Raw genomic sequence first — 72,089 nt, 5'->3', positions numbered from 1 at the left:
TTTCATGTATGATACGTAGATTTTATATACCTCTGCAGAGAATATATATATATGATATGTTAATATATATCTTTTTATTTTTTCTCATGAGATAAATACTATTGTTACTATATGTTTTATTTGTTGATGTGTGCTGTTTGTAGGACGGGCTTGTTTGTATTGATTGATGCTGTACATATTAGAATCCTATTCCACTCTTACATAGCAATGCATTCTGTGTAAGTATAACATTGTGTGTACAACTGGTATTATTGTTGTACAAAAGAACAATGCCATACATTTTATAACATTGTTGTGTGTATAACAAAGCTTTTAGATCATCCTTGTACATGTGTGTGTGTGTATTGACAACTTTGTAAATGTGTATAATATTGTTTATATTTGTAAATCAATGCTGTGTAAACTCTTAGGTATGTGTATAACTTTGTGTTATATATATATATATATATATATATGTTCATATGTAACAATTTCTATAACATTTTGTTATATAGCATACATATGACATTGTTATATATAACAGTGTTTCTTTTGTCTATAACTTGTCGTCATGTGTTTTATTATCAATGACATCACCATTTGATGAAGCACATCATTAAAGTGTATACAGCATTGTTTTACATATCAACATACTTGTTTAACTACAATACCACTTTGTTTTGTAATATTGACAAAGCATTCAAAAGTTGAACATCTGTTATATAATTGATATCATACTCATCTCTGATAATTGTCCTAATTTACTCTGAATATCATGAGAAAACAATTTTAGTCTGAACTCAATTTATTTTTCATTACTTTATACATGATACATTTATCGTAATATCTTTGAGCTGCTTGTATAAGAATAACCTGCATTATTTTCAAGTTTACCAAATTCTGCGACTTATATGTTTAACACAGGGTTTTTGAATTTTTTATTTGTGTTTTTTCTTCTCTGCTGGACCGATGAAGCTTTTTCTGTCATATATTTTTTAATTAGAAAGAGGCTCATGTGTAGGGAGTTTGTTACTAATGTTGTGTAATTCTTGTTTCAAAATTCAATACATAAAATTTTCATATTCAAAGTAAAATGCAAACATTACACACTTTATCATCATTTTCTGTTGAATAATATTTAAAAACATTTTGATTTTTGAAATAATATTACAAACACCAGTAGATTTAGTCACATTCTTTTTGTCGCAGAAAAAATGACAAAATCCTCCAGATTTAGTCACATTCTATGACAAAATCCTCCAGATTTAGTCACATTCTATGACAAAATCCTCCAGATTTAGTCACATTCTGACTACACATGCTTTTAAGTTGGTCATTGAAAACAATTTTAAAAGTGTAACTTGTTTTTACATGTTTTATTACACAGCATGTGTTTAAATATTTAAACAATCTTTGACCAATAGTAATGTGGCTTTCTTATTAAAAACACATACACTGATTCAGTACCAAAAATTAGATTGTTACATCCGGAAGTAAAATCATCTTACTGCTATTCAAAGACAATTACTGATATTGCAGCAGGTTTTGTGTTATAAATGGTTGATGACCAACAGTTTCCTGTGTATGTTCCAATAGAGGATAACTCACTGCCATGTACGGCTAGAGAATTCCTTCTTCAACATTTTTTTATGTAGTGTATGGGTAGTTTGAATATGTTTTGTTTTTAAAAGCTATTAATAATATAATCCAATACCAAATGTAACATTGATGAACGCAACTGTAGATGAAACCTAATTAAAAATATCCATCTTTCATGTTTCCTTTTGTTGTGTTTTTTGCCAAAGTGGTATTTTCCTTTTTTCTTTCTAAGTATTTCTAAGGGGTTGTCTTCGGCCCCTCTCTACCTCATTTCTGTATGCTACTCTCTCCAATCTTTTCATATCATTTCCTCTCGACTCGTCTTCTTCCAATCTTTTCCTCCATCGAAAGGTCATAATAGTGAACGTAAAACCCATTAGATAGAGTAATAAGTAAAATGTAGAGTTGGTTTTAGTTCCGTACAATCACAAGAAGAAAGCAGTCTCCCACAAACATGCACTCCTCGCCTTGCACACACCAAGATACTTTCCTCAAACGACAATTGATATTTTTATCTGGTGGAAAATGAAGGGGATATTGGAGATAAAAAAATGACATTTTTTCAGAAATGTGTTTATTGATCCTTCTAAATGTTACATATATAATTTTTGCATTTCCTTTCGTCAACATTGTTCTTGGAAAATGGCGTTCCAAGATAACGTTGATTCCTGTATTGTTATTATTATCACTTGCAAAACGGGGGATATTAATTTGGGCTCAGTGTTTAACTGTCCGAAAACCATTCCACTCAACTTGCTGTAATATATTTAGTATGTGCACTAGTTATGAATTTTGATATTGATGACATTTCATTTTTTAAATATTTTTTGTGTTACCATGGAAACATAGCCAAAAAACACAAAATTAGTGTTTACTTTCCTTTCTATGCCACAAATTTGAAATCGTTTCACTCAACTCAATGAAGTTTTCTGTATATATTAAGTTAGTGCCCTAGTTGTGCCATTTGCTATTGACAACATTTAATTTCTATATTTTTCAGTTACTATGGAAACATAGTAGAAAAAACACAAAATTAGTGTTAACTTTCCTTTCTGGGTTGCAACTACGAAACCATGCCACCCAACTCCACAAAACTTTCTGTATATATTAGGTTGATGCCCTAGTTGTGACTTTTTTGATTGAGGACATTTTATTATTTTATATCTTTTTTTTTTCAGTAAACATCATTTTTTTTTTATTTCTTGTAACTTCTTGTATTACTCCAGAGTTTATAGGAGGTTGCATAAATTTGTTCATGGAAATACCAAGCTTTATTCAAATATCAACAGTCAAACACACAGGATCTACATATAAATTCATACTATAAGGTTGATGTATAAAATGTTGAAGATGAGGAGATGCAAGGAAATTTAATTGATAATTGACAAAAGAAGACGTTACACTTTGCACTAGCGCTTTCACTTATTAGATCTTCAGTTGATGGTAGCGATACATAATTGAGTGGCGTCACAAGTTGTTATAGCGATATATATATATCATATTTGGGTTTTACACCAACAGCTGGATGAGGGGGATACTGCCATGCTTGGCGGCTCCTTGTTTCTGCTCAACCTGGAGCCAAATTAGACGCGGGGAAAAAAGTCTATTTGTAATATAAATGCTGATTCGATATTTTAAGACATGTTCCATTATCACGATTTACGTGCAAGAAGTCGTGAAGTGACGGACAAACTCGTAACACAGGGTTTCAAAAGATGCAGGTTGATGAAAATTATGGGGAATTTTTACGGTCGTCATGGTAATTTCATTGAGAAATACTCTATTTCTTTGTGCGATATGAAACTGGGCGTGTTTGATGCTCGGTAGTTTGCCTATTGTTTCCGTTGTCTTATCCCTTGTTCTCATTTAAGAACGTGACATTACATACTTCGAGTGACCAAAGTTTACATGGCGGGTGTCGTCGACGAAGCAGAAGTCACAGGCTTACCCTTCCAGATCCTCTCATACTCTTTGTACTTTTTCAGGAGTCTTTAGGAGGATAAGTCTTGCTTTTGTTCATATTTAGCCGTAGTTTTATTGTATCTGAGATTATGATTATGTCGACAAGTTGGTATTTTCATCTTCTTCTTTTTTATTTATTATTATCATTATTAACGTCGATTCATCAACTCATGCAGAAAATATGCTGATGTTTTTTTTCACCGTGATAAAATACTCATTAACAGACGTAGACTATTCGTATACGAGAGTTTTATAAGGATAGGGAAAACGTGTTACCGAATATTCAGGAATATGTTAATGACGTGTTGAAGTTCTGGCTACACATGTTTATGAGATTTCTACACAGTTTAGCATTTACATAATAGTTAGTAAGGATTAGAGCTATGAATAAGGTATCTAGAATGTGAAGAGTGTTGTAATCGTAGGAAAACCCGAGGATAAACATAATTTACCACATTAAAGAAACACCATGATAATGAAGGCATTGCTTTATAATATACCATCATTAATACGTACTAAACAACAATCAGATGGGCACATCTAATCCGCGGTCACGCGCTCGTTTCCTCTTCAAGATATTTGAAATATTTTTATTGATAAAACTGGTCAGACAACGCCTCGTGCCGACAGCCATCGGATCAGGTGATTTCGTCATCACTTCCCGCGGGTCGAATACCGTATTAGATAAATTCCCCTTAGTAAGGTGTTTGTAAGATATTACAGTGAATGGCGTGCGTCGAACTGGAGACACTCGTATGTGTAAAGTAAATAAATATGCTTACTACCGATCCAATTAACTTTCTCTCTTAAATATCAGATTTATAACATGGCCGAAGATTAGGGAATGCCTAGGTTGTCGTGTCTGTGTAGGAACGCTGACCGGCGCAGGGCCAGCACAGCTATGTTAAATATCTCATAAATAGCTACTATAACACTTGATACATGGACGATTTATCAAACTGCTAGTACGTGGAGGAACAACTCTGCCGACAGGCAGGTGAAATAGACATCTGTTAGTAATGTTGGCTTAATTTCGAATCCTTTTCCTCTTAACACTTTCAATATTTCAGGTAATTAGTAAACAAAGCCCGGGAAGGGCCGACACCGTTGTCGCTGTGTCCAATACGTATGTTTGACCAACCCGATAAGACTGAAGCAGGCTTTTTCTAACCTGTGAAATGAACATTCTTTGGGCTGGTATCAGGTTTAGTTTAATGTCGTTAATCTCTTTCACTCGAGGCAATTATTTTTAGCCCCTTCCATTTACCCAGGGTAACTCCGCAACAAGCCCATGGTCTAGTCAAGATAGCATTTTGATTGAATGAATCAGTAAGCAAGTAAATGTCCTATATCTGTTGTACAGCTTGGTCGGGGGCTGGTAATGGACGAGCATTTGATAAACCCTGCATGTTCATCGTCCGTGATGTAATGGGCATAGCTTACAGGGGATTATTAACAAAATGGGTTGGAAATCCTGAAAATCTATCTTCTACTCTTTTCAGCAGATCGCAGTAATCTGATAGGTCTTGTAAAGCAATGACAAGAATAACAGTTAGTTACTCAGATGATAGAGAACAAAAGTAAACGCTGCTTTTTACGCGCGCTTCTGAAAAATATGATCACTCACCGGGTAACATAATGTTCATAATAAACATTGAATACATTTTAAATCATAGTAACCAATATCCTAATTGGGCACCAAGTCACGAAGACAGCAGCAACGCATTTCTTCATCGTCAGATAGAAGTGATTTGGTAGGAAACGTTGCATTATATATTTCATTAGTTAACGAATTCTGAAAGATACCGACACCTGATTTTTGGATATAGAGATCAGTCAAAGGTAGCGAATCAGGTTATATTAAACTTTTCCGGCTAAGGGTGTGTTACAACTACAGCACCAAACATGTGTTAGGTGACGTGTTTTAAACTATAAAGTATATACATATCGTAAGGTAGGTACATTTTGTGTAGAGGAACCTGATAAAAATGATTGTTAAACGAAGGTAATTTTGTGTAGAGGAACCTGATATAAATGATTGTTAAACGAAGGTGAAATGAAATAAATGAAAGTCAAATGTAAGAAATATGATATTTTTATCTTGAAGTTTGTGAAATATGTATAAAAAAATGCTGTCAACCTATTTTTTCTGAATGGTATCACCTCTGTTTCGTTTTCTTACGGTAACGCCATCAATTTGATGATTACATTTCATGCTAGTAGTGTAAATAACGTGAGTTTCATGACATTTGTTCAACTACACTGTATCTCCAATCGTTTTATCATTGGTGTGATGTAATAAAAATCAATAAGCCCTTTCCAATGCCACTTTTAAAAAACTAAATCAGATTCACAAAACAAATTTGATGACCTTTCAAAATGTACCATATTTTGGTCACTGTTTGTATAGATCATGTCCATACACATTTACTGACGGAAAGTGCTGTACACCTCAGGCTACTGTGTCGCTCAAAGATCGGTATTATGGTAGGTTTTGTGGATAGTAGTTTGTGCGGAATACACTCGCTTGGGTTTATATTCTACATATTTTTTAGCTCACACTTAGTTTGCAACTGGCTGCATTTTGACCAGATATTTTGATAGAATCCGATGCCACGTGTAGTTGTAAGCCGTGTATAGCTGGGGCTCTTCATTAAAATATCAACAAAACAATCGATCGATTAATGATTAAGTATTTAGAATTTGCGTCAATATTTCTCTTAAACACATTCCCCAATTGGTATGTAAATATTTCTCAAACTTAGCAAGCACTGTGCAAATTTTTGTGATAGAACGTGGATTTAATTTTATAGCGCTGTTCGTATGGAATGTCGTGCCCCAGACAATGAAAGTGACGAATGTTTCATAGATATATACGTACATAACTAAGTTACTGATGAATTATGTTGACAAGATCCATGGGACGTCTACATCAGATATCCGTGTTGCAGTAAACGCATAATATCACTCGAGGATGAGTGAAATTATTTATTTTGCTATATATCATACTAATGTGTCGTTTAGGATATCATTGTGTGGAAAAGAAAGACTAAAACGATAATGATATGTTAGCTGTCTTTTTATGTTGGTGCAGCGGGACGTGTTGCCATGGCACACTAATGATCTGGCGTTTCGTATTTTGTTCATAAATCTTGAAGTTGTTGATAAAGTGTCATTGCTGAAGTTTTGTCACCTTTTGTCTTTGTGAGTTGAAGGTTTGACTCTATGTTTTCAGTATTTTTATTGGAGCTATGGAATATGACGGCATTTGTATTTTAGAATTCTACAGAAGATAAACATTACTGAAAAAGTAATTTATAATATTTTGAAGTTATATACAAAAATGTATATGTTGTCATTGTACGTTGGCTTTGTGTTTTATTGCTGTCAGCATTTGTTCAAATTATTGCTGGTGTAACCTTGTTTGTCCTTTTCTTTATTGCTAATACAGCAAGTATTGTAAGTAGTGATATAGAATTATTTACTGATTACTCAACCTTAAACGAAATTATTTTACATCCGACTCATAAACATTTAGGTGTTATACATAATGAAAATAATAAATAAATTCATCAGGTATAGTATTTATTAGGCATATGAAAGGGTAAATATATCTATTAAAATCACTACAAGTTTCAAGGAAAAAAAACCTTTAAGATATAAATCTATATCATGCCTATATTGGAATATACAGACTTATTGTTGGATAGTTACACGGAAAATCTAAATAGCTGTTAGAATCTGTTCACTAAGAGGCTGCTAAAGTCATAACAGGATTACACCTTATCATATATAACATAAAGAACCTTTTTGTGAACCTCTGTGAAAGACATCAAAACATAATTTAGTACTAATGTTTAAGATATATTTTATGTCATGAATACACAGTGTATGAAAGATACAGTGCAATCTATTGTATTTCACAAGTAAAATTAAAAGTGGTCATGAAGAACGATTTCAATATGTAGAACAGAAAGCTGATATAGTAGTACATTAATAGAAAATTTAACTCTTTCTCTCGCAATTTTGATCTACTCAAATCTCAATTGTAGTTTAAAGCTCTGTTCTTAAAAAATAGTGACACTTTCTGTTACAACAAAAACTTTTGTAGATTATGGCAGTCGACAAAGAAATGAAGCCAGCTATTTGAACTCCGACCATTTTCTTCACTATTTACTTTGCTACCTCCGCTAGGATCTGTTTATTTGATTTGTCCGCTATTCAGCCATTCACCATTCATACTTAAACGTTAGTTTATCTACCAAAATATTATCTATGACCACTGTAATATACTTCATAGTGTCACCAATTTTATTAATCAAAAAATCCATTTTATTGCATTGTATATCAGAGCACTTCGTTGCAATTGTCTGAAGCCACATCATTTGGATTTGTTCTCTTTAAAATAAAAATGTAATGAAATATGAACTCTGTGGTATGCTGGATTTTGTTCTTAAGTCTTGATATTGTTGAAACTTCATCATTGTTTTGTTGAAGTTTTGTCACCTGTATATATTGGTGTTAATGTTGTCACTGCATGTTGGAATTGGTGTTAATGTGTCACTGCTGGTCTGAGTTGGTGTTAATGTTGTCACTGCTGGTCTGAGTTGTTGTTAATGTTGTCACTGCTGGTTGGAGTTTTTAGTAATGTTGTCACTGCTGGTTGGAGTTGTTGTTAATGTTGTCACTGCTGGTTGGAGTTGTTGTTAATGTTGTCACTGCTGGTTGGAGTTGTTGTTAATAATGTCACTGCTGTTCGGAGTTGTTGTTAATGTTGTCACTGTTGTTCAGAGTTAGTGTTAATGTTGTCACTGTTGTTCAGAGTTGTCGCAAGTGTTCTGATTGTTGGTTGCGGTTTATGTTAATGTTGTCACTGCTGGTTGGAGTTGGTGTTAATGTTGTCACTGCTGGTCTGAGTTGTTGTTAATGTTGTCACTGCTGGTTGGAGTTGTTAGTGATGTTGTCACTGCTGGTTGGAGTTGTTAATGTTGTCACTGCTGGTTGGAGTTATTGTTAATAATGTCACTGTTGTTCAGAGTTGGTGTTAATGCTGTCACTGTTGTTCAGAGTTGGTTGTTGGTTGCTGTTTATGTTAATGTTGTCACTGCTGGTTGGAGTTGTTGTTAATGTTGTCACTGCTGGTTGGAGTTGTTAGTGATGTTGTCACTGCTGGTTGGAGTTGTTAATGTTGTCACTGCTGGTTGGAGTTATTGTTAATAATGTCACTGTTGTTCAGAGTTGGTGTTAATGCTGTCACTGTTGTTCAGAGTTGGTTGTTGGTTGCGGTTTATGTTAACGCTGTCACTGTTGTTCAGAGTTGGTTGTTGGTTGCGGTTTATGTTAATGTTGTCACTGCTGGTTGGAGTTGGTGTTAATGTGTCACTGCTGGTCTGAGTTGATGTTAATGTTGCCACTGCTGTTTAGAGTTGGTGTTAATGTTGTCACTGCTGGTCTGAGTTGTTGTTAATGTTGTCACTGCTGGTTGGAGTTGTTAGTGATGTTGTCACTGCTGGTTGGAGTTGTTAATGTTGTCACTGCTGGTTGGAGTTATTGTTAATAATGTCACTGTTGTTCAGAGTTGGTGTTAATGCTGTCACTGTTGTTCAGAGTTGGTTGTTGGTTGCGGTTTATGTTAACGCTGTCACTGTTGTTCAGAGTTGGTTGTTGGTTGCGGTTTATATTAATGTTGTCACTGTTGTTCAGAGTTGGTGTTAATGCTGTCACTGTTGTTCAGAGTTGGTTGTTGGTTGCGGTTTATGTTAATGCTGTCACTGTTGTTCAGAGTTGGTTGTTGGTTGCGGTTTATATTAATGTTGTCACTGTTGTTCAGAGTTGGTGTTAATGCTGTCACTGTTGTTCAGAGTTGGTTGTTGGTTGCGGTTTATGTTAACGCTGTCACTGTTGTTCAGAGTTGGTTGTTGGTTGCGGTTTATATTAATGTTGTCACTGTTGTTCAGAGTTGGTTGTTGGTTGCGGTTTATATTAATGTTGTCACTGTTGTTCAGAGTTGGTTGTTGGTTGCGGTTTATATTAATGTTGTCACTGTTGTTCAGAGTTGGTGTTAATGCTGTCACTGTTGTTCAGAGTTGGTTGTTGGTTGCGGTTTATGTTAACGCTGTCACTGTTGTTCAGAGTTGGTTGTTGGTTGCGGTTTATATTAATGTTGTCACTGTTGTTCAGAGTTGGTTGTTGGTTGCGGTTTATATTAATGTTGTCACTGTTGTTCAGAGTTGGTTGTTGGTTGCGGTTTATATTAATGTTGTCACTGTTGTTCAGAGTTGGTGTTAATGCTGTCACTGTTGTTCAGAGTTGGTTGTTGGTTGCGGTTTATGTTAATGCTGTCACTGTTGTTCAGAGTTGGTTGTTGGTTGCGGTTTATATTAATGTTGTCACTGTTGTTCAGAGTTGGTGTTAATGCTGTCACTGTTGTTCAGAGTTGGTTGTTGGTTGCGGTTTATGTTAACGCTGTCACTGTTGTTCAGAGTTGGTTGTTGGTTGCGGTTTATGTTAACGCTGTCACTGTTGTTCAGAGTTGGTTGTTGGTTGCGGTTTATATTAATGTTGTCACTGTTGTTCAGAGTTGGTGTTAATGCTGTCACTGTTGTTCAGAGTTGGTTGTTGGTTGCGGTTTATGTTAATGCTGTCACTGTTGTTCAGAGTTGGTTGTTGGTTGCGGTTTATGTTAATGCTGTCACTGTTGTTCAGAGTTGGTTGTTGGTTGCGGTTTATGTTAACGCTGTCACTGTTGTTCAGAGTTGGTTGTTGGTTGCGGTTTATGTTAATGCTGTCACTGTTGTTCAGAGTTGGTTGTTGGTTGCGGTTTATATTAATGTTGTCACTGTTGTTCAGAGTTGGTGTTAATGCTGTCACTGTTGTTCAGAGTTGGTTGTTGGTTGCGGTTTATGTTAACGCTGTCACTGTTGTTCAGAGTTGGTTGTTGGTTGCGGTTTATATTAATGTTGTCACTGTTGTTCAGAGTTGGTTGTTGGTTGCGGTTTATATTAATGTTGTCACTGTTGTTCAGAGTTGGTGTTAATGCTGTCACTGTTGTTCAGAGTTGGTTGTTGGTTGCGGTTTATGTTAACGCTGTCACTGTTGTTCAGAGTTGGTTGTTGGTTGCGGTTTATGTTAATGCTGTCACTTAAGGCCGGAGTTGTTGTAATTGTTGTATTTTCATTCAATGGATTATGACTGCACTATTATATAAGATCATGAGACCATATCATGAGGAAATATTACAAAGAAATTATGCATTGTAATTGCTATCTCATTTTAAAAAAACTACATTAACAATAATAACAGCAAAGACGTAAAGATATTGTGATAAAGGAACAAAAAATGCTAAAAATTGGGAAACGGAATTAACATTAGTTTTGCCTTGAATGTAATTATGAAAGCATATTACATATGACTATAAAACGCTAAAATTTAAATGTTATATATTGCTTTATGTGACATGTACCATTTATCATGTACAGTTGTAAGTGTTGCCAAATGTTTCTTAATCTTTAAATATTACAACATGAAGAATACAGATACACCTACGTGTAAGTTTCTACGGTAGTTCTCTACAGTGATATATCCTGCTACAAAGAGGATAATATGATTTTGTTAGAATTAAGAAGCTGCATATATAATATGTAAAACGTTAAAAGTAACTGGAGAATTAAATGAAATAATAAAACACCATAACATTCGCTTGAGGAAAATCATTTTGGACTTCCAAACATCTGTAAATTACCAAATGTTATTCATATCATAAAAATCTACAAAATAGATTACCATTTTAAGTACGACAATTACGTGTTAGTTAGATGAAAAAGATGGCCAACAAATGCTACAAAAATGGTTGAAGTCAATTCAAAGCTGTGTACGCAAGGTCTATTTGTTTATGTAAGCCTGTTAAAACAATCGTTCGCACGTCTTTCCCGACATGCAGAAAGACTTAAGCTGGTAGGGAAAACAAACTCTTTCTTCTGAATGCTCAGCCTCCTCCTAGATGATGGTAGCATATCGCCCTCTGATCCCTCCAGTGTTTTAACAAGGATCAGATGATGGGTTAATCATATTAAGTCCGCGTGTGCCTCATGTGTGGAAATGATTTTATACATTCAAGATGAATTATTATGTCAAACTGTTATGTTTTCATAGCAGAAAATGACTGAAAAGCGTGCAGTTTACCGCCTCGTTGAGTTTGGACTATGTCGGTGTGGGTCTTGTTTGTGATGCTGTGTTTATATAGGGTTTTACAGACTGCACTGTTTGTTTATCCCCTACAAACAACGTATCTTAATTTGCAGTTGAATTGGTACTTCTAGTATGTTTTATAGACGAACTTGTAATGGATACCCATGGCTTGTTTTATATATTATCTGTTGTCGCAATCATAGAGTGCAAATCATCTTCATTTTCGTTCGTATTTACGAATATCAAGGTTGACTGTTTGCAGTGTACTGGTTTAGGAACTCAATAAATATACACTATATATAAAAAGGTATATGTTGTTACACGCCGTTAATGGTTTGTAATATCTTAACCATTTCCCGTCCCATACACAAACCCAAACTACAAGTGTAATTGTCAAAATTTTCGTTGTTTCATCAAACGTTTTTGTGTTCACCGATTTCGAATCTAGGTTGTTGGGAACATGTAATGTAAAATAGAAATTGATTAAATTAAAGAGAAACGCATTTATCATGTCATCCCTTGATACAAATACACTCCGTTTCACTAGTGATATACATACACTGATTTAAGTACTAGGTTTCTATTCACTAGTTCCTAAATACACACAATCAACTAGTAAACAAAGAATCATACCGTTAAAATTGAATTAGGACTCCAACTGTGTAATGGTGTATACTCAAAATAATCTTATAATCGTGAATATATTCAGTTACAGATTTAACTAACTTTGCCACTTCCTTACTCAATTTACTTCCGATAGAGGGCGGTTTAAGAAACCAATAATCCGTAAAATGGAATAGAAGACTGACCACACATCAGTCTTTTTGGTCACGTGGGACCATGCTGCGTTTAACATACTGTCATTGTGGCTTCCGCTCGTTACCTCATCAGCTTACCTAATGTCGATAAAATATTATGAACTTCGGAGTTGATTTTCTTCCAGTATCATGAAAGTAATTTTGAATATAAATTGAATCTAGGGGTAACTATTTATTTGTGTACTTTATCCGGATAATGACATCCGCCATCGGACCGTGTTTAGACTATTGTGCGCTCGCTACCTTAATGATCCTTGATGTGAAGGAAAGTTTAAAGAATTAAATAATAGCCTTTGATCTATCCAGAATTTCTTTACAAAGGACATGAGCCAATAAATAGCAATGAATACATTCGCTTTACACACTACAATATCCTACCATCAAGTCCAATACAGAGGATTTAGTCATTGTCCAAGTTATTAGATCGTGAACACCAAAACTGACAGAAAGTATTATCGGATTTTAATGAGAAACAGGTGCTACCGTGAGGTAATTTGTCAAAGAGTTATAAATTGGCGAATTAAGTTGGGTATTACCATAAAGTGGACAAATATTAGATATATTAAAATCACCAGACAAAACCGTTTCCTATCTTAATACATGGCAGAATGTTCAAGCAATGAACTGCAAATGTCAAAATGTTTTGCATAATATGTACATGCTAGTTATTGTAAAAAATATCTTTTTAAAGATGAAAACACATTACTCTAGAATACCCCATGAAAAGACATGTCTTGGCCTTATAGTCCATTCCTTTCTCCATCACTCACCATGGTATGATATTTAAATGATAAAACGATTACTTTCGCCTGCCTTCATTCTACATGCTAGAGTGCTATCGGCAACATTTAACAATCAGGAGACCAGTGCAAATGTTGCATTTTATTTTTCATCTCTAGCTCTTAGTAAAGTTGATTGATTCTTCCTGATACGTCAATGATATGATCTCAAGTGAGTGGTCTTCGGCGATAACTACTCAAGGTTACCCACGAGGTCAAAACCAATCGACAGTAAATCGAATATTGATTTTTCATGTTTTATTCTATTTTACAAAATTACCACTTATGTAGTCACAATAGACACAAAACAATTAATATTGCAATTAAGAATTGCTGAAATCAATAAATCATTAATTCAAATATCAATATTGTTTGTATGAGCGCACCAAAGATACATACACATGTGTAAATAACAGATTACATGATGATTGCTTGCCGGTTGGTGTTGGATTATCTATCTTTTTTCTTTGGCCTATTTAATTGGTTGGGTCAAGTAACCTTACTGAGACCGGTAAAAGTCTAAGACGAAAAAAGAGAAATTCGGAATAATATGATTATATCTGATAATAACAGTGGACCATAAAGTGCTGAATAGTTTTGGCTTTATTCAAATACCATTACTGCTTTTAACAATCTGAGCAGATCCACGGGGAAAAATGGTAGAATAAATTTAAGATAAATCTTGATACTACCGTACAGCCAAACAATACATTTGATTGCAACATTCAGCTATTTCGTCCTTCTAGGATTCGTCAGTGATGTTAAGGGCATAAGCCTAGGAGGTGACTGAAGAAAACATAAAGTAGCCCAGTGAAAGAAAGTCATAATCTAGATACACTGGCTCCAGAAATTTCCTAATTTTCATTTATCTGATAAATTTAGAACCGTGTAAAGTACGTGTGTATATTTTGAATCATCCCACTATTCGAATGAATTAAAAGGTAATTCAATATTGCTGTTTTGAAAAGTATATGTATACAGATATAGGAATAATTATCTCGTACGTAATAAGATCATAACGAATGTTGACTAAAATGTACCTTGTAGGTATTTCGTTCGTGGATGATTTTACTGTGATTGTCCACAAGGGAAATCAGAAGAGTTTAAATCTACCCCGAAAAATGAAGAATTATGTATGGAGAGGAGTCGTGAATGCATTGAGTTACTTGCAGTAATACATTTTGTACTTTATGAATCAAACACGAGTCTATCGAGATACCAACAAAATCACAACCTCGTTAAACTCCGCATGGAAGCATCGAAATCGAAGCACAAAAATAGGATAAAGTTTCATCAACATTCAATGAATATACCGAAATTTAATGTCCTGTGAAGGAAATAAAGAACAACAACAACCAAACAGTAGCGGAAACAACAGGGACACAAAAAGAACCAAAAACAACCAAAAAGATACTATCACAAACCAAAGCGACAACAAAACAACATAAAGACACTAGCAGGAACCAAAGCGACAAAAAAGTCATTAGCAAGAAATGACGACAGTAACACAGCAGAAAGGACGAACGTAAGGAAATGAATAGCTGGGAACACAAAATAACAAAACGACACTAGCTGGGAACACAGGGAGGCCAAAATGAAATGACGACAGTAGCAGGAACGTAAGGGAATCCAAAACAACAAAACGACACTAGCTGGGAACACAGGGACGCCAAAATGAAATGACGACAGTAGCAGGAACGTAAGGGAATCCAAAACAACAAAACGACACTAGCTGGGAACACAGGGACGCCAAAATGAAAGTACGACAGTAGCACAATAGCAGGAACCAAAGGGACACAAAAACAACGAAATGACACTAGCTGGGAACACAGGGAGGCCAAAATGAAAGGACGACAGTAGCAGGAACCTAAGGGAATCCAAAACAACAACACGACACTAGCTGGGAACCTAAGGGAATCCAAAACAACAGAAATACAGTAGTAGGGAACAAAGGATCATTAAAACAACAAAAAGTAGCAGGTATTAAATTGTCACAAAAGCCAAAGAAAGTATCCGAAACCAACACCTAGAAGACACTAAAAACCTGACAAGAGATCGAAATTAAAGCAAACTTTATGGTACACAAAACACAAAAGGAAAAACGACCGAAAGTGAAAAGACATCTAAAGCAAAATAAATAAATTAACAAATGAAATAAAGAATTGAGGGGACTAACAGATGTTGGAGGAAATATCGAATTCTTCAGAGGCGGAGGAGTCACCAGGACCAACGGAACGACAAAAGTAAGAGGCATAACACCATGCTTTCACACAAATAGCAAATCATATTTTCTTGAAACATATTTACTATACCCAAGTTCGGCATCTTTCATTATTTCTCTCTGCAATAATATGGTTTTACAATAGCATTTCGTGCAATACAACTCAGTAGAAAAGTGACAAGCTGATAAGGGTACATATACAGATATCCTCGAACTAAGGTCAATAATAAAATGAACCAATCTTTTGAGGAAATAAAATCGTGGTTGCCATTTAAATGGAGACATTATGTCGTATCATTTGTAGTCAAGGGAATTACGATAACCATGTCACTGGAGTGTTTTATTAAAATCAAAACTAACATATTAACAGATATTTAGATTAATTGTTGTATGTTGACCACATTCTTAATCAAATGTAGTGAGTGATATTCATTCATTTATACTTGAGAATGTCTAATATTGACATTCCAATGCATGAACGCAATGCGTCGCCTTGAGGCGGGGTCAGCCTTGGTTTCCGCACGATAAATGCACAATGAATATTGTATCAATCACATATGGGCCGAAATTAAACCATGCCTGCTTCTGACAAAACATCGACTGTTTTGCACACAAGATGTCCGTATAAACTGACATATACTGTTATGGAATGTATGCTATCCAATTCTGAGGGATGTTAAAATCATTATTCAATGTCTTATATCTATAGCATTTTTTCTTCCTAGTCAAAACTATTTGACACGAAGCGTTTGATTTGCCGCTAATGCTGATACTGCAGCGAAATCGTTATGACAAAGATTAAGTACTATGTTATAAAAAGACGAATTACGTGTGTAGTTTAGCAGAAACACAGTGCATAGCCTGTCTTTTATTCAAATTTATCCGTTATCAATGCCTAAATCCTATCAGGCGTTAGTCTTGTTGGAGGCTATCTTTGAGAATACATTAAACCGTGTTTACAAATGTTTCCAAAAGTCATTTTGTAAAAATCCTTTGTTAAGAATAATTCATCGATATGATGTAATCTATGTGCTGTTCATGGCTCACTTGTATACAATACATAACCCTTTCCATTTTCATATGAAAAATCCGTAAAAGTAAATGCACAGCACACAGTAGCCTTTGATTTATCCTCTAACCCGACACACGTGTGTGGAGGGCTTTGTGTCCCAAATCGTTTGAATGTCCCTTCCACGTAATGGATTAGTGTTGCTCCATCCCTGAATATTAAGTAAGGATTTGTATTGGCAGAAGACGCCATTACCACACTGGGAAAATACAACTTGATGTTTTTATGAGAACGTCGAATTTACTGTGAGAAATCTACCGGAGTTAATTTTAACGTTATTCTGTACGTGATATATATTATTGAGTAAATGAAAAGAATAGTGAACACTTATCGGTGAGTTGGCTTTACCAGGAAACCGATGGGAGCCCACCAGGTATGTGGCCCATCAATCATGGCTGTCCTAGGGTAATCAGTTTACCGTTTATCTGTGAAGTCCGGACCTTACGATGTAATGGCTCGTAAACATCTGGTCAGTGGCGTAAATACACTAGGCTATGGGCATTTTTATTGGTAATTTGATACACCTGGTGGTGGGATTTCTGCGCACAGTATTGTCTCCCCTGAACTGGGAAAAAGGGAATAGAAATGTTACATAGCGGAAGTTTTCAATATCATATTTTTGTTCATAAACGAGTATGATTTACAAAATTAAAACCTAAGATAAAAAGAACATGAGTGAATTTATGTTGGTGGTATGATATTCTGAAAGTCTATTGGCATACTTTATGGGGACGAGTTTTTTTTCCTGACAGCATTGGACATCATTTCTTCATCAGCCTCCAATCTTAAGCTTTACATTCAACGCAACAGGGGCAGTTTTTAGCTTAAACATCCAATGCTGTTTACAAATCGTGGTTCACTTGACATTCTAGGGCTTATTTCAAATTCACAATGATAGTGATAAATATTGAAAACTGCCGGATAAAGTTACAACACGGGATGTTAAAATGTTTCACAATAACTATCTCTTCCTTCAGCAACAAGGAGTTAAGTGTGTTCGATGCTCGTTAATTTCATTATTTCATGGTTTCCGTTACAGTACATGACCTTTTTTGTATTGACCTTACTTTATATTGCGGTTGTCGTCAAGGAAGAAGACAATGCTTACCCCTATTGAACACCTGGTATTGTTTTTGCCTCTGTGTTACTCTTTCCGTTTCTTATATTGCATCTTTTGCAAGTGTGAATCTTAAATTTGTTCAGATGCCGGTATTCTATTGATTTTTTTTCTCGCCTCTAAAGCTTCAATTTGAACTTGTGACTTTATAACATATTCTTTACACCTGAGATGAAATAAAGGTAATCACGATAAACAGATTTACATTTTTACTTCATGTATAATCTCACCCAAGTGCTAAAATTGTAAGCTTCGAATGTCCATTTCGGAGAAATTATCATGGCAACCTAATATAAATAAATAATAGCAGCATTAACACTGACTTCTGGTCCTACATCACATTGTAAAAACCTCCACAAATTCGCAATCTCTTCATTCTTCCTTAGGAAACTCATGAAACGCCTACTTTGGGATACACATTAGAGAGTTAATAATTATTGGTTTTGGCATTTCTGGCTTGTAGTTTATCTTCTGTGTTGATATGGTTGTTTTATATTTCATAACTAACGAATACTAAGCAGATGTTGTGTGATGAAATCGACTGCGAAATATTGCACATTTAAAGACTTATTCTCAGAAACACGAAGGAAACCAAAAGCAGTATGGACATAATTTCCATTGGAAATCACATAAATTTCTGACTATAAAAACATTCTTATAATGATATTCAGAACAGACCTGCACTCTCCTCATTTTATTTCCTTGTGTACAAGATAAACACCTTCTTACCAATGTTTTGGTAAGTAAACAAAGGTTCGCCATGGATTATTGATCTGCAAAGTAACAATATCTAAATGACCTATCAAACAACATAAAAATGTGTTCCTTAGTTTTTCCCTATTACAGCGTGCGTATGCTGGATTATAAATCATACACGAGGCTTATACCCGCTGATCTTCATTGATTTCACGGAAATCGCTGTATTAATTAAAAAAAAACACATGTATATGAAATTTGAAGTGATATGTAATTGTAACGTTACTGGTGTATGTTTAAAAATATTATAAAGTCAACCTGTCAAAACGTTCTACCTTGGCCCTATAATCAGCAACGTCAGTGAAATGGTTAGCCGTTTAATGGGATAAATATAGGACCTAGAGAGGAGTAGGGGTGATAATAAACCTTGGTCCCAATACCCAGTATCTCAATGGAAAAGATTACGGTATCACTCCGCAAAGCCTGTATACCAGGCCATTGTCAACCAGGTGACGTTCAGATTAATGCTAGAACCGATTCCGGTGTACCGGATGTTTTATTTCAGCGTTGTTTAATTTATTGATATTTGGTCAATATCATGACACTTCATTTCATTTATACCGATATTAATCAACATATCAACATGTTTAGATAGATAATGTTAATGATATCAAATGCATTATTTTTGTGTAAACATTTTGTTTAAGAATATCATATCTAATATATGTATTTATAGATATTCCTTGCATGCATGAATTATTTCTTTTATCACTGTTCCTACATGATCACAGGCAGTTTTGGTTTTCTGTGAAGCACTAGCTGTCATATTATCAAATACATTGCAACAATTATGAATCAGTAAGTCCGTAGTTTGGAGAGAGAATGTTGTTATCGTCCTTTGTTGTTTTATATATTTTGAATGACTTCTGAGAGAACGTTGGTTTGTTTAGGAAGTTTGGGCTTTATTGTTTTCGTAGTTCCTATGATCATATAAAGATGGTGTTCATGGATGAAAGGCTACTGGCGTATGCTGTTATAATGCCATCACACCAGCTTGCCATAACCTTGACATGGTAGCACAGCAACAAATTCTGTCACATCATCTCGTATTTAACAATGATAATTTTAAAGCAACAAAACATTTGTTTTTACTTTAATGTGTAAATTATGAATAATAATGAAGGATTGTTTTATTTTCATACGTATCAGTTGAAACACGCTAGCGCACTACGTAGTTACCCTACTGTAATTGCATGCACAGAAGATAAAAATCAATCCTTAGATTTGCATTTGATATCCATAGATTTCCATAAAGCATTTAATAAATAACTACTTTATGCACATCGTTAAAGTAGCAGTGAAATTGAGATGCCATATTATACCGCCAAAGTATTGGACACAACCTGTGCGTCATTAATAACACCATGACAACAAAATGATTCCAACACCAACTGATCAAATTAATATTGTTTTTTATTAGTCGCGAATTGATAAATAATATAGCATTACATCTGGATGTTTTACATGTCTCTTAATATTGAAATAACGTCGATATAAGATTTAGAAATGTAAGCAAGCATTGAACATTTAAAACAAGACTGTGTACTCTAGCGCAAGTCTAAGCACTATGTTTCAAGATTGATAAATTCACACATTGTTGTAGGCAAGCTGCATCTAGAGACTACAAGTTCACACAAGTTTAAATATTATAAGGTGGTTGTGATGTTTTCAACATGTTTCAACTTACAATACAGGGAAAAATTTTCATTCTGAGAAGGTTAGTACTGTCGGTGTATTGTGATACCACAGTACGTCTTGCTTATGTGATAATTTCAACTAATTAAAACGCATTTAGGATAACATATTGAACTTAATTATATTCTCGTGTAAAACTGTCGATCCCAACACTATTGATAGACAGGCTTATAAGCTGGGTGTGTGGTCAATATGAATATTACGCACCAGATGGCGGTGGTGACATGATGGATAAATGGTCATGTCTGTTGTGCTTTATCAGACATGTCAATTGACCGGCACCAGCGTTAAATAAACTCCATTTTGACCAGCAAAATACTCATTCTTCAAACGACCAAGATATCCTCTACATTGTACTGTGAAGTCGAGAGAAGCTAATTTAAAAAAATTAGTTATACACTTGTTAACAACCATATTAGTTATGTAATATATTGTGTGAATGAGGTCGGGATGGTTCAGCAATCCGATAATTGATCAATATTTTAATGTTTTCGCTAAGATATTACATTCTATATCTTAACACATGCAACATTTGTAAGTCTACGTACTAGTCTAAAAACAAAACATTTATTTTTAAAAATAATATCAAATCATAAACAGAGTATGTTTCCTTTTTAGTAAATACCCAGGAAACTTTGTGTTGTAGCGCGGATTGATAATGATAATTGTGTATCAACTTACACTGTATTGTAAGTTGATACACAATATGTTTAGCTTAATTGAAATATCAAAAACAGCTGAATACACTGATGATGAATATAGAGCGCTTCATATCTTTACGAAATGTTTGTTGAAACATATGCCTATGTATTGTTTATTTTCTTTCAGAAATATGCTACACCCAAATAACAATTTAATATCAGTTAATAAAATGATAGGAAATATCTAACCTATCTTTAATAGGTAATTTCATTCAATTCAAAATAGCATCATCGCCACAGGAGAGTTCGTTTTACAATTCTACAAAATAGCAATTATGCCATAGAAAACACAGGAAAAGAACGTACCGACATGTCATAAGAATGTCAATTCAAAAGCCAACTAAAGGAAAATATGTTGCGGAAGAGGTACTATCTTCATCAACTATGCCCGTCTTATAAATTTTGGTCAATCCGTGTAATGTCACGTTCCTTAATGAGAACAAAGTAAATTATAAATGTACCACAAGGCAAACTAAGGAGCACCAAAAACATCCGAATTCATATCGTAAAAGGAAAAATAATATTTCCCACGACAATGATTTTATACAAAAATTTTATGAAATAATTATCTCACACTACTTTTTGTTAACTAGTTGTCTATTATTCTTCAAAATAGCATCAGCAACTTTCTTTCAAGGAATTTTATACCATTGATTCTAATAAATATCATTTCTACTATGATTTTATACTAAAACTCCTGCAAATAGCTATACTGACATTGGAATGCAATTTGACTTTAAGTTTTCTGGAGAAGATCCTACATGAGAATGCCTATGTTATACTGACTTTTTATCCTAGTATGTTGATGAACTTATGCTAGAATTGCAATGTTGTCACGTAATGTCTGTTATTGTGTAGGTATGGTAGTGAAGAATATATTCTATTTTAAGTTTGATGTATTGATAACCGACAAGAACTCTTGGTCATCCGAAAAATCAAGCTCTAGCTGTGAAGTCAGGTCATCTGGAGAAGAAAACACAAAACAAACAAAAAACGACGTAGTACTTTTGTCGTCAACAGGTTTTGAAACCTGCCCTTCAATAAACCAATTTGACATGTACGTCTATCGTCTTCGTGGATTGTATTTATCTTCATGTTTAAAAAGTCCGAAGCTCTCCTGAATGAATGAACGTACCGAAACTTTGGTTTTCAGACACAGTATACTAATATTAGAGGTCGGTAATGTAATGTAATCGTTTGTAGGCATTTCCGAGAAGGCGCCCATATTTTAAATGAAATTATCAGCATATATATTCTAAGAATTGACTAAATAAACCCGGAGAAAAAAATCAATTGGTTAAAGAGGTATTAAGTCAAAGTTGTTCGTGAGTTGAATTTCTACTTTTGATATTAGGTTTGATCAAAATAGTAGAATATCTAGAGTACCTAATTTAGGAAGCATCGCATTATTATGAAAGATCAAAGGAACATGTATAAAGTTCATCATTGACTGTGTAACACATGTCCCTTTAAGACAACTGTAGTATTTGGTGGCATCTTGTCATATAATGAAACCTCGGTCGAAATCCCTTTCTATATCATATAAAGTATTATTAAAATACACCCACTCTTACAATCAAGATGAATTCTGCCTCTATTCTTATTCCAACTGAAAGATAATAATGTATTTGTTATCCTCTTTGATGATTTTATGTCACTTGATTTTGAACCTCTGTTTCACATGTGTTCTGTTTGACAGTATTGAACTTATATGGTATTGATTCAATTAAATTCTTAACCATTTTCCCTAGTATTACGTGGCAGTCTATGTATCATTGTTGAGCTTTTGACACTTGTTATTAATTGCGTTTTCTAGTTTATTCTTTCTAGCTTTCTCTATTAAAGACATTACACAGAAATGGTATGTCTAGTAGATATATCATTGACATTTGAAGCTCTCCATAAGTAAGATAAATGTTCAATATCTTGTGTAATTTATTGACTAGATTCCGAATCCTTTATCTATAAACCAGACTGAATTCAAAAAATATAACTTATTGTATTTCTTACGATAATTTACCTTTTTTCCTATGGCAGTGCTATTAAATATATCCACTTGTAATGATGTTTATCATTTATCAATTATACACAAGCCTTTATTTGCTTTAAAAGACATGATAAAACATTGATATAGATATTTATCATAGTTTTGTTTCTCAAGTGAGTAAATATATATGTAAATATATGAAAATTTTGTTCTTTTCCTTTTTGATAAACATGTACTAATTTTCAGAGAAATGATAATGTGAATCTTACATAAAAGCATCACCAAATTTGACAGTCTTCATGTTATACAAATTTATCTTCAATTAAAGTTTTAACCAAAACGTATTACGAACATAACTTTTATGTATATATTAAAACGGGTTGATACAAAGCAATAACATAATCATGATACCACTGCTCTCTAAAAATAGACATCAGGGATTCAAGACTTATACATACATTTAATGGATAAAAGTAGAAATATATTAATTAATTATTAGGGGTCGATTAAAACTTTTATGACGAATACTAGTCATTATATGTCATTTGTAACCGACTTGTATTCCTGTAATTTCACAGGATATATCTTAGAAGATGCCTTACATGGTAGCAGAAAGCGTGAGTGTTTGCTTGATAAACATTAGTTAATATTATATTTGGATACAATTGCCGTGTTTTGATCCAGACCGTGTAAGCTTTCACTGTTACGATTTACTACATATTTTATAGCTATTTTTTTCTCATCGTCAAATACAAGAACTGAATCGAAACTTTGAAGCCATAAGTTTTACTTACTAGTAAGTTGTACTTCTTACTGACCAACACATTAACATTGTTTACTAATTGATAAGTAAACTTATGATACAATATATATAATTACAAATAACAATTAAAAAGTACATATCTAATACTTTAGTTAACTGTCTATCACAACGTATACATATCACTATTGTATAGTAAACATAGAACTGGTTATTTGTTATCTAATTTACACAAGATTTAAATTTTCTTCTGAATAGAAATAAATAAATAAATATCTATTGCTGAGAAAGGTACCGGAGGAAAACATACTACTTCAGTTCAAATAAACCTAAATGAATTGTTGGTTCCCCACATAAAGGGATTTCTATCATAATGTAAGCCTACATAAATGTTCGTCTCTGTATATATCGGTTTTATATGTCGTGTATAAACACAGTATTATCTTTTTATTTCCTCTGAATCAACCCTTTCCGTTTGATTATATGTATGATATTTAAATTCAGATCAATAAAATGCAACGGTATAAGATTTCAAAACACTGTTTTATAATTGTTGAATATCTTGACCTTTCAAAATTGTATTCCACGCCAGACACTTCATACATAGTGTTGTCTTGGAGACTCTCATGATCCTGTAAAGAGAGGGGAAATGTTTTGTCTGTATGATGTTTAACGTATATAGATTTACATCTTATTGTTTTGTATCAGGTGTTTTATTTCTGAATGTTATTGTAAACAAGGCTAAAGTATTTGATAAAATCCTGATAATGGTAATACTGCCTACAGTTGTGCATATCCAAATCCACAGCGAGGGCTATATGTTTTATTGCTGAGTATAACTGAGTATTTACGTGTGTGGATGGATTGTCAAATTTATTGCTGATATATATAATGCTAGAACGTATCACAATGGAGGTAGTAAATGAAAATCAATAACTCTTAACATTATATTTCTAAATCCTTATTTCATATCTGTAATATATGCCAATGAATTCCATGTAACCGAGCCCAATACCACAATACTATATATATAGATATTGTAAGTCCAGGTGGCTATATTCTATTTCATCAATGAAGCAAATATTTCACATTCGAAAGAAGTGGGTTTTTTTTTTAAAAATTCTGATACATATTTCACGATTGTTATGCTTGACGTTATCCAGTGTTATAGTTCAGTTAAGATACAGTGTAGATACAGGACAATAAAAGACTTAGACAATTTCCTCGAGCATAGAGGTATGGTTATGAAAATGTTTTACTTTCAAAAGAGGCGTGATTGTGAAAATGATTTACTTTTTATAGAGGAATAATCATAAAAATATTTTACGTTTCACAGAGGTATGGTAATGAAACTGTTTTTGGTGTGGTTGTAAAAATATTATTTTCTTTGCATAGATATATGGTAGAAAGTTGATGACTTGTCATTATATGTTTAAATGATATTAAAAACCTTGATGACAATTTCTAACGCGGTTAACATTTCGTTCTTTGAAAACTGTAATGAGATTGAAGTGAAAAAACATAAGGGATATAAATGTGACGTCATGAAGGTTCAAGAAACTTAATAATATTTTGTAAATGATATATATCATATATCAAACATCATATTTCACTGATGGGCTGAATATATCTCATTTAATTTGAAAGCAATCCATCCATAGATAAGAGTTGTCATAAGAAAATAGTAATATCTACCATGTATCCTACTATAAATTAGAGGTATACGTGTCAATATTTTTTCATTTCCCCTATAAGAAGTCGTCGCCTTGTTGATAAGGTCTATGTTTATAATAAGCACAAATTTGACCTAAACGGACAACAAATTTTCTTTCCCTCGACGAAATAATTCCAAACTCGTATTATCGAGAGTTTGGCTGTCGTTACAGAATCCATTTATATCACCAATGGAAGGTTCCTCACAGAATCTTCATTGGCATCTATTGCCTGCAATAGGGAATGGATTTCCCACAGGAACGCTGAAGAAATTAAAAGACATATTAAGAGCCATCAATTCAATGATTGATTTGCAGCACTGGTAAACAGCAATTAATTGAGCCTCCATGTGACCTTATTAGGGAGGATATGTTCCGCCTAATGATCCCTCCCAACAGACTTCGTATTGATGATCTATCATCTCGCACGTGCACGTCACAGACAACCAATCAGCAATGTCCGTTCATTTCAATACGACAAACAGTAAAATAGAATATAGAAACGGTTAATTTGTTTATATTAAAGAATTAAACGCGGCTGTATTCATCCATTGAAAACTGTTTGTTAAATCATGTGAAAATACTTTTCTTATACAATTTCCTTCTTTCAATTGAAAATTTGAGTTTTTATTTCCATAATTAAACCGTATTTATCGTTTTCGATTTTTAAGGCAATGCGACCTCAATTTCTGCACATTACTTCCAAGATTACTACGCCATCGTAGCAGTTCCGGAGCGGGTAATATACGATTGACTTCAGAAAAAATTTACATTAGAAATGCCAAACATATATCATTATTTCAAAATAGTAAATAATTAAGAAAAAAAAGTAAAAAAAAAAAATAATAATAATAATAAAAAATAAAGAAAAATTCTAAATACTGATTCCTTACATTTCATAGCTATGATTGTAATTGGAGAAAGCAATTGCGAGCAAACCATTTCAGTTAATGAATATTGATACCATTGTGTAATAATTCATTTTAACTTTTAAGTTATTGATGTAAAGCCCTTTCATGAATAGACGGGATCGGATAAATGCACAAATAGAGATATACGACCACACTCGTCGTTGTAGCATTGAATCGGAGCACGCTAGTTACTGAGGATTTAGCGGTATCGGAAGATAAGCCATTCTCATTAGACAGTCGGTTGGCATCGCTCGCCACTACACAGAGACATCACGTAAATTATCCCATCAGATGGAACAGGGCGATTCACATCGCTTTCTTCTCTACCAAAAGGCTGCATTGTGCCCTTCACTGTTTGTATCAATAGACACATCAATTAATAATATCCAATTGGGGCAATAAATCATCTATTTTCCATTGATCGATAGTGTCAACAACACGTGTTATGGGTCCAATGGTCCGCGTTTAGCGTGTTTTTCACAGGATCCAAGACGGCTTCGTCCAGGCACAGCCTCACCAATAAGCGACAGAGTATCTCAACGATAAATGACAGGCGCTGACGGTAAATGACATGCAGGGGACGAATGGGCTCGCCCCCTGTCCTCTGATGACAATAGCGAATAGTCTTTGTTCTCCTGTGGTCCTCAATTGAAAAAGGCTTGCACTTTGATCAAATAGGGTTATTGTATGCGGACTTCTGTTGCAGGAAGTACAGATGTATTTCATTGGAAGTTTTAATACCATATAATTCCTTTGAGTAGGAGCGACACTCTATTTTTGTGCCAGCTTACCTTCATTGATAGCTAGAGCTCTTTAAACACGAAATCTTTAGCGGCCCTGAATGAAATATCCAAGCTTTCATCGGAATTCCGATTTCTTTTATTGTGGAACGTACTCAAGTAAAATGTGGATTTGTATCTGTCCGAGGTTAAATGGCCAGCACAATACTAGCCCATCGACGGTATTGGCAAGTCTGACAATGACTAAATACCTGTCCACCGCAGTCTTTACCTAGCATTGTAAAGTCATTTGTTACCGCCGAACCACGATATAACATCATTACAATATTGATACTGGGACTCCACTAAAAGTTATATGTTCTGCTCTCGTACCAGCGACAGCACTCGTCGCGATATCTACATATATATGTAACACGATCGTCTGTTATTTAATAGATATCCTACACTATCGTATCATTTCAAGTTTCGGATGTGTTTACTCCGTTATATAGTGAATAGAAATGCTAACATACATTGATTATCTATGCAAAATTTGTTTCATTTGTAAATTTCACTGATTTTCATCAGTTGGTTGTATAAAAGACACACAAGTGAATAGCACCTTTAAATACAAATTTAGAGTTAGATACAGTAGAGTCAAACAATGAATTAAACTGCATCATACAGCTGTTTCGTCCAACTAGAACTCGTCAGTGATGATAAGGGCTTAAACTTTAAAGCCTTGGAGGCGACTGAGGAAATTTCAAAGTGATCGAAAGAAATTTGGAAATCTATTGAGAAAGTACATCATCAGTCATAAATATGTTTTAATGTTACACATTTTTTTATTATGTGCAAACATACTGAAAAAAATGTTTTACAGATATCACAGTGCTGTGAAATGCCATTAATAAATAAATCTACATTGACTATAATGATCTATGTATAACTAAAGGTGACCTGTTTCTGGTCAATGTAATAGTCATTTTCTGTCTCAGAGAGTGAAATTTTAATACCTATGTGTTTTATTAACTCTGTTTTGACATTGATATTTTCATATTGGACCAAAACTCAATAATCATAGTGTTTTTATAGTTTATTTTATATCACAACAGATAAACCTTCTTTATCAATGGATTCGTTGTGTATCGTAAACAATACAGGCTTGGTATGTACTATATAACAATAACCTATTGTATTTCGATGTTCGTTTAATTTTCTTAGTTGTCTGTTTTCTCAATGTGAAGGGAACTATATTATAAATAGTAATACCAAATGACCCAATGTTAGCACTAAACTGGAACATTTTGTCTAGTAATAAAAATACCCCACAAAAATACCACAAATTAATTTAACCAGAAGCAGTGATATTTTTGATGCGTGAAAGAGACATGGCAGTCGTCATAACTATTATTAATCTTATGTATGTATATCAGAGAAATCACTGCATAAATACTTATACTACTGGACCTGTGGTCGATGCTTGTCGCTGTGTCTGATTGTAGAAGTAAATGAACACTGCTGTTTAAAATTGACGCCGCGAGATAAAAGTTGTCTTATCTACGTATGCACTACTCTGTGGATATTTTTCAATACTGACACTCCACGTTACCGTAATATCTATATTTTGTTTTATCGCGAGTGTGGTTTGGTTAATACTTTAACAAGAAATAAATAATTACAGTGCAATTTAAGCACTGTAAGCAATGCTCGTCTATTATAGACGTTTTGTTTACTTTGTTTAAACAGAAAGTATTCCTAAATAATGTATTATATCCGCTCGGGTTGTTTTCGAAATAAGATCACATGTTATGTTAAGAACATATGAGAAGAGAAAAAAATAACAAAAATAAAAGATTACAGCCTGTGTCAGTTATCCCAAAAATAACAAGCAGAGATGTATTAAGTGTTAGAGGAAATAAAAATAAATCTGGCTGAAATTCCCTATCAGCACAGAATATTAATGAAATGTATTCATCATCATTTGGTTAATATTTACAGAACTGATTAACATACTGATTGCCGATACTTTTTTTATCTGTTAAACAATGTAATATGTATATATATATATATATCAGATGAGCTGTATTATTGTCCTATTTGTACCTAATGCTACAAACTAGATACCATGGGAAGTTTGAATACATAGACCAGTCACTCCGAAAAATCAGAAGATTATTTATATATTGTATACAATTATAAAGTTATAAGTCTCGACATATGTACAAATATTGATTTTACCAATTAAAATTAAGATCACATACTCGAACATTCTTACATTTGTTGTTATTGACCGGAACTAAATATATCAAGGAAATCGTCCTTATCAAAATATTTTCATGTAAAACTATTGAAATCTATTGATAAAAATAATGCATTTTGACACATGATAAATTGTATATTTTCAAAATTACTTGCTATTACTTTTATACATCAATTGAAAGTTAAGACTACAAGTAATAAGTTGTTCATAGTTTATGATATATAGACACTGTTTTAGAGCGTCATATATATAAAACATAAAATAATTCATACCAATCACACTTATTTCAATATTTAGAAATTTATCGCAAAGACAACATTCTCCATAGAGCTGTATGTTTGGTTATTTAACTGTACTGTATCTTACTCTCTAAACTTGTATCAAATGGTGATATTCACTTGTGTGTCTTTTGTACCATCTTTGATCAGTAGCGTCACCAGCATATCATCTTTATTAAATCTTAACCAATTATAGAAATTATCATAATGCTCTTTCCTCTTACAATATCTTTTAGAAAAAGAGAGAATCTAATTTTCTTTAAGTTGAATATCTTTTATGAAAGTTGATGATTTTTTTCTAATCCTGGGGTGCTCCGTTTTCATGGTTTAAAGTGTGATTACTATATTGATCGTAGAGTTGTAGAAAACAATACCAAATGTCATGAAAGAAGTTATATAATGATAACATATTTGTTTACGCTAGTCTCGTCTTTCATGTCGGCGCATTTGAGAATCTAATTATTTTCTTTACTTGAAGCGTCGCTAAGGTAACTAAACACCACGTATAGAAACCAAATCAATTCAGTGGACTTCTACAACTACGATAACGGAGGTTTTAATTCTGTGAATACCAGATGGGTGTCTGAGCTTAGCAACTCTATCTCTGACCATTTGGACTATCTAACTGACATTGTGAATAAGAAACATAAACACATAAATTACTGACAAGTCTTTATTAAATCTTTGTGAATAAAAGTTAGCACATTCATCATTGTTAGTATGTGTTTTGTATCACAAATCTAGGTCCTTCGCGTTACACACATGTATAAAATCCTGTTAATTACAGGTCATAACACGTTCTAATTATCATGGTAATTACAATAGGTCGATGTAAAGTTCCCTCAAGCTACAAGTTTTCTAAGAAATTATATGATCGTGTTCCACCGGATACCTCAAAATCATAATTTTTCAAGCTCATAAAACAACTGAACTAGACACTTCAAATTGAACTATCAAGTTATTAAGGATATTTAGAACATAAAGAATCGGACTTAAAATAATTGTAACAACAAAACCATGATCTAGAAGAAGATCAGTCTGGATGCATATTGCATGAATGAAATTGTGTACTCCCCGATAAATCACTGATTATGAACAACATATGAAAGATATTTTTCAATATCATACCGCGATAAGTCGCACAGAGAAGCAAGCTTTCTCAGAGTCAAAAAACAAATAAAAATAAAACAAAAATTGGCATGAGATTGCTATCCTAGAATTAACGTTATCAATCGCCTCTCATCCTTTCTGTTTCCATGTCCACGTATCAGTCTATATATAGGACTCGGGTAACCGAATATCATTGTGTTGTATAATTAACATATGGCAGTGATCATTTTTTTACAAACTCTTCCCTAAAGTTATTAACACTATTTACACGGTGCTTCTGTATAGAATCTTTTTTGTATTTCTGTCATTACAGTGTTTATTTGTCGCTTCAGAACAAAAATATCTAAACAAAAGTATCACATGACTATCGTTTAACTGATAATTCAAAAGTAATGTCAAACATCTATTATTTAGTAACGAAAACAGACCTAAAGTCAGCAGTTGATCTGTTACATCATTATCTGTCTGCAAATATTTTTAAAAACAATTCTTTATTATATAGAATAATATTACAAATTGTACAGTTATTTATACCTAATGATTTTCAAGCATAAACTGGTGTTTGATTCTTTTAAAAAAATATTCTAGCGTTTTTTTCTTGGTTAAGACAGGTGCATGCTGTTTTCGATAGGAAGTCCAAAATCTCTAAATAAATAAAACTTCATCGATTTTACATTATATCACTAACATATCGGATTTTATAGAAACAATATCCTATCAATGAATGACTGCTTATCACAAGCCGATTAGTGGGTTATTGAATCAGGGCAGGCGTTAACCCAACAACAAGCACCTGTGTCCTGAGCTAACACAACAACAAGCACATGTGTTCTGAGCTTACACAACAACAAGCACATGTGTTCTGAATTAGCCTGACAACAGGCAACCTATGTTTTTTTCAACTGATCCGACAACAAGCACCTGGGTTGTGAACTAACCCAACAACAAGCATCTGCTCTTAACTAGCCCAACAAAAAGCGCCTGTGTTCTGAAATAACCCAACAACAAGCGCCTGTGTTCTGAAATAACCCAACAACAAGCGCCTATGTTCTGAAATAACCCAACAACAAGCGCCCGTGTTCTGAAATAACCCAACAACAAGCGCCTATGTTCTGAAATAACCCAACAACAAGCGCCTATGTTCTGAAATAACCCAACAACAAGCGCCTGCTCTTAACTAGCCCAACAACAAGCGCCTATGTTCTGAAATAACCCAACAACAAGCACCCGTGTTCTGAATTAACCCAACAACAAGCGCCTGTGTTCTGAAATAACCCAACAACAAGCGCCTGTGTTCTGAAATAACCCAACAACAAGCGCCTGTGTTCTGAAATAACCCAACAACAAGCGCCTATGTTCTGAACTAATTGGAATATGTAGTATTGCATTTGGTAAATTGCTCATAGTTAATAGATATTAATTACAGAATGTGAAAGAATTATGTTATTGAGACAGAAAGTCAACATCATTTGACGATTTTATCAGAATTAATTGAAGGATATAAAAATTCTTATTTATATTCCTAAATTGTATGAAAGTGTCATTTTATATACAATAATTAAAATTCAAATAGTTCTGATCCTCAAAAATGCATAAATTCGTTTTAATTAGTATTTGATTTATACAAACTTCGAGGAAATCTGTGACCGAAATATATTGTAGAAGGTTAAAACAATTCTTCGTTGTTGTTATTTTAAAGATTATTTTTCATGATTATGAGATGATCAAATATTGCACAGCTATAGTATAACACATTGCTTTTCCAACATCTAACATCTACTTCAATAACATGCTTTCAGATCTATTATTCGGTCGTAGAAAGAGATATATTGGTATTCAATAAATGTTAAATTCAAATTGTATTATGTTCAAAAGTTCAACGATCCTAAGTCTTAAACTAACAATGTTTCTGTTCTGTGTTAACGACAGTATAACTCACGGGATTGGTTATACAGTGTGATATGCAATACAGATGTCATATGTTTCTTGTACACCATCAATCATAGGATTTATTCTGACATCGAAATTGTATGTAAAACCCAATTTCACTTTTACTGGTTATATTGTATGATTTAGGGATTGTTGCTTGGCGAATTATCTTCCACGTCTCTGGTCAACTTGTAGTAAAAACAGGTGTCCCTACTACGTAATAAATGCAGTGTGACATGCCCCCCGTCAGTAGCCTTATCGTCTCTGTATATACATCTGTACATACAGGTACAAATGTTAATTCTTACTTAAGATCGGATAACAGAGACTTATATCCCTATACCACACACGCCCGTACAATTGGCATTTAACTGCAGCAAATCTCGACCTAAAACAAACCTTGGAGAAAGTCATCGTTCTCTTGGATGATTTTTATGATAAAATACACCCCCTACCAAGGAGTGCAGACATTCGTCAGGTCGAAAGGGTGTGTTAAAACTATAAATTTTAAATTTCGAAGGTGGAGAGCGTTGTTCGAGTCTAGCACTAGGACGTGGTATTGCACATTCCGAAGCAACTGTCACATACGGTAAACGAAGAATAAGCTTGCGATAGCTGAATCTTGATAAATGGTTTCCTAATGAATATAGGCTTTCCTTTGTCAATATTTGGTGAGTTACGACCGAAAGCCCTGGTCGGGTTTACTATGGATGGCGGACAAGTCATTTTTCCTGGCTAAAAGTAAAAATTATTACCAGGTATCTTGCTTTACATTTCAAACCTGAAGTTGGCTTTTACAACTATGTATCAACATGACAATGATAATAATAATAATACAGAACCATTAGTTTTGGCGTTTGGTGACCTGATACATGAATTTTGTTTGGAATACACCGGTGTTGTTCATTGTGTTCATCATGTGAAGCAGCCGACATGCAGCCCTTTTAAGTGACGTCACGTGACAGCACAGAAATCCTCTTATGTCATCTTCAACACCATATGAACTAAGATCGGTTTAGCTCTCAAGGTCTTCAGAGTGCAATATATTGTCAGTTCACACTAAGCTGGGCTTCATTGTTTCACACGACACAAACTGTAGTGATAGGTGAAATGCACTCCACGACCTCTGAGATTCAAATGATATCGTTTTGGGTTTTGTTCATCATAGCACATCGAAGATGTGTACAGTTCGTGACTATCCTTGCTCTGTATTCCTGTATTCATTCCTTTCATCCTAAGAGATGAGTAAGGAAGCCTCACCGCTTCATCAGTACCTAGTGACGTATGTATCTACGTCACTTCACTAAGCACACTTACATTACGTCATCAAAGGAAGTGTACTATGTCGTGAACGGAACCATTCCTAATTGTTATTATGGCTATTTATTACCTATAAACCTTGATGATCAAGGAAATCGTCCAGCCTATCTTGCATTTTTCCATCATCGGACCCATCATCCTCCATGTCTTCAGAATTTTCATCCATTTCCTCTGCTTGTTCTTGCTTTTTCTTTGCAGTTGCCATTTCAGCAGCATGCTTTTTGCGCCATTTTGTGCGTCTGTTTTGAAACCACACCTGCAAAAATACATTATAGAAGATACATTTTTTGCTTTGGAAAATAGCATTTGCTAACGAAGATTTTAGTTTTTTCGTAAAAAATCGTCATCGGTTTCCAAGCATTGCGTAAATTATTAAATATACATAATGTTTCATCTACCGAATACAAAGAGGAAACATCGACAGGGTATCATATACGGTAATAATGTAATAAAAACATGGTTTTATTCGGACAATTCGATGGGGTACATCAAAGCCCTTGAGGGTTACTTGGTACACTCGTACACCACTTGGCGAGAATGGCTTTACTGAGATTTCTATGGGTCGTTCTCCATTGACAGAAATGATCCATTAAATCCAAAAGATGCTTCTATTAGCGATGAAATATACTGAAGAGGTCGGAAAACGACCTTTGGAAAAATAGACATCCAAATTTTACGAGGTATAGAATTTGAATTTTAAGTTAGGACCCAGGTGCTAGCACATAAATCCTTTTGTCTGTTTGTCTATATGGGAGTTAGCAAACGGATCTATTGACAATAATCGTATAAAAGAGTCACTGAAATATTTAAAGAAAGATTAAATGTGTTTTATTCGAAATCGAAGAAAAATAGGATATTTTAAGATACTGTTAAATTGGACTTTTAGAATGTAACAAAGCTATGAAGGTAAAGTAGGAAACGTTGTGTTAATACCGGGTGTTAAGTCAGTCCGTGTCACGAACGAACACAGCGATTAAATCTCCATTTTATGTCCACACAGGATGTTGACATTCTCCCATTATATCACACACTAAATAATTCGTCCTGATAATTGTGTTATCTCCCCTGAATTGCCTCCCTTGATTGTTTCTTTATTTGTCTTTTTTCTTTATTTCATAAAAAACCTGACTTTCATTATCATCTTTATGTAAAATAATGAAACACATATTTATATATGCTATAAATCTAAAGCATAATTAATATTTAGATCCACAAATAACTCCAACAAATTTATATGGGTTTCTGTTTTTTTTTTTAATCGGATTATCCTAACTGTAGTAATCTAAGGTATACTTTTGTTAAATTCACATACATAAACAAGTTATTCTTTACTTCTGTTTTGGAAATAAAAAAAAAACTATAAGTAATGAGACATTGCTGTAATTGTCAGGAAGTAGAAGAGAATTCGTTCATAGGAAAATGTGTACAAAAACTGCCATGTAATAAGATAGGCAGCAACTTAAGTGTATATAGATCTGACAAAACCGTCATATGACGCCTTGAGGTTTGTCAAACATCCTCTTTAAACCTTCATTTACGACTGTGTAAAACCCTCATTATTACATAAGATATGTTGCTACGTGGTTGGTACATACATGTAGATTTAACAAAATCAAGGTTCTAAATAATTTTAGGAATGCGATATGGTTTTCTGTATCCAAGACATGTTGGAATCAGCCACTGAACGTGGAAGTCGGAGTTAATTGTAAAGTAAAAACACTCACAAAACGATTCGGTGGGACAATTTGTAGGGGGAAAGATTGGCATTGTTTGTCTGTTCTCGGAGGGGATATAATGAGTATGTGTATATTGTTTAGAGAGCCAGTTGTCCCAAACACCAGTATGAGAAGCATTTTCTCCACCCAGACTCCGGCGGCAGTTACAGACGACGGGCCGAGCTAACTGACTAATGTTTTTACGATATGTTGTAACGGAGTTAAGGGGATTTTGTAAATCTGTGAGAAAACTCTATTCACGGACAAGTAATTTTACGATCCCAACGAATGGAGAGTTTATATATGTTTTGCTACAACACGATTCGCTATGTCTAGATGTTGGCGGCTTTTATCAGTTCTGCGACAAGATGGAAGCCCTATCATCTGTCATGAGTGTTTGGTAGTTTATATATATATACATATCGGTTACTAAGACCATTGAGTATACAAACATCACGAAACAACGTATTTTGATAATACTTACTTATGTATGTGTGGGCAACGAGAGCGAAAAATAGTTAACGGCCCAAAACAATATATCAGTGTCACGCATCATTGGAAGTCTATGTGATTGGCGATGCGCGCCGTACAAACATTTGTAAAACCCTGACACCGAAAAAGCGTCTAGCCGACAGTGTCGTCAAACTCCATGTCGGGGAAGGGTGATGAAGACAAACAAATCATTAAAAGCAAGCTTTTCGCCGGTAATAAGTTCGAAAGGTTAAAACAAAAACTACTTAAAACATAAATAAACACTTTCTGCTGACGAACTGCACGAGGAAAGGATACCTGATATATGTCTTTAACTTTCGGGGAATTCCAAACTTGGGTAATAAGTTAAACATTTGCATTACAGCTGACATTTTTCCAGATAAGCAGAAAAAAATACCAGAACAAAATCTTATATCAAACTCAAAAATCGATGAAAGAGCGATTGAAACAACCCAGCTAGGAGCTATGGTAAGATGAAAAACAATACTATTTTTACCTTTGATGATGTGCATGGAGAGTAAGACCAGGTATTCAGGAAAATCTATCTGCTTCATTGATAAATCTAGACTTTTTGTTGGACAACGAAATAATGAGAAGATATCGACTATTTTTACATAATAAAATAACAAGCTACTAAAATTGTCACGACGAGAAATTTACTTTTTTCTTCTTCTAAATACAACATATATAATTAAAATATTAACGATCACAAGTAGATATATTGACGGATATCTTGACTTTATTGAAGTAAAAAAAAACCTAAATGAACGCAAAAAATATTAAAGCGTTCTCTCATTTGAAAAATCTGATTTTAGATCAAAGGCAACATCTTTTGTCGCCACTGTTTTTTGTGAGACTAAACTCGATTTTCTTTGGCAGCTTTTAGTGATGGTTGATGAGAGAATAGAGAGTTATTCGATAGAGATAATAATGAACACATTAAACGGTTCCTCGTTTTGCCATTAGTTTCCAGTTGAATAAAACCCAACTATTATATGTACTTGTGTTAAGGGGTGCCTATATGATGTACATTACTTGAACAGAAAGTAGACGCCATGATCGTGCAGACCAATAGAAAATTGACCATTTTACCATCAGCTACTGGATGTGCTGTACTGTTTACCTAATTAAGCGTGCATTGATTAAGGCATATAGGAAATAAACCCAATTGAATGAACACGATCAGGAAAAGAGAAATTAATTCAAAAATCGCATCAAATTTCATTAACGCTCATAGAAACACATAGTTGATACGAAAGGACGTTTGGGTCGCGTTGCTAGTGACGTTAGGAAGCCCCAGTAGTAGACCGCCTGTCCAGATCGTGGTGCCAATCAATGGCGACAAACGAGCCATCAGGAACACTAAACCATCGCTCAAACTCGGAACTGAATATCGCCTATACAATGCTATAAATCAAGCCCTGGAAGCTATTGTTGCGTCTTGAGGAGCTTGTATTTCCTTTACATCATAACATTGAAATGGCTGTGATTCACTGCTCATTTATTAAGTGGTAAATGTATCAGAGAAGTATATCAAAGCAGCAGATTTCTGGGAAACCATGAGTGCATTGGTGCATGTCGGCCATCAATAACGCTTGAGTACACAGAATTGTCTCAGACAGACAAATATCTGTGGGTATATATACACACACATTATGACACTGAGCTAATGATTTGAAATAAATCTACTCAATCAGCTTATAACCAAGACATTTATCATCCTTGTCGGAGGGAGTAGGATAGAGTGTTGTGACAGCCAAGACAAGCCAAGTGGAGCATACTTATAACCACTTACATAGATTTACATTGCCCACAATTCCTTCGTAATGAAATAGCTTGGTGTTCATTGTACAAGCGATTGGATATTTCTGTTCAAACTCCTACTTCCGGTTCAAAAGTGAGATTACCGCATCAAGTGCTATAAGTGTTCATAGTATTTCATTTATAAAAAAGCTATTGGAAATGTGACTTTTTACCTGCCTAGCAAACTCTAAATGTGACAAAAATTGTGTTTATTTACTTATGAATTCAGTATAATTTTACGTTTTAGATCACACTAATTAACACAAAAGGAGAAGTAACTTCAAATAAATTAAATCTGCGAACTTTTACATCTCATACACAGTCATCTGAGATCTTGTTGGATGTCAAAATACGGCCATTCCAATAGCGGACAGGGGCACTATTCATACTCATCCACTTTCACGTGAAAATACAGAGAGACTGGGAACATCTATTTTAGTATACCCACATTGTTTGGATATAGATATAGATATACTCGGATGGTAACACTTACCGCACATTCGTTTATACCACACAGCGTAATATATATTAAATATTGGTGATAAGTCAATGATGTGATCCACATATTAGCTGTGATGTAATAATAAATTAATGATATGTACCACCAATTAATATGTAATATAATCATAGATTGATGATGTGATCAATGTATTCAATTCTGATGTAATAACAAATTAATCATGTGATCCACACAATTAGCTGTGATGCAATATATATATATACATGTATCAATCACATTTACGGCTCACTAAGATGTAAATGGATATAAGTTAATAAAAATCACGTGTTTATATATTAATTAACACGATTATATTTTTAATACTAGCTGTTGAAGTAATTCTTATATTTTAGTTACTTATCATTGAATTTTTCCAGTATTTTATAAATCTGTGATAAATACACGCCATCATTTATACTAAATCACGTAACCCATTTCTATAACTCTATCCTCGTCATCACTAACGCTCGAGTAGAGAGCCAGACACAACCCATAAGAGATTAAAAATACCAATTATATTAAATGTTACGATTTTCCAATATATGCCTAATCTAACACACCGAATAAACGAATCCGCCCAATTTCAAAATGGCACCCAGCAGCCAGAACAAATTACGAATTAAAATCTCAGTATTCTGGGTCGTTTAATGTCGCTGATTCTGGAACTGTTCGGCGGTGAAGGTGATTACAAGTCCTATTTCCCAGAATGCAACAAAAAGTTGTGGACTAGATGCTGGTTTATTACAAAGCGACAATGTGTTTCGTGAATGGCGGAAGGTGTGACCGAATCACACCATCTGTGGGTAGCTCCTACAAATGGTCTTTGATGAGCGAATAAAATCTAATCGCCTGAACTTGATGTGGGAATGAAGTCAAATCCGCGGAAACCGATATCACATAAAATTTGTACCTGAGGGACAGAAATGCGTAAATGTTTGTCAGAAGCAGCTATGAAAGATACAGATGTTACAAGGAGTATATAAATGTTTTGTAATGCACAGGATCTCTGCTATGTTGAGTATTAAAACTGTATTGTCAAAGACCCTTTGAGGGATCATTATAAAAAGCTGGCTGTTTTCTTTAAGTGTGAAAACATTAATTCTGTATAGATTTTATAAACAGTTTGATTTGAATAAACATGTCTTAATTAAGTTAGAAACCGGTTTAAATATCAATGTTGGAGTCTAAAGTTGCATTTCGGCTATAGAGAAAAAGGTCGCAAAAGCACACAGCTTTGTCTTGGCAGGGACACAAGCGACCTCGTGAAGAAGCAGGCCCATTGTCTGGGAGGGTACTCTGGGGACCCTGCTAACACCCTTCGACGCCGTAACGTCTTAACTATGATGTTTACTGGCGATGAATAAACAATCACACAGGATAATGCTACATAAAAGGGATTTTCATCGAAAATTGGTAGCATTTTATTCATTTGATTAAAAGTCAAAGAGGTTCGACAAGCAAAAGTGTACTTTAATGATTTCCTAACACAGTGGGGCGTCCAGTATTCTTAGTCTGGTCGACGGTAGCTACTGGCCAGTGCGTTGGGCGTCCTGTCTGGCGGACGGTAACTACTGGCCAGTACGTGGGGCGTCCCGTCTGGTGGACGGTAACTACTGACCAGTACGTGGGGCGTCCCGTCTGATGGACGGTAACTACTGGCCAGTACGTGGGGCGTCCTGTCTGGTGGACGGTAACTACTGGCCAGTACGTGAGGCGTCCTGTCTGTCAGACGTTAACTACTGGCCAGTACGTGAGGCGTCCCGTCTGGTGGACGGTAACTACTGACCAGTACGTGGGGCGTCCCGTCTGGTGGACGGTAACTACTGGCCAGTACGTGGGGCGTCCTGTCTGGTGGACGGTAACTACTGGCCAGTACGTGAGGCGTCCTGTCTGTCAGACGTTAACTACTGGCCAGTACGTGAGGCGTCCCGTCTGGTGGACGGTAACTGCTGGCCAGTACGTGGGGCGTCCTGTCTGGTGGACGGTAACTACTGGCCAGTACGTGGGGCGTCCCGTCTGGTGGACGGTAACTACTGGCCTGTACGTGGGGCGTCCTGTCTGTCAGACGTTAACTACTGGCCAGTACGTGGGGCGTCCCGTCTGGTGGACGTTAACTACTGGCCAGTACGTGGGGCGTCCTGTTTGGAGGACGGTAACTACTGGCCAAGCATGGTCAGGATATTCAATTTCCCATTTCTTCGAGTCAACGAAGTTGTTCACGTAGGTGGTTAGGGGGTTGTAAAAGTCTTGAGACATGTTTTGTCTTGGGAATCACTGTGTTTCTATATCACATATTTGTTTTTCCTTGGTTTACGACATCTTAATACGTATATTTTAAAATCGTTTTTGTGCCAAACAAAATGGGAAAGTACGTATAGTTTTTAATGGCACTCCAGCACAGTCAACAAATGGATGTCGTGGTTATTATACACTATATCGCCGTGGTTTTATAACGTATCCCCAATGTCTGCTGGCTCTAACATTTCGTTGCTGAAATGTCTACTAATACAGATTCTTGCTTATCGAGAACTCAGACAATATTTAGAATTACTACACATTTCCATTGTTGTGTTCCAAGAATTCAGACAATATTCAGAATTACCTGAAGTTTCTGTTTTTGTATTTTTCAAGAATTCAGACAATATTCAGAATTACCTTAAGTTTCTGTTTTTGTATTTTTCAAGAATACAGACGATATTTAGAATTACTTCACATTCTATTCTTGCATTTCAAGAAATACTTTTATTATGTTTATAGAGGTATCCGTTCATATAACCATGCACGTGAGGCAGTTTTACACAAATATGTATCAAGTTCAAGTTTTATTATATCTAAATGCAATTCAGCAAATAGGCACAAGTACATTATATACGTAATTATCAATATATATATATATGTAATGTACAAGATGGCGGAGGACAATTCTATTCAAATAGACACACATATATATTAGATATAGCTAATACATGTAGTACGGGCCCCACTTATATAAAACATCTCAACTTGAGAGTTCCTCAAGTCGAGATTTTCCTCAGCTAATATATCCTCAAAAAAGGCTTGTATAAAATTTTCTCAAGGAACAGGAGGAAGGCATCGGCTAGGATTTCCTGACATTCCTTGAGGAATTTTCATACAAGATATTTTCAAGGAGATTTTAGCTGAGGAAAATCTCGACTTGAGGAAATCTCAAATGATATTCCAAAATAATGCTTACAGATTTTTTTTCTTTTAGCAGTAGCGTATAACATATATTTACCCAGTCTGTTTCAGGATTAACACTTTTACAGGTAAATAATTATAGTAGTATATAAACACTTGGACGTCTATAATAGTACTTTTTTATGTTCGTTTTTTTTTGTTAAATCAGAATATGCTTGACAAAGTAGTACACAATGTACTTCATCTTCGACGTCATTTTTATTACACAGTGTACATACTCTCTGCCGTCTTGGGGTGTTATTATAACGCCCAGATTCTATGTTTAGAGTGTGTCCTTGCGTGCGAAATTGACTTAATAATTTTTTAACTTAAAAAATAATTGGTTTTGTCAGATATAACTGGGTGTAAAAAGTATCAACAAGGTGTTTGTACAAATGACATTTGGAAGAAGCATCAAATGCACTGCGTAATTTTTGAATAAATACATCATGGACACGTTGAGCATATGTTTGCAAAAAATGATTTCCATTTTGTATATATTGGCTATTCCAAACATAGTTAAAACCAAAACTGCGTAGTGCATTCTTAATTCGATAAAATTAATTTTATAATTAGGGTTTCTTATATTCAATTCGATTAATGCGTCATAGCATGCCTTTAAAACACAGTTACCAGAATTAAAAAAAATTAACTAGTAATTCATTATGTCTATTTTAATGAATATATCCCTGTTTCAAAGAAACCCATAGAAGTATTGACATTTTTCTTATCCTTTAATATGTCTTTGAGAAAACGAAGGTGGACCTTAATTTGTGGTGATATATTATGTCCCCAAATTCCACACCCATAATTCAATATACATGGCACGTGTTTATCGTACAATGACATTTTAGTTTCCGTATTCATTTATTTTCCTTTATAGTTGATAATATGCTTTCTGTCTTGGCATGCTATGTCAATGTTCATCTCCTAACAGTCAGTTTGTTGTGTTATAGTCTCTAGTGTAAGTAGTGTTGTACCAGTTGATGTTTCATTATCACGGTCAGCAAAAGTGTAAGACATCCGACCTACCTTTATTTAATTCAGCTATATATCGTGGGTCTAGATAGCCACGACATTATTAACATAGTTATGTAGACTATCAGAATGTTATGTCACACAATTATCCTGGGTATCACTAAATGTACATGTTATTGCATGGACATGTTTTCGTCAACTTTCTACTGGAAAAGAAATATTTTTACGTCATCTATTTATTTTGAATCGCAGAAATACAGCTACCCAAAATAAAACAACAATACTTATTCATTTATCTATCTATTTATTTATTTATTTATCTATTTATTTATTTATTTATTTATTTATTTATGTATTTATTTATTTTGAGTGCGGAATTAATCAATGTGCTGCAACTGATAACATATAATAATGATAATAATAAAATGAAATGTAAACTTTAGAATATCCTAAAATCATATTTTTACCTATGTGTTAATTGATAATCATATGGAATACATAATACATAATAAACATACACTTGATACAGAAGTTGGTGGTGATATATTTTATATTAAAGGCTTTGAGAAGACGCCTTTAAATCGATTGCACAATATTTTCTAAACATTTAATCTAAAGTTGTATTGAGTTTTACCACAATCTTTATTATTATTGGAATTCGAAAGGCTCTATAAAGATATATTCCATCCTTATTGGCGGAGTTTATTGTTTATAAGGGGCGATATATCGCTGGAACGACTTTAAAATAATCTCTGTACTTATTTACATCAACGATAAGCTTTCGAGCATTACCTATTAAAGTATATGATATATCATCCCGGGATAAACATAAACCTCCAAAATATCTATAGGATTCGATTTTATTATCACTTTATGAAAATGGGATCGTGAAATGAATGATTTATTTCACGTGGTTTATATGTCGGGTAGATAAAAGTTTGTAGGTAGTCGAACAGGTGGTCGCCAATCTCTGCTATAAGCTAACATTGTTGTCAATCATAATTCATATATATACATACACACACAAACATATATATATATATATATATGTAAATAGTATTTTGAAATACATTTTGATTTAAAAGATATTTCGATTTCATTAATTGTTTTATTCATTTTAATACGAAGAAGACTTGGACAGAATATAGATTCTGGTTGTACAGAAATAACAATATGTTTACAAGAAGTGCCCATTAAATGGAAATATCACAATTCCCAATGATATTCAATCACCCCAAATATGTTAGCCAATATGTTTCCACTTTTCACAGATAATACTTTTAACTATTTGGAAAGTGATAATATTTCATTTGATGAATAAGACATGAGCCAATAAAGTTTTTCATTTGTTCGTGATAATTATCTCTTTATAAGTAATTATGTAAATAAAAATGCAACAAAGTAAATCAAAAGAGAAATTAAAATCATTGAAATAAATTAATGTGAACAAATTAATGTACTTAATTACAAAGATATATATTTAAATTTCCAATAATGCACACGATACAAGTACACCCATTGGTATGAAAAGAACAAACACTAAATACGAAAATTGAAAATATTTTCAACTTTTGAAATAAAGTTTAAGATTTTTTAACGGTGAAAAACAGAATCAAACTTCAAGACATAGGTTGTTCGGACATCCAATACGGTTCAAGTAAACAAAGTTCACGTGTCTGAAGGATCAGGCAGAATCGTGGTCAACCGTTATTATAGTGATAATGGAAACGGAGATAAAACACACTTTGATAGTCCGTTACGGCATTAGCGAGTTACTTCATTTAATTGGATATTGGGGATTGATGGTGCCTGTCCAATCGTGGTCAATGAAACACTAGATAAGGTTAAAGGATTCGGACAAAGGTGCTACTGATATCACCATACCGGAGATTGGGGTGGGGCACACCATCAAAGCATGCCGACCTTGCTCTCGTAATCACGGACTTACCCAAACACTGGTTTGATAATTGTCAAGTGGACAACGGTCAGATGTTAAGAAATGACCAGTATTGTCAAGGAAAGTCTGTTTCCATATGGGTGTTTCATTCATGTTTAACATCACACGAATTTTGTGTGAATGGACATCATCTTCTACAAACGGTGACAATGTCCAGTCCTAGCCATGTACGGGAGATTAAAGAGATTTCGGCCAATACTGAGCTCATGATAGACACTTCACGTAATACACCGAAAAGGATTCCGGCCACAAGTGTGGACTAAGCTGGACAAACACAAATACCCATCAACACGGCCTTACTACGGTACATCATTTCCTGTTCATTCAGTTTTAAGGAATTTCATACGAGGAATTTTTTCAACAACAACCGGACGCTTGAATGTTTCTAAAAAAAAATTCTGAAGTATGATATTGATATAACCTCTCAAGGGATTCTGTGAAAGGTTCCACATTCCTGTTAGTATTATCACGATACGATTTCTTATTATCAATCCTCATAAGATATACAAGGCTATGTTAAAATTTGAAAAAAACATTCACTTAATATCTTCGTGATTATTTTTCTTCAATTTAATAAAAGCATTTCGAGCTTTGAATTTCTTTAAACTAAAATGATTAAAAGTGCGCGAAATTAACTATGTATGTTTGCTGTGATAAGATAGACATTCTCATTTCGTGATTTTTACAAATATTGGAATATTATCATAAAGTTAAAACAAATTCGTTCCTAAAGATAGAGTATTTCCTCTCTCTGAAATCGACATATATGTTCAATTAATTATCAATAATATTTGTTTTAAACAAAACTATGCTTTAATGAATATTTAATGACGTTTGTTGTTTTATTTGTAAAAATAATAAGGATGATATCGTTGGTTTCTTTGGGACTTTCTACTTTATATTATTGTAACGACGACGAAAATGACAATGATAAATTGGAGGCGGAATATCTGTGAAGAAATTATCCATGCTAACTACCACCTAGGAACATACAGAGTCGGGTTCACGCTTCAGCGGGAGAGTAACGCTAGAACGGTCAGAAAAACCAGACGCATTCAAAGCCAGATTTATTTATTTACCAAACTAGAATTTGTTTAAATAAATACAAATACGGCAACACTGAGGTTATTGATGAATGTGGCCCGGCACGTGTTATCTTAAGTTCCTTCTGGACCATGAGGTCTGCCTAATTATACCAATTATATAGAAATTAAGCATCATTTGGTAATGTAAACATAGCTCTCTAAGGGACCTTGTTCTGTTTGATGAGAAGTACACGTGCAAATTGTAAACACACGTGTTAAACGCTCCTACACATAAGGAATATAAAAGTTTAAGCATTTCTCGTGATCATAGTTGTTTCACATAAACTTAATATGTTTCCATCATTGTATCTCGGATTTAAGGTCTTAATTGGATGTATTAACCCGATTTATCTATCCTCAATCTGGTTTCCATCCCCAGTTGTTTTCTATCCTCAGTGTTAGTCTGGTCTCAGTGTTAGTCTGGTCTCAGTGTTAGTCTGTTTTCTATCCTCAGTGTTAGTCTGGTCTCAGTGTTAGTCTGGTCTCAGTGTTAGTCTGGTCTCAGTGTTAGTCTGTTTTCTATCCTCAGTGTTAGTCTGGTCTCAGTGTTAGTCTGGTCTCAGTGTTAGTCTGGTCTCAGTGTTAGTCTGGTCTCAGTGTTAGTCTGGTCTCAGTGTTAGTCTGGTCTCAGTGTTAGTCTGGTCTCAGTGTTAGTCTGTTTTCTATCCTCAGTGTTAGTCTGGTCTCAGTGTTAGTCTGGTCTCAGTGTTAGTCTGGTCTCAGTGTTAGTCTGGTCTCAGTGTTAGTCTGTTTTCTATCCTCAGTGTTAGTCTGGTCTCAGTGTTAGTCTGGTCTCAGTGTTAGTCTGTTTTTTTATCCTCAGTGTTAGTCTGGTCTCAGTGTTAGTCTGTTTTTTTTATCCTCAGTGTTAGTCTGTTTTCTATCCTCAGTGTTAGTCTGGTCTCAGTGTTAGTCTGTTTAGTCTGTTTTCTATCTGTTAGTCTGTTTTCCTCAGTGTCAGTCTGTGTTAGTCTGTTTCTATCTCAGTGTTAGTCTGTCTAGTCTGGTCTCAGTGTTAGTCTGGTCTCAGTGTTAGTCTGGTTGTTAGTCTGTTCCTCAGTGTTAGTCTCCTCAGTGTTAGTCTGTTTTCTATCCTCAGTGTTATCCTCAGTGTTAGTCTGTTTTCTATCCTCAGTGTTAGTCTGGTCTCAGTGTTAGTCTGTTTTTTTATCCTCAGTGTTAGTCTGTTGCTATCCTCAGTGTTAGTCTGGTCTCAGTGTTAGTCTGTTTTTTTATCCTCAGTGTTAGTCTGTTTTCTATCCTCAGTGTTAGTCTGGTCTCAGCGTTAGTCTGGTCTCAGTGTTAGTCTGTTTTCTATCCTCAGTGTTAGTCTGGTCTCAGTGTTAGTCTAATTTCTATCCTCAGTGTTAGTCTAGTTTTTATCTCCAGTGTTAGTCTAGTTTTTATTACCAGTATTAGTCTAGTTTTTATTACCAGTGTTAGTCTAGTTTTTATCTCCAGTGTTAGTCTAGTTTTTATTTCCATTGTTTGTCTGTCCTGTTTTGTTGGCTCTATCCTATGAGGTGAATCATGTTTGTGTATGTGTTACTTCTGTAGTTTTTATGTACTCATTGGACATTGTATTGTATGAATGGATTTTGTTTGTCTCATATACAGATATTTTGAGATTGCAGCGGTTTTGCGTAAGTGGTAGGACTTTGTTAATTTTGTATGCTTTTTATTTCCGTTTGTCGTACGTGTGTAGTACACGATCATGTGTACGCGTGTAGTACACGACACACGATCATGTGTACGTGTGTAGTACACGATCATGTGTACGTGTGCAGTACACGATCATGTGTACGTGTGCAGTACACGATCATGTGTACGTGTTTAGTACACGATAATGTGTACGTGTTTAGTACACGATCATGTGTACGTGTGTAGTACACGATAATGTGTACATGTGCAGTACACGATCATGTGTATGCGGGTAGTACACGATCATGTGTACGTGTGTAGTACACGATCATGTGTATTTGTATAAATACAAGTTGTAATAGGTTTTATTATCTAATTTCATATATTTCTCCTTCATTAAATTCCATCTAAACCATTCGCAACGAAACAAAAAGAAAAAAGATCAGTTTTCATTTCAGTTATGTTATGTAAAAAGCAAATAACAACAAAAGATGACTGAAAACTAATTCAGCGAGTAAAAGAGAGTTTTATCTATCCAATGGCTTACTTGTCAAAAACAGGTCAGAAAATCATTGAATTCAATGAAATAGTAACTTTTTCTGACATTTTATGATTGGCAACGATAAAGACGTCAAACGTTATGCACTTTTTGTGTTAGAATAACAATACATGTAGGTTTTGTAAGGCGCTACCAAACCTTCCCGTACGCCTAAATAAATACTTACTGTTATTTTGAACGGACCTGGAAACCGTATTGACAGTTAAGAGGCCATATGGGACAAGAGGGTTGGACTTATTGACACGTTGAGACAATAAACACCTGTACGAGAATCGGTAAAGAAGATATAAGCTGAATCCTTGAAAATCCCCCGCCATTACAAGTGATGTCAGACTGTTGTCTATTTCCCGCCGGAACAGGAAGTTAAGCCGTGCACCAAGCCCCAAGACGTGTTAACACATTAATCATAATTAGAGGTCGAGCGAAGCACGTTCTGACGATCGCGAGACAATTGATCTGGAGGGTTTGTAACAAGAGAATTCAGGGTCCCTCCCTTTCCATGTAGAGGAGAGGATTTCCAATTAATTAGGCCACAATACAGGATTTTATAGCCAAGTAGACAGCAAACCCGTCTAATAATAATACTTTACGTCTGGTCTAAACGGCGACTCACTACAGAAGAACCAACTGTCACTGAAACAAATCCAGATATCGAACCAGGAAATGATTATCATCGAAACAGTTACTGATTTCTCATTTATAGCAAAATAAAGACGAATTCACATCATGCCTTAATATCATATCAAGTTCTTCCTAATATTAAATTAATACATATTATTATCACACGATTGCAGTATTCTATTTAAAAAAGTGAAAACAAGCATATTATGTCAAAGAAAATATTTTTTAACGTGACATCATTTCCAATAATGACCGCGGCGAAACGCGTCGTTTACATTCGATAAAGTGATTTCTCACCAAAACCAATAAACAAATGCAGAACTTACTATCGGTACTATTACAACATATCTTTCTGTCCTAATGATTCCTATATAAAACCTAACACATTACGCTATAAGCCGATTCTGAAGATACTGACACAAGGACCTATGTATAGAACGAAATCCTCTCAGTGATAGATCTTCTTTCCTTCAATGACGCTTTGTCTAGGGATGTCAGTATAAAGCCACTGTGTTTGATCAGATACCTGTAGGTGTTTGGCATTTCATTGATGTGATATAACATCAAATAATGGTAATTTGTTTAATCAATTAACACAAATTTGTTGTCCATTATCGAATTTCGTGAGTTTGTATGTAAACAGATTGCTGAAATGTCGGTTCTGTCGATACATTTGGTCCAAAGTCTGTAAGCGAATACAACCTGCGACAGCCCCGTGGCCTTGCCAGCAGGGGCCATCGATTGGTTAGGGACTCGGAGGGCACCTGCCAAAGGGGACAGCCCGTGCGCGTGCTATATCAAACACAAGTTGGGAACCCCGCGTGCTGGCGTTATGGCGTTAATCGGCACAGATCCTCCTAACCCATCAGACATGTGGAAAACAGGACAGAACCAACAAGTGTGTCTTTGATAAGCCTACATATTATCTTTGTAGTGTTGTAAGTTAAGGTAGGGGGCTGCATTAACTTACATGTATCGTGCTGAATAATCAAAAGTTGCCTTACTCTCTCATTACTACTCATTGTATTAATTACATAACGGCCGGGACAGTGGGAGCCTATAGTTATCAAAATAGTTAGCATGGTCGTGAAAAATAGAAATATATGTATCATTGCCTGGAAATTATGGCTAACTTTGAAAATCCCTTTAATTCAGTTTAGATGTATCTTGAGTATTATCAACAATTCTATGTTGTGTTATAACCTAACAGCAGATCGAAATAACAAAAAAAAAAAAAAAAAAAATCGTTTTGGATTCTTCCATTGAAAGAAATATATTACATTTGTGGGTAATCCTGTGGAATGAAGTTGTGACAATTGGCGGTGTCCGTCCGGATGGTGTACCGTCTTATATTGGTTTAAGACTTTTACGTGTTGAGAAAGTATTTAAGTGAATGTAGTTTATCAACAGAAGTCAGTAAAGGTCATATCTATGACTGGTCCACAGCCGACCACTATTTGTTTAGTGGCCTGTAGTGGGTCAACACTCAACCTCGTTTGACATTTGTCTACAATGAAACGTTTCAAGCATACTTTCGGAAATTGATTAAATACTCAAGTCTTTGTTTGAGTAATATACTCTTAGCAATAAGGAAGTAAGACAATTATAATTACAGACAAACAGACAGACATATGACAATAGACGGACAAGCGGACAGTGGCCTACCTTGACTTGACTTTCTGACATCCCTAAAGCGTACGCAAGTCGCGCGCGCTCAGGACCCGCTAGGTACTTCGTCTGTTCGAATGTTTTCTCTAGAGCAAAAATCTGTTGCCCAGAAAATGTTGGTCTCGTGTGTTTCTTCTTTCCATCCTTGTCCACTACTACCGAACTGTGACCTGTAACAGAAAGATGGTATTGTAATTGGTCTTTCAGATGCCAATACTTTCAACCAACATTCAAACCCAACAGTTACTCCAAAACAACCATCACCTACCACCAAAATTAAAATTATCTAAATCCAATTACGATCTATTGGAATAATTGCTATTTACTGCATCAAAGATGGACGTCCCAATTCAAACTCCTGTTTATAACCTAGTATTCCAGGAACTAGTGCACCAAAGGTGGACGTCCCAATTCAAACCCCTGTTTATAACCTAGTATTCCAGGAACTAGTGCACCAAAGGTGGACATTCCAATTCAAACCTCAGTATAAAACCAAGTATTCCAGGAACTACGTTCATTCTCCTCAAATAACAAACAATTTCCTGAACTAAAGGACAACATCACAAAATAATATTAACATCTAGGACTTTCTAGCCCTTCAGAATCACAGACTTATTTTCTTAACCAAATTAATCCTCTGTATGTAACCAACTGAATTTTCTGAACTAGTGACTAATGTCACAGCTTAACCCTGACCTTTACTGTCGACCATTTTAGATGTTACAAAATAAAAAAAGACACGATACTTTAAAGATTAACATGTTTGTCTTAAAATAAAGAAGAAAATCGACCGGAACACAGGTTTCCAGATCCCAAGGACAACATATGATGAAAAATATTAATAAATCATGTAAGATAATAAAGATCTGCTTCATTGCAAGCCTAGAATAGTTCACTGAAATGTACGCAATTTTATTAATAGAAACAATTGTGCCGCCAGTCACTTTCAAACTTGTGATCCGGAGACTTTGAGACGTCCCTTGTGTAGTATAGAATTCTCCTGATCACTGAAGAAGTTTTAATATCTTTGGTACGTATATAACGATATTAGTTACAGTAAAGTGACATGTCCAAATAACGTATTAATATAATGCGTTTGACTTAGAAAAAAGTCAAAAGTCATAATATTCATATTTGTCCTTTTAAACTGCACAACCTCTTTATAAAGTCACCATTGACCCATTAAACTCTCTTAATAAAGGGCATTAACCACGACATCTGATGAAACTAATGACGTTATATCGAAGTTGTTCTGGCATTTCAATGTGGCTTATTAGCTGCTTAATTCAATACCGATTTGAACAGTTCATTATCAGTTCCATATTTCCTCTTTTAAAAGCCATTTAGGTCCCAGTTAATCGCATCTCTTTACAATGACATTTAAAATCGTGTATTGCCGAATCAGTTCGATTCCATTTGAGACGTAAACGGACAGCCCCCACCACCCACCTTTTCCACAGACTGTATCAGGACAAGGACGATGTTTACTCTGTGAGTGAGAGACGTTGATAGTTGTGAGAGACAAGATTAAAGATAAATACCCTAACACTGCCGTTTACCATTAAATACATCGATTGCCGTCGTGGCTCACAGACATCGCACTGTCAGGAATACATATCTACATATTAGGGAATGAAATAGTCTGACAGTGTTAACATCAATATCAAATGTCTGTCTGATGATGGAACGACACCAGTCAGGGAAGAAAAAGAGGAAGAAAAACGAGAACATATCATTTTTGTAGTTAGTGAAAACATGTTTTGCTTTTTTAATGTCGAAAATTAAAACACGAATAATTTTGAATATTTCATATTTACTCAATTCGACAGGTAACATATTATATCAGAAATGTTAATGGTTTATGTCAACTTATATCATTTAACACATCGTCACCAAACTTGTCTATAGAAACGATTTCCACACGGATATTAAAAGCCAGCGAATATGTAAATATCACAATTTTTTAAGACATAAATTAATTTTGGTTTTATCCCACTTTAAATTTAGATATCCTATTTCCGGATCCTGCTAAGTGTATACACGTCATGTTGACGTCGGAGTAGTATAGGTTCACTTCACTAAATTATTTTCGTAACGATTATGACCAGGGTAGTTACCAAACACGTGTCAATTTCCCAGGTAACTGTTTACCTGTAGTAACCAGGTGGAAAATTAATTACAGGTACAAAACAAATACACCTCCGTAATCTCCTGCGACTGACACTGACCATACAGTCCATAAACCTGTCAGTCATTTATTCTCGTGAAGAAATCGGCCTCTATAGTAAGTTTTCCTTGGTATTTAAAACATGAAAACGGCCGAGATTAGCTAAAATAACATTGAATTACCATCGCTACATCAAACGAGAAACTGTTTAGGGGTTCAAAACGATAGTTCTGGACAAAGAAAAGTATAAAATATCTTGGAAATATTTTACGGCAAAAACATTTTAAGCGTTTGAAAAATAATAACAATTGATATCAATTCAGTCTCGCATTAACATTCACTTTTTTGTATTGGTTTTTACAATAAAGTTTATTTTATTTTTATGTTTTTCCTGTTTACAGAAATATGCATATCAGCTAAATGTGCCGACGTTACAATCTAACAGAGAAATAAATCACAGATGTGAAAACGATTTTATTGTAGAAATATTCTAATTTCAACTCGAAACAAAGAAAAATACTTAACTAGCTGTCTTCAACACTGAGTAAGTCGTTATATTAAAAGATTGACAGATATATTTCATTTGTTGGTGACGAAATATCTGCGAAGCATTTGGCAATACTATTAGGGGCTGTAATATTACGATTATGTTAACGGCTGACAGTTGTTAAAAAAGTTTAATACATATTTGTGTTTACGGAATTTATATGTGAAAAATGCACACAAGATATTTAAACAAGAAAATAATTTGGTTTTATTTTTGCATGGTGTATGGAAACAGAGATAAGAATGAAGGCATATAGCCGTACAATACTGTATTTATTCAGCAATAGAATAGAACATTCTTTGTGACATCTGGCTTACACATTAGGACATCTAGAATAGCTTTAAGGCGAACAACTATGTTGTATCATAACATAATTATTTGTGTGTATGTGTGTTTTTTTTAAATGTAGTTGATGGTGCCAAGTTCGTTCAGACATACATGAACACGGTATACTTCTATTTGCCAATTTACGAGGCACTACTTAGTTAGAGAATTCAGTGTTACGTAGACTAAAGTGAAATCTAAAATAATGATAATAAAATCTCGAATGAAATTTGTGGTGTGTAAATTTTGGTTGTTTTTATATGTAGATACAATTCCGACTGATATCAACTGAAAAGGAATTCTGACCCTTTTTTCTTGATAAAACTGGTCCTTGTGTATGAGAATGATTGTGTTGGAGTGGCTTTGACAGTTGGGCTGTTCAACTTTATGTCAGATGAGATTCAGTACGGTGATTAGAAGGGTACTTTATCTGGTGTTTGTGTGAAACAGTCTTTAATTGTTGTTGTCTAAATACGGGACGACAAGTCTATAATCACCCTACACTTACACCTTGTGTACCGTTAGGGACGAGACTTACCCGGGAACCTCGTGGCTACCCCGACAACCAACCCCGCCGACTGGAATCGGACCCGACTCCCCCATATATATCTAACGACATAAACATACCACTTAACAGATCCTCACCAGCACTTATAGTCCTTGTGGATACTTACATTTTACATGGGCACTCGACACTTAACATTCATACTAAAGTACCGTGCATAACAGATGTTCTTTAAAAACAAAAACCCTAAAAACCGAATATTTTGTTTTTTAAACATTTGATTTGCCCCAGAAAAATGTTGAAATATCAACAGAGTCTATTCTATAAAATTGCGTTTTCATAGTTTTAAACACATGATTCTTCTTTTTCGACTTTAGAAATTTATCAATTAATCAATCACAAAATTTGGTTAAGTAGATTCGTGTTTTATCATTTTTGCTCTCATTGAAAACATTGGACGCGGCTAAAAACATCACAATCAACAACCAATTTTTAAACCGCTAATATTAAATAAACTTGCATGATAGAATAAATTTTGATGAAAGACAATCAGTGTCCGGCGAAAAATAGTCATTAGATCTGCTCGTTTCAATTTTTGAAGACAAAGAACAATTCAAATCTTCTAAACACTTTCTTGTCGTTTTTTATATCGGGAAAATCAAAGGTGTATATCATAGATGATATAATCTGATGCTTTGTTATTTGAAATTTGTTTGATATGTACAAAGTAATTAGTGTTTTAGGTGGTTGGTATTTAATAAAGGTTATACAGTATTGTATTTTCTTGATATTTTATCTCGTAAGAAAAAAAAGTATTTTTTTTGTAAGTAAATATTTTCATATACAAGTTAATAGTGTTTTATATCTAAGTAATATGTTTTATATGTAATTTGATAGTGTTTCAGTGGGTAATATATTTTATTTTACGCCAGTAAATAGTGTAGTGTTTAAGTAAGTAATAGATTTTATATGTCAGTAAATAGTGTTTCAGTAAGTAATAGATTTTATATGTCAGTAAATAGTGTTTCAGTAAGTAATAGATTTTATATGTCAGTAAATAGTGTTTCAGTAAGGAATATATTTTATATGTCAGTAAATAGTGTTTCAGTAAGTAATAGATTTTATATGTCAGTAAATAGTGTTTCAGTAAGTAATAGATTTTATATGTCAGTAAATAGTGTTTCAGTAAGTAATAGATTTTATATGTCAGTAAATAGTGTTTCAGTAAATAATAGATTTTATATGTCAGTAAAGAGTATTTCAGTAAGTAATAGATTTTATATGTCAGTAAATAGTGTTTCAGTAAGTAATATATTTATATTTTATATGTCGTCAGTAAATAGTGTTTCAGTAAATAATAGATTTTATATGTCAGTAAATAGTGTTTCAGTAAGTAATAGATTTTATACGTCAGTAAATAGTGTTTCAGTAAGTAATAGATTTTATATGTCAGTAAATAGTGTTTCAGTAAGTAATAGATTTTATACGTCAGTAAATAGTGTTTCAGTAAGTAATATATTTTATATGTCAGTAAATAGTGTTTCAGTAAGTAATATTTTATATGTCAGTAAAGAGTATTTCAGTAAGTAATAGATTTTATATGTCGGTAAATAGTGTTTCAGTAAGTAATAGATTTTATATGTCAGTAATTAGTGTTTCAGTAAGTAATAGGTTTTATATGTCAGTAAATAGTGTTTCAGTAAATAATAGATTTTATATGTCAGTAAATAGTGTTTCAGTAAGTAATAGGTTTTATACGCCAGTAAATAGTGTTTCAGTAAGTAATAGATTTTATACGTCAGTAAATAGTGTTTCAGTAAGTAATAGATTTTATATGTCAGTAAATAGTTACAAGAATGTGATGGATTCCTAAGGACTGGCACTTAGTCACAGTTAGATTACATAATGAAATGTTTTACATTTTGAAATAATTAATTAACAAAAATATACTTGTACAACAAACTCGGCTTTGAAAGACACCTAGTTTCTGCAATCTGTTTAACAATTTTTTTCACTCCTTAAGAAAATATATCGGTTTCAGGGACATTCTGTAGAAACATACACGTACCACTTGCGCTCTGTGCAAATCCAAATTATGAGATATTTAAATTTTTTTCTGAAAACTATTTTGGATGTTGTCATCCCAAACTCACCCGAAGGTCGCCAGTTGCTACCGTTTATAACACCAGGCCAGTAAATTGGAGGTCGGCCCGGAAGTTCCGCTAACTTTGGCAGTCTTCCTTGCGAATTGAGGTACATTCCGGCCGCGTTCAGTCGAGAAAGTCCTAAAGCTGCCATGCTGGGGCGACTGAGGATGTCACAGATTCCATGAGGTGTACCATTCCATGACATGTGTTTCTGGGTAGCCTGCGAGTACCCGGATTGAGTTAGCATACTAGATGAGGAAGCTGGGGCCTTCATTTCCGTCATGTTATGAAGAGCTGCCAGTGGAGGACTACTTAATACAAAAGCAGGCTGACCTACCCGACTGTTTTCCATTCCCATATTTAGTAAGTTAGCCATGGTGGTGGGACTGGGGTTGGGATGGTATCCGGAATTCCCGGACCCTTCACTGGAACAGTAATCCAACATAACAACGTCCTTTCGGAATTAGACACAAACTGTCCGCTGATTGAGGGTTTAGCAGATGGTAGAATCCTTCTTTATCCGAAGAAATTTGTAAGGAAGACGATAACAACCGGAACCGGACAAATAGGAATACTAATAGAGGTTTGTTCTCAAAATAATCCTTTAAATTGTAGTTAAATATTGAAGTCAATGATTCTAAACCCAATAATATAGAAAGTCTCCGAGTTAATTTAGTAAAGTATAAATATAAATACACGTGGTATCTATAGATAGATTTATGTCCTGCATCATTATAGTGTCCAGACACTTAACGCTCTCGTTCGCCATGTTGACAACATTTTAGAGAATGTCGGAATGATTTAAGAAATGTTGTGATATCGTTGTTGTCCAATGGGTCGTTTTGAAATCTATTTTTGCACTTTAGCCCTGTGTTGGCCTTCACAGTACGACTTGCTGAAATATCCAGCGGATCGGTACTACATACATGGTATATATATCAAACGTTAGTTTCCCTTATCACCACCAATCCGGTATCTTCACAAGTTTGTATGGTGCTGTAGGAATGAACGGGAGGCAACGATCAATCACATATTATACAATGATTAATCACTTTTTAATGCCAAACAGAAAAGTCCCTCCCATACTGACTAAACGCGGCATGCGATTGGCTTAGCATCAAAGTTACTCGCACAGTCTTAATCGAAGGCGCGTTTTGATTGGCCAATCTCTGCATCCATTCTTGATAACGCGGACCTAACAGTAGCAAACCCTCTGTGATAAGTATATGGAGGATAGATTAAAATTAAACGGTCCCGATAGTACATATCAATTTCATGTAGACATCCATATCTTCAGTTTTTAATAATGACCCCCAATTCCTTGAGTGTTAAGTCTTACTTCGGGTGATATTAAATTGACAGGATGTTTTATCTGGCTGTGTTACTTACGTGCGTCTATAGGGAGCAGAGCCGTGTAATTATCTCTGTAATATCAACAAAGTAATAGAGTACGACTCAGCACGTGTTCGATATTATCCGACTAAAGGTTACGGCAATAAAACGCTAACCAATAAGTCAACAGAACGGTCAAGTGTCCGTTAATAAATTTATTTACACTGATAACGTAATGATTAATTACCTTGTACCAGACTCTGTAGTATTGAATTATAGTAAGAATAATTCGTAAGTATATTAAATATTTACACCAGATCTCAAACAATTAACTTCCGCTTTACATCTGTGTATATATAATGAATCTATAAATACCTTTATTAAGAATACGCACGTGCGGGAAGTCCATCTCCAAAAAGAAACAGAGCTTTAACGTCAATTTTATTATTATTTATTTTTAACAATATGTAAAAACAAGTTTGTTCTTGTTCCTTGTAAGAATTTCTTTCATAATGAAATAGCCCAAAATAACTGGAGTCATGGATCTGTGATGTAGTGTAATGTGTAATTTGGCATTTGTTTTTGATCAATATCAACTACTAAAGAAGTCATTTCAGCTTATTATCACTTTGGCTTTTATAGATCGGCATACTTGTGTCACTGACAAGAATTTATCCCAAAAGATTTTGTGCTGTTTCCCAACCCAGCGACATTTTTTACCATTATATCTTTTGGTAAATAATGTTGTTTTAGGATATCGTTGGCATAAAATATAGTATCATTTATAAAATATTTTTGATAATGTACATAATTGCTTTTAATAAAAATTGTATTATATTGTTGATTAAGCCTTACAGCTCATTAGTAAAACAGTTAGATACATAAGAATACAATGCACATGTACAATATCAGACTATCTTAACATACTAAATATTCAGATATTATTTAAACAATCTTACATTGTAGAAGACGAGAAGGGGAAAAAACAAAGCCAGACTGGTGGTCAGTTGAGTACATATAAGAGTATAAGGGTATAATAGGACAAATATTAATTGAATAGTGCCAGACAATATAATTGTACAGGAGGTAATTGGCAGAAGATACATGATAATTAAACAGCACATTAGGCTTGAAAGATTGAACGTAATAATAAATTCGATTGTAAATATTTGACTAGATAACTGAGTTTTTCCTGTTATTTATTGTAACTAATTTGATATTCAAAAATGAAAAAAAAGTTTGCTGATCAATTATTCAAGACCCCAAGAAGTTGAATATGTTTTGGTGTAAAAAAATGAACTAATATTGCCTTATTTTAACTCACACAACGAATGTTTTTTTTTTGTGTCAACATACCCAATTTCAGAATTCTAAACATGACGTTTAGATGAAGAACTATGGTCAAGATAGATAGTGATGGGATGGAAGAAAGATTGGGGTAGAAATGAACAATGTAATGTGACCTTAAATTGCAGTATGAATGTTCATGGTTTCAGGACAATATTTAAGGCAGTTTTATATATATATATAAAAAAAAAAAAACACAGACTATAACTTTGAATTGTGCAGACTGTAGTTTAATTCATTGTTTGGCTATACTGCATTTAAATCTTTACTGGTATGGAAATGGTTTTATTTCTAAACGTCATGTCAAGTATAAATTCCATAGCGTAGCAACATATGCAATGCCTAATAGATTAGGTTTGTACTAAAGCGGTACGTCATGTACATCAGTATTTTCAGTTTCTCCAGATAAATTTAGACAGTTGCTACATACAGATGCAAGACGATGTATTTTTGATATGTTTTGGTTGTATAAATAAACATATAGATGTATTGTATATATCTGTCTCATTTAAATAGCAGTCAAAACAAATTACAAGATATTACAATATGATCTGGATTCACAAATACCTGACGCACTATTTGTCCGGTATAACTTTGACTGTATCAACAAAAGACATATACATGATAAACACTTATACATATTAAATGTAGATGGCAACAAGATGTAAATTCATTTTAATGCAACACACATAAAGCAAGATACAATATCCCTGTATATTCACTTTCATTTTAAGTGTTATATATATCCGAAATTTTATTTTAAAAATATGTATGTGTTACAGATTTTGAAAAGAAAAAAAAAACAAACACGTTTATAACTGATCATATTGATGATATTGTAATCTATACCTAATATACATTATCTAATAATTTAATTAATTAGTTTTGAATTACAGCGAAGTACATTATATTCACTTAAATATAAAGCAATATTCATATAATATAAATACAAATTGCAACGAATTCATATTAAATACGAAAAACTCATAAAAATAAGTATCAACGAATTTAGTCATGACGTATATAATCAAACATTACAATTGATATGAATTTTAAAAATGAAATCATAGACACAAACTATAAATAAAATATCATTAGCTATAGAAAATACAAATCACACTGTTTTACAGTACAATCATCAAATATCGGCAAAATACCACGAATATCACACAAATTGTACAAGATGGAATTATATACGATGAAATGAAGACCATATTAAAATCATCAAAGAATTAAAGTACCCGTGATTAATTAAAAATATCTAAAACGTTCTTGGTGATGTATTTTTAAAACAGGGGTTGGCTTTATCAACAGAATTGACTACATCTTAGTTTAATTCTGTTAGGACAGAGTGATAAACTAAAGATACCATATTAACATATTAATATTGTCGTACATTTTCTACCACTAAAGATAATATTCTAGGATTGCTTTTCAAGGCGAAAACGTGTTTTTGCAACTTTCTTTCGTGTTTTCTGAAATGAAAAACATAATCGCTGAAATGTATTTGTTTTGATACAGGCTTATCATGAATCTGAAATAACTTTTGGACTTTATGATGAATTGGAAAAACAAGATTTTGTTATTTATTTGATACGAGAGTTGCCAATGTCTACACGTCTGTTCGATATACAACACATGTATGCTTCACGCAGGGTGTGATCTTCTTCAAACACGGACAATGTCGGAAAGCCTTTTGATGGAGGAAAGATTGGACACAGAGCAGAAATAGAGTTCTGATCCTGTGTATAAAACCCAAATAAAATATCCCGTGCTTTTAAAAGTATCAGATGTTTACGTATTCCGGGACGGGTCGACAGTAATATAATTTATACTTTCTCATCTGTTTTAATCTTCTTGTTCATAAAACAATTTTAAATTTTCAATATCGGTATTTTACTATTGACTGGAGTTTGGAAGACGTTTAAGATTCTCACGCCTCTGCTTATAAACCTGTCACAGACTTATAATTGATGACAGTATAATTCCCAGAATACATATTGGCCACCGTTTTACAATAAAATACAACATTTCTTTATGTGTTAGAGTGGTTTCCATGGTAACTTAATGATTCTGTGTTTGAGTGCCTCACCCTTCCCAGTATGCTCACTTTAACTTTACATTTACTAAAACCTGCTACATTGTGTTAAGACCATGTCGAGTAAAGCGCCTCTCGACCTATTGTACCCACTGTGACGGACATGATATAAATACCCACAACGCCTCATCAATTTCTAAAGTTCATGTCATTCTTTATCACATTCTTATCAAACAACCGGTTACCAGAAACAAGAACACACTGATTCTTTTAATGGTGTGATTTTGATTAAATTTATTTGATTTCGAATTTTGAATGACATGGTCCAATTCTTTATTGTGACTGGAACTCAGTAGTTTTTCATTAACTGGACAAAATATGTCTCATTGATTTTCTAACGCCAGTACAAGACGAAGAAAAATGACGATTCATAGCTATAACAACATCAGGAAAAATTATTCTACAATAGACTTGTGAGCTGTATCACATGTGATATGTATACAGTCACAGTAGAACTATTGACTTGATTTTAATAGTGTTATCCTGACGACACAGTAATTTGGTTGATGTATTTCAGCATTAACAACATCGACGATAAACCGTGGTGCTAATTCAACAGACCAAGGCACCATCACCAAGCTGTATAGATGTGAGAAGTGAACAGTATTTTCAATCCTACGTGGCTTTTGAGAACTTAGGTAGCTCCAAACGACAAGAAAATGAATATGTCCTGTATCAATTATTTCCATTAAACCTTCTTATCCTACACCTCCAGTACAGATGTAACCACTTCCTCAAATCGTATCCACATTCCAAACACATTTATTTAAGAAGCTTAAACATTGCATGCACATCAACCAGATTTGCTGTTAAAGATGATTTTTTGCTAAGACGGGGAAAATTATGTCCGATATATTTGTGAAACCTGTTATCAATGAAATAGGTATTGAAAAGTGTGACCATTTACCTTGAATGAGTCTATAAAATCTGTGAAGTTTGACTTTAGTTTACTTTAGCACTAAATGTTCTGATGGATTTTTTTCCGCTGATGTGAAAAGATTAAGGTTTTTATTGACCGACATATTGTTGTGCAGAATCATAAGAAGTGTAACTTGAAAACTGTCACACGTGCGGACATATCAGTACCCCAGTACATATATATAGGGATGAAATACATTGATATTCATAAACCTATCAATGGATACATATTTCGATAATCGAAGAGCACCATGAATCTACCATTAGAAAATGATTTGGGGTAAAGAGTACACTTGGTGAAATCGGTCTATATAAATTGGTAAAATTTGTCATATAATTCTATCATAACAGACGTAAGCTAATGTTGAACTAAGAGTTTGTGTTTGGGAATAAGTCAAATGTCGCCTCTGTTCTGAACTTCCAACGACCGGACAATTGGCAACAATGCTTTGTGTACGATAATTGTTGTCAATTACTTGATAGAAAACCGGATGACCAGGTTAATATAACGGAGAAATCTATAAGACATGACATTGATGTGGAATGTGTTGTTATAATAAGTTTTGCTTTCAGTATATTCCCAGTCGATTTGTTCCTTCAGTTTTCGTTTTGATAAAGTGATATCAATTTAACATTGACCAAAATTTACATGACCGATGTAGTTGAAGTAGTAAAATGCGTTTCCTCTTCCACTTCATTCTCCTCGGACCTTTTCAATAGTCACCATATATTTTTTTCTTTTTCTTCCCTCATTTCATCAATTTACGTTTGAATTACAAATTTAGTCAAAGCTGTGAATTGTTCAGTGTTGTAGCAAAGCTAAAGAAAAAGATTAAAAAAATAATGACACTTGAACATGTTGTTATATCATCGAAAATAATAATGATAAGATAAAAAAAAATACCCACACACAGAAGAAAGCAAAACAATCAGACATTATCAAAGTATAGAAGAAAAGAGCTTGTGTACACAGGGACGTCGTGTCCAACCACAACCGTCATCCTTTCTGCCAGTTGCATCCGTCGTTGATTTGCCGTCAAAAAAACCGACTAATTGTGTCGCGATGTACAAAAATACAGATATAGTAATTGCGAGTGTGACGAAAATGTCCATAACTCTACTATCTTTATTTTACAGTACAGTACAACTGTATCCCTACCAAGGTGTGCCATACATTTCAATGTTTCTGATATTTTTGATTATCGTTACCAGACACCAATATCTACTTAAGCTTGGTTTTGGCATTGGTTGAAACCATTTTCTCGAAATCTATAGTTGACTGATTTAGAACCAAGGAAACACAATATCATTATCCGAAATATTACGAAATATACAAACAAATTAGTTTTTTTTAATGATATAAATAATTAAATGTTTCTTTCGTTTGTATTGACTACTGTCCTGATTTATTTTCCGAGGATAAAATACCACATCCTACTACGCGACCCTGTTTGTAGTTATAATGGGGTTGGTAAATCTAATGGTTACAATCTGGACGTCACAATAGGAAATCATATGTTCTGTGTAAGGTATTATGTGTTAAGTATATTGATTATTTGTACCACTTGGAATAATATTAAGAGGACATTGCATACTTAATCCAAATAAGTATAAACCAGACATGAGTGAGTCCATGGAAAGACGTTTTCATTACAGAATGGAAATACAACAACGTAGTTATCACAGATGAAAAATTTTGTCTTTCACAAAAAATACAAAAAAGCAAGCGGAATCCGATTGGTTGAGTAACAGGAGTTCAAAGAACCGAATGACAAACTGATAATAATAAACTCGATGGATCCATTTGATAATTTGTTACATTGTATTTCATTCCATTTGGATCAAAGTTATTAGCTTAGATATTTGCACGGTGTGGTTTGTCTACAGCATTAAAATAATCAGAAACTTAACTTTTAAAAAAGAAAAATATCGACAAATGTTTAAAAAGCATTTGAGAGTTCAAATGTGTATCTCAATCAAACATTTGTGTAGTGAACATTGATTGCTATCAAACCTATATGTCACATACTGAAATACCGACCTGTTAACAAAATCTTAATTAAAATCGATAAAACAAGGGAAGATTATGAAGATAAATATGTTTACACGGAGACCATTGAAAAATACAAGACGAAAAATACCAAGGGTTCCCGAAGTTTAGGCGTATTCTGATTTGTTGATTATAGAAAATGTAATTGTAATTGTCTACCTAGCATACCTTTGTTGGTGCTAGTAAAAGTAATTATTAATCTTCAGCCCTTTGAATCGAACTGCCAAATAAATATCACCTAATTAATTCTTTAATGTTGGAATTGGACATATCAACAAATTAATATAAGTAGCAGAGTCAACACTACAATTATTAGTAATTTCTCAATGAAAAAAATTGATATTTAAACGTTTCTCCGTGACAAAGTTGTGGTAGAAATTTTGTTAGATTCAGTGTATGTAGAATCATGTTATCCTCGGAGAATTCCGTAATTCAATTGAAAAAAAAACATCTTTTTACTTATTGTATTGTATTGTTTTATCTGAAAAACCAGACAACGACTATTATTTAGGATTGAAACAAAACAATACAAATAAAAACAAAGGAGAACTGATGAGAGATCCTGATAGATTAGTTACTGACAGCAGTACATAATAAGTTCAAAACAGTATCATTTTTACATTATAGAATTAAGAGGGTAACACATAAGGTGATAGCATTGTTAAGTACCTAAGCCGTAAACCTTTATCTAATTAATGAACGGCGAATGTAATGACATTTTTGGTAAGTCGAGTAGATTATAGATATCTAACAGAACATATAACGGCAGCTTTAGGTTAGAATTATTTCTTAACGGTTACAGAAATCAAAAGAACGGTGATGACCTCTCATAAACAAAAAGATGATGACCTTTATCACAAATAAACGGATAGTGATGACCTTTATCACAAATAAAAAGGATGGTGATGACCTCTAAATCACAAATATAAGGATGGTGATGACCTCTTTCATAAGCAAAAGGATGGTGATGACCTCTAAATCACAAATATAAGGATGGTGATGGTCTCTTTCACAAACGAAAACGCATATGTAACTAATAAGGTATAATGATCATCAAAGACCATATGAAGGGAGCTGTAGTCAAATTATCTTGGCAAAAGAATGTATTTCAAAAGCAAAACTTCCTTTAACATCATAATATACGTTATAGGAGATGTTCTTTTCTGTGCACCCATCGCTCCAGCCCTCCACACTTTTTAAGCAGTTTTTTTTCATTTGAATGCAATAGAATGATCCTTGGTTAAGGAGGAACAACAGCTAGTTTCTTACTTGATGTTGCGGGTTCATTTTTTTAAATTCTGTCTACTAAATACAACGTAACATATCTTCAATGTTAAGAAAGACGTTAAAAAGTATGCATGGATAGACATCTATTTGGGGATTATTTCTTAATAAAAAGGGAGGAGGTCGTTTTGCTCAATTACTTTGAAATTTTGTCTGATTTTGATGATAATTCATGCAATTTTTGTTGAATTCTGAAGTAGTAAATTTTCGAGAATACTATTGACACTAGAAACCATGCCACGACACTCCGCCGTTACAATGGAGACCGCGAACAAAGGGTTATACCAATCGTCAAACTTTTAACTTTAAGAACATCTGTAGATATTAAACAAACGAAGTCTGATATCTTACACTTGGATTTAATTTTATCGAATTAAGTCTTACTTTCGATGAACCAAGACTTCCTTAGATGTATGAATATCCATATTTTTTTTTATTTTGAAGTAACAATTTTTCAGACTTTTACATTTTTAGGAAATGAAAGGATAAAGCACTGTGTTCAAAGATTTTATTAATAGAATTAGTGTCAGTGTCTGTCTTTTATATGTCTTTCATATTTCAATGGAAAACCAAATTACTAGTGATTTTACCAAAATAGTAATCAAGTCTTTTCAAAACATGACAATATAAAATATAAATTCTACCAAAATAAATCTTTATGATTCATTTTTCTAATTTACATAATGCGACAAAATTGTAAATACAGCCCTTTCAAACTGAACAAAGATTTCTTCTAACAGCTGAACATATTCGTTTGAACTGATGCATCATTCAGAAATATATCTATGCATTATTGAATGAAATACTATCTAAGGGGTTCTCTCAACATTGCGACATTGGATTTTGTATGTAGACGCAGTTTGACAAATCATATCGTTTTCCCATGATGATTGGAGCTTACGTTAACCATGCTATGGAAATCAGTTCTCTATCACAATTGCTGTGTTACAATCTATAACATCGTTTTCCGCTAGATTTATCATAATCCAATGTAAATAGAATACTCTGTCACTTTTGAAAAGCGAAACAAATAATTCTTTTGAAATATATTTGTCCTATTTTGTCAAATAAATATTCAAATACGTGTTATTAGGAATATTTAAATGACGAGCTATTTAATCCTTGCCCAATTCTATAAGATTGATATCTGATGATGTTCCACGTTGATACAATTCTATTTTCCTCCACTATTTTGCGTTAAGGGTTACAAATTGCACCGTCGTTTTTATCATGAAAGGCCATATTCATCGCCAAGCGAAATCACTCAAAGTTCACCCTCCTAATACGATCTCGTGTTATGGTCATGATAACGTTACCAATTTGACCAGACTCAATCGGCCGTGCGACAAATTGATAGCTTCCCCAACTCCAAAAGCACCCTCCTTTACAGTGAGAACTTTCACATTACAGCCTGCTGCTATTGACTCTTTATAGGGTTTCCATTGTAACATGGGCCCGGCCGGAATTGCACCCAATAGATGGTCCATCATTAATCAGAAGGCTAGAAGTACTGCGGGTCATTATTTCGCGAGTTGGGGTACAATGTCGGGTAAATTGAACCGTTCGTGAAGAGGCAATAAAAATCACTTCTCTGGTCGTAATGATTTAACGCTGGTGGTCACAGCGCCTAGTTAGAAACTATTTATTGAGTGTGTAACGTCAATAGAGATAAATACGTATTTAGTGATAAATACTTAGTTATTCCTTATAATTCCGGTATTTTAGAGTTGGAAAGCAACACCAAGTTCGTGGTTAAAACGTTTAATTGCATGTAGAATCATTTAAAGTATCGTCAAGGAAATAAAAAAAATTGTAAATCACCAAGGGAGTCAAATATTGCAGTGATTTACATTCCTAGATACTAAATGGTAATGAATTTGATGTCCTGTTGATCACATCAGTTATAAAGATGATCAGTGTTCGAAAAAAATATATAACAAGCGTCATATGTCTACAATATCATCAATGCGTCATCATATCTATTGTGATAAAAGCAATAATATATATTGCCTTAATATTACGGTCAAGGATAGTATCTATGTAGAATTAATTCATGTAATTGATAAAAAAAGAAAATACCAACATGTCAACATAATCATAGTCCAAACTGAAATGCAATATAGCTGGGGCAAAATAATAATAATGATGATAAAAGATTACTGAAATTCCTGAAAAAGTACAAGAAGACCAAGACAAGGTGTTCAGGAAGAGTAAACTTGATCAATCCAAGTCAGTAAATGATAATTTACAATAACAGGCAAACTAATGATCATCAAACAAGGCAAGTGATTTCTGTTAATGATAAGATTTGAATGTTACTTGTATAATAAATCTCTGTACGAAACAATTTGTATACAACTTTGAGCACTGAAGTTGTATGAAATCTATTACCAACAGTAATGATTACACAAAAACAAGCAGGTGAGAGTCAGTGAAAAACATACCTTGTTTTAAATGCATTATGCAATCTTGATGAAAAATGGATGATAGCGAAATCAGAAAATCATACGAACCAAAACAACAGTTCTTTGTGAAGGATTATAAAAATGATGAAAAGGATATTTTGACGTTCTTTTATATATGAAATACTTAAGCAATAACATCAAAGAGCATGACTGATGTTAATGATACTGCGTATTGTGTAAGTTTAAACCTGTTGGTGAAGGATTTTGACAGTGACTGAGTGGTGTCTAAACTTTCCTCTATTTATTTTCATTCTGGAAAAAGGTTAATACTACTAAATATACTGATCGAAACATCTGATATACTTACATACGTCAACATGCTTATGCGTAATACCACATCATTGGTCGCCTGGTGTCTCAGGATGCAATGATATAATACCTATACAATGATGTATTGTCTGTCTATACCAGATCTACTGTCTTTAAGGGTAGCTATAAATCAATAAAGAGGCAACATATACTTCTGCTAATATATATCTAGAAACATTATTATTAAAATGTATGCAATGTTGTAATAGTGCGTACTTGTGTACAGAGTATTTTTAATTGTATATATTAAACGTTCTTAGTGTGTGTTAAAAGCATCGATAGCAATAATGAGGGATCGGAAAACTGTACAATATGTAAAATTAAGTTGTCTATGGTATTAATTCTTAGAAATATTATTGAATATGGATTTGCTAAAGGTCTTTGTTCCCAGGAACAAACAGGGTATCATCGCATTGTGTAAAATATAATTAATCGGATGCTTGTTATTCGGAGGCTACTGTTTCACTGCCCTCCTTCCCGTCCGGAAGCGAAATGATACGACGGTTGACGGTCGTCTGACATACCAGGAGTGTCGACAGACGACGGCAGACAAACAGTCTTGTTGACATTGTGATCATTATTCTTAATGTCCGTTGGAATTGCTGCTATCTTTGTTAATAAAAATGACACTCTAATCATTTATCTGGGGATGTCATAGTTGACCGCCGCCCAGTTCCACAGCCATCCGCCACTCTGCAGTGTCGCTTACACATCTCACAAATATCCACGACGCGTGGCATTGTTTACAAGTCAACACAATACAAAGAGAGTTATCTTCCCAGATGTCCGGTGTATCAAGCCTACATCAAATTCTTAACGTGTGCGAAAGTAAATGAAAGCAATCAACAATTAAACCGTATTAAGAAAATAATATAATAGAAATTGACGACAAATCTCATTAGGACGAATTACTGGAATAGTACTATGATTGAGTCCTGGAAATAGAATTCAGATTTCAGTATGAAATATAAGGGGGGATGAAACTGTGATGACATTACTAGAAACAGAGGATAGAAATCAGAAAGAAATATAAGAGGACTAATACTATATTGAATACTACAAATAGTAAGGGGAAATTATTAGAAAATAATAGGGGAGTAATACTATAACTGAGTACTAGAATAAGAGGACAGAAATCAGCAGGAATTATTAGGAGAATAATACTATAACTGAGTACTAGAAACAGAGGACAGAAATCAGCAGGAATTATTAGGAGAATAATACTAACTGAGTATTGGAAACAGAGGACAGAAATCAGCAGGAATTATTAGGAGAATAATACTAACTGAGTACTAGAAACAGAGGACAGAAATCAGCAGGAATTATTAGGAGAATAATACTAACTGAGTATTGGAAACAGAGGACAGAAATCAGCAGGAATTATTAGGAGAATAATACTAACTGAGTACTGAAACAGAGGACAGAAATCACTTATTAGAAACAGAGGACAGAAATCAGCAGGAATTATTAGGAGAATAATACTAACTGAGTATTAGAAACAGAGGACAGAAATCAGCAGGAATTATTAGGAGAATAATACTAACTGAGTATTGGAAACAGAGGACAGAAATCAGTAGGAATTATTAGGAGAATAATACTAACTGAGTATTGAAAACAGAGGACAGAAATCAGTAGGAATTATTAGGAGAATAATACTAACTGAGTATTGGAAACAGAGGACAGAAATCAGCAGGAATTATTAGGAGAATAATACTAACTGAGTATTGGAAACAGAGGACAGAAATCAGCAGGAATTATTAGGAGAATAATACTAACTGAGTATTGGAAACAGAGGACAGAAATCAGTAGGAATTATTAGGAGAATAATACTAACTGAGTATTGGAAACAGAGGACAGAAATCAGCAGGAATTATTAGGAGAATAATACTATTATTAGGAGAATAATACTAACTGAGTATTGGAAACAGAGGACAGAAATCAGCAGGAATTATTAGGAGAATAATACTAACTGAGTATTGGAAACAGAGGACAGAAATCAGCAGGAATTATTAGGAGAATAATACTAACTGAGTATTGGAAACAGAGGACAGAAATCAGCAGGAATTATTAGGAGAATAATACTAACTGAGTATTGGAAACAGAGGACAGAAATCAGCAGGAATTATTAGAAATAATACTAGAGTATTGGAAACAGAGGACAGAAATCAGCAGGAATTATTAGGAGAATAATACTAACTGAGTATTGGAAACAGAGGACAGAAATCAGCAGGAATTATTAGGAGAATAATGCTAACTGAGTATTGGAAACAGAGGACAGAAATCAGAGGAATTATTAGGAGAATAATACTAACTGAGTATTGGAAACAGAGGACAGAAATCAGCAGGAATTATTAGGAGAATAATACTAACTGAGTATTGGAAACAGAGGACAGAAATCAGCAGGAATTATTAGGAGAATAATACTAACTGAGTACTAGAAACAGAGGACAGAAATCAGCAGGAATTATTAGGAGAATAATACTAACTGAGTATTGGAAACAGAGGACAGAAATCAGTAGGAATTATTAGGAGAATAATACTAACTGAGTATTGGAAACAGAGGACAGAAATCAGCAGGAATTATTAGGAATTATTAAACAGGAGAATAATACTAACTGAGTACTGGAAACAGAGGACAGAAATCAGCAGGAATTATTAGGAGAATAATACTAACTGAGTATTGGAAACAGAGGACAGAAATCAGCAGGAATTATTAGGAGAATAATACTAACTGAGTATTGGAAACAGAGGACAGAAATCAGTAGGAATTATTAGGAGAATAATACTAACTGAGTATTTGAAACAGAGGACAGAAATCAGCAGGAATTATTAGGAGAATAATACTAACTGAGTATTGGAAACAGAGGACAGAAATCAGCAGGAATTATTAGGAGAATAATACTAACTGAGTATTGGAAACAGAGGACAGAAATCAGCAGGAATTATTAGGAGAATAATACTAACTGAGTATTGGAAACTGAGGAATTATTAGGAGAATAATACTAACTGAGTATTGGAAACAGAGGACAGAAATCAGCAGGAATTATTAGGAGAATAATACTAACTGAGTATTGGAAACAGAGGACAGAAATCAGCAGGAATTATTAGGAGAATAATACTAACTGAGTATTGGAAACAGAGGACAGAAATCAGCAGGAATTATTAGGAGAATAATACTAACTGAGTACTAGAAACAGAGGACAGCAATCAGCAGGAATTATTAGGAGAATAATACTAACTGAGTATTGGAAACAGAGGACAGAAATTAGCAGGGATTATTAGGAGAATAATACTATAACTGAGTACTAGAAACAGAGGACAGAAATCAGCAGGAATTATTAGGAGAATAATACTAACTGAGTATTGGAAACAGAGGACAGAAATCAGCAGGGATTATTAGGAGAATAATACTAACTGAGTATTGGAAACAGAGGACAGAAATCAGCAGGAATTATTAGGAGAATAATACTAACTGAGTACTAGAATCAGAGGACAGAAATCAGCAGGAATTATTAGGAGAATAATACTAACTGAGTATTGGAAACAGAGGACAGAAATCAGCAGGGATTATTAGGAGAATGAGTATTGGACTAGCAGGAATTATTAGGAGAATAATACTAACTGAATTGGAAACTTGGAAACAGAGGACAGAAATCAGCAGGAATTATTAGGAGAATAATACTATAACTGAGTACTAGAAACAGAGGACAGAAATCAGTAGGAATTATTAGGAGAATAATACTAACTGAGTACTAGAAACAGAGGACCGAAATCAGCAGGAATTATTAGGAGAATAATACTGAGTATTGGAAACAGAGGACAGAAATTGGCAGGAATTATTAGAGGAACAATACTGTGATTGAGTACTAGAATCAGAGGACAGAAATCCCTAGTACGTTTTTCACATTTATTAGAGTTGCTTTGTCTTCTTCGCTACCATTTAAATGACCTACATATTTGGGGCATTTTACTTTTTTTTCTTCTATTATGCTATTATCGACTGTGAGTTTGGAAGGCAAAATACTAGACATTATGTAACAATCGACCGCTTGATTGTTTTCGAGAAACTTGTCGTTGAGAAAAGAAAATATCAGACGAGATAGATTTAATATACATTTGATTTTGTGTGTGTGTAGAATATGTCATGGTTTGAAGCTGCCTGTTTTTATGAAACATCACGTTATCAATGTTCTCTAGCAGAATCTATTTTTCACCTATGTTCCAGATTGATGGAAAATAAAATTCTATGTTGTCCTGAAATATTTTTTATATTCAACTGTTAACCATAAAATATTCTCTAAATTATTCCACCCTCTCCCATTATGTGACTAGGTTTGTTATAAAACGATGTAAAACATGTTTGAATATTTCCATTTTGTTGTACTTGTCGTTATGATTAACGAAAACCTGAACACGTGCTTCCAAAAATTAATATCTCTCTCTAATTTAAAATTGATATTTTCCATAAAACAGAGGATTATGATCCAAGTCAATCCGGTGAACTGATT

The 72,089-nt window shown here is 34.0% G+C and overlaps 1 protein-coding gene across 1 annotated transcript; it reads right to left on the bottom strand.

The window, feature by feature from the left end:
- Positions 1-33,942: 33,942 nt before the first annotated feature.
- Positions 33,943-56,223, bottom strand: LOC132552700 (homeobox protein Nkx-6.2-like). Its single transcript, XM_060216893.1, has 3 exons — positions 55,785-56,223; positions 50,086-50,258; positions 33,943-34,128 (listed from the first exon to the last, which is right to left on the bottom strand). Exons 1-3 carry the CDS (start codon positions 56,221-56,223, stop codon positions 33,943-33,945), a joined length of 798 nt encoding a protein of 265 aa, XP_060072876.1.
- Between the last annotated feature and the right edge of the window lie 15,866 nt (positions 56,224-72,089).

This window comes from Ylistrum balloti, unplaced genomic scaffold (genome assembly GCF_031769215.1).
Source record: "Ylistrum balloti isolate Yb309-2 unplaced genomic scaffold, AGI_CSIRO_Ybal_v1 Utg370268, whole genome shotgun sequence".
NCBI classification, from domain to species: Eukaryota; Metazoa; Mollusca; class Bivalvia; order Pectinida; family Pectinidae; genus Ylistrum; species Ylistrum balloti.
Note: the sequence above shows the minus strand (reverse complement) of the source record. Positions and strands in the feature narration are given on the sequence as shown.

Bases quoted from the DNA above. Each gene is read 5' to 3' on its own strand.
- LOC132552700 (XM_060216893.1), bottom strand. From the start codon at position 56,223: ATGTTGGATTACTGTTCCAGTGAAGGGTCCGGGAATTCCGGATACCAT. The intron at 50,259-55,784 runs GTGAGTTTGGGA...TTTCTGTTACAG, and splicing joins TAGCAACTGGCGACCTTCGG to GTCACAGTTCGGTAGTAGTG. The intron at 34,129-50,085 runs GTAGGCCACTGT...GTATTTTTGCAG, and splicing joins TGTCAGAAAGTCAAGTCAAG to GTGTGGTTTCAAAACAGACG.